At 56.0% G+C, this 69,992-nt stretch overlaps 1 protein-coding gene across 7 annotated transcripts; it reads right to left on the reverse strand.

The window, feature by feature from the left end:
• Positions 1-442: 442 nt before the first annotated feature.
• LOC105464581 (NKD inhibitor of WNT signaling pathway 2) lies at positions 443-37,257 on the reverse strand. 7 transcript variants are annotated; one of them, XM_071099136.1, is made up of 11 exons: positions 37,093-37,257; positions 36,969-37,004; positions 36,618-36,697; positions 9,369-9,458; positions 8,630-8,690; positions 6,613-6,740; positions 5,793-5,888; positions 5,184-5,331; positions 4,560-4,644; positions 3,700-3,827; positions 443-2,173 (listed from the first exon to the last, which is right to left on the reverse strand). In XM_071099136.1, the coding sequence occupies exons 1-11, from the start codon at positions 37,115-37,117 to the stop codon at positions 1,596-1,598; spliced, it is 1,455 nt and encodes a 484-aa protein (XP_070955237.1). In that variant the 5' UTR covers positions 37,118-37,257; the 3' UTR covers positions 443-1,595. The 7 variants fall into 7 exon arrangements, with proteins under 7 accessions (XP_070955237.1, XP_070955235.1, XP_070955234.1 ...); XM_071099134.1 differs by having other exon boundaries at positions 3,700-3,896; XM_071099133.1 differs by having other exon boundaries at positions 3,700-3,971.
• Positions 37,258-69,992: the final 32,735 nt, after the last annotated feature.

Here is a 69,992-nt window from a genome sequence, read left to right on the forward strand (position 1 = left end):
CCTGTGCTCACAGGAGACACCACTGGGCAGTCCCGAGGGGTCTGTAAACACCCAGGAGCAGGGCACATTGTCCACAGAGAAGCAGCAAATAAGCTGGCAAAGGCCGTGGCTTCTCCACAGATTCCTGTTCACACAGAGCCCAGCTTCTCTCCATAAAGCTGGGTTCGCGCAGCCTCGTGTTCCTGTTACCGTGAACTGAACTTCGGGGTTTTCTTAGAGCAGTAAAATGGAAAAACAAAAAAGCCTACCTATAATTATGGAGTTGTGTGTGTGCATGTAAATTTACCGTCCTCTAAGCCGAGACGAACAGGCGCACTTCCTCCCAGAGCCCCGCGCAGGCAGCCTGCTCTCCACGCCTTCGGCCACGGGCTGGTGGAGGGGACCGACCGACCACAGCACCGACCATCTCTCTCTGAAAAGCTTGTTTTAATACAAGGTGTGGCATGGTACAAAATGCAGATATATTTATTAGGCCTGAAAAACATCTGTCACCAGTTGGCATCAATTTGCTTTATCCTTAAAAACAGAACGAGGAATGTAAACGCAAAACTGCTGTGCAGGCTTGCCAGATCCCGGAAAGCGCCCGCATGTTCCTGTTCGGGGTAACCACGTGGACCCCTGCAGGCTGCAAGACTCAGAAATGTTGGCACGGGCCCACCAGATCCCGGAAAGCACCCGCACGTTCCTGTTCGGGGTAACCATGTGGACCCCCGCAGGCTGCAAGACTCAGAAATGTCACTGGGACGTCCTTCAACCCTGCAACCCTCTCCTGACCCTTGCAGGAGGACACACTTTTCTCCAAAGCTGACACGTCACAGAAGCCGCCCCGTGAGTGTTGGACAGTGAATGTTCAAGTCCCCGTGTTCTGGGCCGCACCAAGTGCAAGCCTCTGCCCCTCCCCGGCATCTGTCGCCCGCCCCTCCCCGCCTTGACTGTGTCCTGCATCCACCTGAGCTGCTGTGGCTCCGGGACCAGGGCCTACCTCCACCGCCGCATGCTGCCCTGTGGCCCCTCCTCGCTCGTCGGGGCTCCCTGTGCCCTGTGGTCCCTCCTCGCTGGTCTGGGCTCCCCACTCTGGCACTTCTCTTTCTAGCGCTGCTGCCTTCTGCTACGTCTGCTGCTTGGCCTCCTGCAGGGAGCCGCGGATGCTCCCTGCTAAGCACAAGCTGCTTCCCCTCGGCCCTGTCCCCTCTGACTTCATGATGCACAAGCCAGGCAAAGCTTCAGCTTTTCCATTCGCTCCCGGCCTCGCACTGGGACAGCCTACGGAGGCCACTGCTTGAAGCCCGGGAGGAACACCCACCCCAAGCATCCGGGCGTTCCCTGCGCACTCTAGGACCTCATTTTGGAATTGTAAAGGAAAGTAGTTTTATGGGTGACACAGATGAGCCTTAGAGCCAGGAAACGCAGCGGCCCAGATGTGTTCACCGCCACGTGGCATCGAGGGCAGGAGAGCACAGGGCCCCTGGGCCTTGCCACGTGTCCAAGCTGTGCCGCCTCCGTCACACCAGCACCTGCAGTCAGTTGCTGTTTGCTGTCGGAGGTCGGGGGTGCGGGCCGTGGTGTGCTGGAGCGAGGTGTGCTTGGCGGCGGCACTAGGACGGGTGGAAGTGGTGGTGGTGGTGGTGGTGGTGGTGCTCGTGGTGGTGGTGGTGTTCGTGCCGCTGGATCACCGGCACCGCGTAGCCCTCTCCCGCTGGCGTGGGCGGCAGGTCCCGCACCACCTCGTGCTCCACTGCGGCAGGCTGGGCGTGTGGGGCCTTGAGTGGCGAGTGGCCCTCCCTGCCCTTTTGGCGGTACCGCTTGTGGCCGTAGGGTGGCGGTGGGGGCTGCGGGGGAGGCTGCGGGAGGTGGTGGCCGTCCTGAGGGGCCTGGGGGGACAGGACGGCTGGCAGGTAGTAGCTGAAGGCTTTCCCGGACTTGCTGCTGGCTGGCACCCCAGGCGGCTTCCCGGAGCCCTTGGGGGACTTGAGGAACTGCTTCTCCGGCCCCTTCGGCCGGGGCTGTGGGTCCAGGGCCCGGGCAGCAGGTTCCAAGGATGGCACGTGTTCCACCAGCACCTGCGACCTGCGGTGGTGCACGGCGTGTGTGTCCGGCTCTTGGGAGCGGGACCGGGCCTGGAGGTGCGAGGCCCTGCCCTGGGGCTCCTGCTTGACTTGTACAGGAGGGGACCCTGCGGACACAGGTCAGAGTGTGAGGCCCTGGGAGTGCAGGCCCAGGTTCCCATCTCCTCCGAAACGGCCCAAGGCCCACTGGAAGAGCTGTGCCAGGTGTCCCATCTGAGGCCAGCCTGTTAGCCAAGTCTGCAGTCAGACGGCCACCAGCCCTGAAGGGAAGGGGCCCGGCCACCGGGGATGACCTGCCTGGCTCCACAGCTCCCTGCAAAGGCCGACTCCTCTAGCCCCATCCCCACTGCGTGTCCTGGGAGCGGAGGTTCTCTCCTCGCACAGCTGAGACCCTGCCTGGGGCCCCATGGCAGAAAGCCAGGTTATGTCAGGGAGGGCACCCCCAGGATTCACGTCCCCTAAACCCTCATTACAAAACAGATTCCAGAAGGACCCAGGGCTTCCACCTTCACAAGGTGCAGTGCAAGCCCCATGCACAGAATGGCCCAGTTCAGCGTCAGCACACAGCACACCGAGCCCGTGACCCCGATCCAGCTCCACCCCTCCTGCCCCTGGGGACTCTTGGAGCCGGGGTTAGGAGAGGGACTTGGCCCCAGTCCTTGGGAAGCGGCCTGGGCTTTAGTCCAATAATCTCCATGCAGGCCACACGAGGGTGCTGCTGGTCAGAAATAAATGGGTGCTGGGCAGGCTGCCAGCTGTCTACGCTGCTTGCCATCCACACTGCCTGCCGTCCACACTGCCTGCCATCCACACTGCCTGCCGTCCACACTGCCTGCCGTCCACACTGCTTGCCTGCCATCCACACTGCCTGCCGTCCACACTGCCTGCCGTCCACAATGCCTGCCGTCCACGCTGCCTGCCGTCCACACTGCCTGCCGTTCACACTGCCTGCCGTCCACACTGCCTGCCTGCTGTCCACTGTCTGTTGTCCACACTGCCTGCCTGCCATCTACACTGCCTGGTGTCCACACTGTCTGTTGTCCACACTGCCTGCCTGCCATCTACACTGCCTGGTGTCCACACTGTCTGTTGTCCACACTGCGTGCCTGCCATCTACACTGCCTGGTATCCACACTGTCTGTTGTCCACACTGCCTGCCATCCACACTGCCTGCCATCCACACTGCCTGCCTGCCGTCCACAATGCCTGCCGTCCACACTGCCTGCTGTCCACAATGCCTGCCTGCCGTCCATATTGCCTGCCGTCCACACTGCCTGCCGTCCACACTACTGGACAACCCCTCTGCTGAGTGAGCTGGTGATTCGACCCTAAAATACTGACTTCTCACCCCAAGGCAGGGTTTTCCTGAATGCAAACCCAACGTCTTCCATCTCACTTTGAACCAGGTACTCCCCCTGCCATACACACACACCTGGACGGGGCGCCCGCCTTGCTTTTGGGCGGCACCAACAGGTAGCCAGGAGGCAGTCACGACCAACAGGTAGCTGTGGAAGGACCTGGGTGCCAGGCGGGGCGGGGCAGGGTCCCCCTGCACTCAGGGCTGCAGGAAGCAGGACCTTCAATGGGCACCCACAGCCGGGGCCTCGCGCCCAGGGTGGCCTCCAGGACATACCAGGGCCGAATCTGGACGTGTAGTTCTCAATCCCGGCGAGGTCCAGGTAGTGGTTTCTGCGCTCCGTGTTTTCGTCCACGCAGTAGGGTCCCCGCTCTGAGCAGGGCTGGGGGTCAGCGCTGGGCCTCCTGCATGGAGCACAGAGACGGGCCTGACCGCCGCACAGACTGGGCGGCACGTCCCCGAGGATGGGGTACCTGCAGCAGGCGGCGGACGTCCGGGGTGTGTCCTGACCTGCACCCACCTCCTCGCAGAGCAGGAAGAGCGGACGACTGGGCGCAGACACAGCCAAGTGCCGTCCAGAGAAACAAGGTCATGGCCGCCCCCCGGAACCCTGTGATCTCTGTCCCAGGCACCAGAGCTGCAGGTGCTCTAGGGAGCGGCTCATGCTGTAGTGGCCCCTGGTCACCACTCTGGGACCACTGTAGCCACTGCACCAGCCACTGCCCAGCCACCCTCAGCCACTGCCTGAGCCATCCCCAGCCACCCTCAGCCACCCCCAACCATTGCCCCAGCCACTGCCTAGCCACCCCCAACCACTGCCCCAGCCACCCCCAGCCCTGCTGCTGCCAAAGCTGCTGAGTGGAGCAACAGGGAGCCACGGCAAGTCCAAGCTGAGGGTGTCAAGGCTGCTGCAACTGCTGCCCCTCAAAGCCCTCTGCTCAGACAGACTCGGGGGCCCAGCTCAGCCACGGTGCCGGATGCTGGAAGGGCCCGTGCCCCACAGAGCTGCCGGCCCAGGTGCCCCCAGCAGGTCTGACCTAGAGGACAATGCATGGCCTGTGGCCTGCGGGAAACAGGGGTATGGCCAGGGTGCCTCTGCCTAAGGCACAGCCCCACCCTGGCACCCCAGCCCTCACCTGACGTGTGCAGACAACCTCCTGTCAGCCACCCTTGGCTCCTCTGGCAGTTCACCCTCTGTTCTGCAACGGTTGGGCTCCCGGTCTGAAAGGGGGGTCCTGCTGTCACTCACTCACTCCCTTCTTCATTCAGCACTAACTCATTCACTCATTCATTAACTCACTCATTCACTCATTCATTAACTCACTCATTAACTCACTCGTTCACTCATTCATTAACTCACTCGTTCACTCATTCATTAACTCATTCACTCATTAACTCGTTCACTCATTCATAAACTCACTCATTCACTCATTCATTAACTTACTCGTTCACTCATTCATTAACTCACTCGTTCATTCACTCATTAACTCACTCGTTCATTCACCCATTAACTCACTTGTTCACTCATTCATTAACTCATTCACTCATTAACTCACTCACTCATTCACTCATTAACTCACTTGTTCACTCATTCATTAGCTCACTCGTTCACTCATTCATTCATCTGCTTACTCACTCACCCATCCATTCACCCACTCACTCCTCCATCCACTCACTTGTCCCTCCCTGTCCCCAGCACACAATTTAGGCCCCTGCCAATGTGGGGTAGGGTCCTGTGTGTGTGCTCAGGCCTCGCTCACCCTGGCCGGCAGGAGGACCCTCCTTCCTCTTGCTGGAGGGCTCAGGGCTGACGGTTAGCTTCACTCGGAGGGTCTTGCTGCTGCCCGAGGAGTGGTTGACCGAGGCATCCACGACCTCATAGATGGTATGCATGAGGCTGGACATGTCCTGGGGCCCAGCATCGGTGTCACTGACAGAGCAGACCCCAGGGGATGCCACCCGCCCTCCCTGCCAGAAAACACACCCATCCCCTGCCCCTCCCCGCACCATCCTCGCAGCTGCCGACCGACCTCAGGGACCAACACAGGCGTCTTCTCTGAGCAGCCCGGGTCTGCCTGGGAGGCCCTGTGGGTGCCTCCAGTGCCCTCAGGGCAGCCCTGCCGTGTGGGAAGCACAGCCGCAGAAATGGGCGGTGCAGGCTTGGCCCAGAAACACATGTGAATCAGGCCCTGGGGAGACGCAAGCCCAGCTGGCGTGAGGACCTCGCTGCAGACAGGTCCCCGCCCACCCCTTGAGGTATGGCGAGGCCAGCACGGTCCATCTGTCCCTCCATCTGTCCCCCAGTCTGTCTACTACTGGGCCCTGTGCAGCCCTTCCTGTAGACCTGACACAAACACAAGCTCACCTACCTCCCTGGTGACCTTCCCACAGTTGTCAAAGTCGTAGAGCGTGAACGTCCACTCCTGGCGGTCGTCGTCCTCCACCGAGACATCGCACTGGAGTGCCTGCGGGGGACATGGGGGCTGGGACCTCGCCTCCTACCCACACCGACACGCCCCATTCCGTAGGGGGCAGGATCTTCTGGGGCCTTTCCCGGGGGTCCCTCGTGCCAGCCAGGAAAGGGGGAGCCTAGAGGGCAGCGTGGCTGGAGCCCAGGCCCTGGAACCAGCAGATCTTTCTTGGGGGGACCCAGCTTTGTGCTCCGTGACTTGGTTTCCCCCACAGTGACACCTGTCTCAGCTCATGCAAGCACTCCATGTCCCCCAGAAGGAGAAGAGGACACGCTGGCCGTCAAGTGTTGTCAATTCCAGAAATCTTGACTGGACACGGAGACCCCACCCCTCCCTCAGCCCTCCCGGGAAGCGGAAGCCCAGTGCCCTGTGCCTTGGGCCCGGTGCCCTGCCTCCAGTCGGGCTGTCCGTCAAATCAGCTTTGGCATTACTCCTGTAGTGCTAAGGGTACCAAGGCTGGGAACGCGGCTCAAGTTATTTAATGCCAGACCAGTCAGTTTTGGCCAAATTCACAGCAACATCCCGCACTTGCTGGCTCCTGCTGACTTTGGCTGCATATTCAAGTTTTGCTTCAGTGCTTTAAATGGGGTGAACTGTGGGGAAAACTGAGTGAACTACGTAGTGTCCACAGATGCCCATTTTAGGGCAACACACGCCTGTCCCTGTGCCCCCGGCCCCAGGGACGTGTTCCCGCAAGTGAGGCCGGAGAAAGACCTACGTCAATGTTGAGGCGCTGCCCGCCTCGTCCTCGTGGGCCCTCACGGTTTGCTGCCCTCTCTCCGTCATCTGCGCTGAGTTGTTGTCCTGGGCGCTCGCGGCCCTCAGCTTTCTCAGTGGGGAGTGCCACTACGGGGACAAGAGGTGGCGAAGGGGCTGGCAGAGGAGACATGGAGGATGTGGCCTGCCGTGGGTGGGGGGGTGTCGCTGCCCTCCCCTCCCCGCACCATGATCCCATCCAGACGAGCCTGAGCCAAGAGCCTGATCTTGGGACCCCTGCAGAGGCGAGAGAGGCCCCATCCCAGCCAGCCTCAGCCGGGTGTGCCCTCCTCTCACCAGCCCACAGTGGCTCCCAACTGCAACCACCACCTCGGGGCTGGGGATGCAGCAGACTCCGAGGAGCACAGATAGGGGAAGACAGCCTGGGCCTCCAGGAGATGCTCCCTGTGTCATCATCAGGCCCCCCTCCCCGTAGACACAGTCCCTACCGCCCTCCACTCCAGAATCCTGGCACTGAGCCCACAGGCCATGCAGGCCACCTGTGCACTGAGTGTGTCAAAGGCGGCCCCCTCTCCCAGCCTCTGGGCAGGATGGATGAACAGCACTCAGGTTTCTGGGGCACAATTATTCCATTATTCTCTGGCACTTGCAAGCCGCATCCCCAGGATAGGAGCATGGCCCTGTCCCAGCTTAGCACCTGCAGACAAGTGCACGTCGAGCCTGAGCTGGGACGACACTCTGGGCCTGCCTTCCCATTGAGGGGGGTCTGGGTGCCTCTCTTGGCTTCAGCAGCCATCTGAAGGTGACCCGGCTGGCTGACCTCCCAGCACCCTCCCACAGACCCACAGGTAAGCCAAGTGTCGACCTGCCACACGCCACAGGTAGGACTGGTGCCACGGAGACACACAAGTGGCAGGGACTTAGGCTGGGCCAGCATCTCACACATCCTCTGACCCAGGGCTGACGTGAAAATTCACAGGTCACCTTTATACAGAGCCACCCCCATCCACAAACACAGGCTCACAGAGACTCCAAACACATAAAGGTGATGCTTAGGGCTCTGGCCATGGGATGTGGGATGGGCCTTTTTCATCTCTGCTGCCAGATCCCAGCTGCCAGTCCAGCGAGGACCCTGTGAGTTGTGCTGCCAAGCACGTTTCAAGAACAAGGTGCGTCTGAGTCTGGGTCTGGTATTGATAAAATCCCTTAGCTTCTATTTGTCTGGAAAAGTCTTTATTTCTTTTTCGTGTTTGAAGTATATCTTCCCTGGTATACTATTCTAGGTTGTGTGTGTGTGTGTGTGTGTGTGTGTGTGTGTGTGTGTGTGTGTGTGTTTTTCTTCAGCACTTTAAATATGTCATGGCACTATCTCCTGGACTGTAAGTTTTCCATTGAAAAGTCTGCTGTATTGGAGATGTATTGGAGCTTCATTGAATGTTATTTGTTTCTTTTCTCTTGCTGCTATTAGGACCCTTTCTTTATCATTGACCTTTGGGAGTTTACTTATTAAATGCCTTGAGGTCGTCTTCTTTTGTTTAAACCTGCTTAGTGTTCTATAATTTTCTTGTACCTTGATATTGATATCTTTCTCTAGGCTATGAAGTTCTCTATTATTATCCCTTTGAATACACTTTTTACCCTCATCTCTTTCTCTACCTCCTCTGTGTGGCAAATAAGTCTTAGATTTGCCCTTTTGAGGCCATTTTCTAGATTCTATGGGGATGCTTCAATGTTTTTTATTCTTTTGTCTCCTCTGAGTGTGTATTTTCGAATAGGCCGGGGGGGTAGGAGGCGCTTGGGGGGGTCCAGGTGCCCTCGAGGGCGACCTCTCTCGGCCTCCTGCCCGGGCCAGACTCCAGGAACCCCAGGGACCCCAGCGGGGCCGGTAGCCCCCCAGGAGGTCAGAAGGGATGAAGGGCACACACAGGGGGGTTTTAAGGGTGGTTTTCTGGCGTTGCCTTGGTACGGGATGAAGTCTGCAAGGTTTGGGGAGGGAGGGCTGCGGGAGCTGCACTTACCCTCTAGGGGACACTGGTCCTCCCGGAAAGGCCCTTCCTTGGGGTTCCCATTGGGCAGCTCCTGCAGGAAGAACGGGGCAGTCAGCGGCCACACAGCTCAGTGGGCAGGCGGGGGAGACGGGCAGGAGCTCTGGGTGGCTGGACTGGAGCCTGACACTCGCCTCAAGCCTCCTGGGGCATCTCAATCTCTGGGTCCAGAAACACCAACCCTCTGTGCCCCACTCAGCCTCGGATTTTAGGAGGCAAAACACACAGACATTCCCGTGTTGTCAGGTTCCCCAGAGCATTTCCAGGTGGAAGACGCGGCTGCCTAGAACGACCCCTTCGGTCAGTCCTACCCTGAGGATGCCCCTGGCCAGGGCCCCACGCTGGGTCACCCTAAATACAAGAGGAGACACGCCTGCCCCTTTGCTCTGGGGCCTGCTCCCAGCACTGCCCCCCGGAGCCTGACACGAGGACTCCAGCCGCTGCCCCCCGGAGCCTGACACGAGGACTCCAGCCGCTGCCCCCACGGCTGCCCAGCACCCCAGCGTGCCTCTTCTAGGGCTGCCGGCAGAGACCAGTTACAGAAAATGGGGAAAAACTTCAAACACATCCCAGCGGTGTTTCTGCTGAGCCAGAGCTCACAGGGTCCTCATGAATTAGCTACAGCCTTGAGGACACGGAGGAGACAGACCATGGTCAGGGCAGGGGCCTTGCGTGGCGGTGGAGATGCGGCGTCCCTCAGCCCAGCACTCACCGCCCTGGAGCATTTCCTGAGAGCAGGCAGCTCTCGCACAGGCGGGCTGGAGGGATGGGCAGCTGTGTTTTTGCTTCTGATTCCAGGTCCCTGGAAAGCCGTGGAGAGCCCGCAAGGAGACAGAGCACAGAGCTGAGTCCCGTCCACCTGGACGGCCAGAGCCTGACCCTGACGATGACTTTGGTGCGAGTTGGTGTCTCCGTGGGTGGACACGGGACCCCAGGGCTGCCCTCATGGTCCCCACGCTTCATCCTTTCCTCCTGACCGGGGTCACATGCCCTTCATCCCTTCTGACCTCCTGGGGGGCTACCGGCCCCGCTGGGGTCCCTGGGGTTCCTGGAGTCTGGCCCGGGCAGGAGGCCGAGAGAGGTCGCCCTCGAGGGCACCTGGACCCCCCCAAGCGCCTCCTGCCACCGTGGTCATTGGCCAGGGGCCAAGCAGGGTATGCTGGAAGGTTCCAGGCTGGCTGGCTGCCACCCCAGACCTTGGGCAGGGAGAAGGACTGGACCCCCATCCACACATGGACACTAAGGTGACGCTGCCGAGGCTGAGTATGGTTGAGTCAGACCCAGGCCCCCAGCCCTCCTTGTGGCTGAGCCAAGGGCCCCCTGGAGCTGAGGTCTCCTGCCGGTCACCCAGGGAGGTGCCAAGGCAGGGTAGGCAGCTCCCAGTGGGAGGCAGGAGAGCTTGCCCTCATTTTAATAAGAAACAAAACAGCTGATTATTAAAAAGTAGGCCTCCCTCCTGGGGGCTGCAGTCCCGACATTCCGGGACTGGCTGCTGCGGAACTGAGGGGCCCTATGAGCCCAGCCTGGCGAGGCCCTCGTACATCCACACAGCAGGGAGGCACCGCTGTGAGGTAAAACTCTGTCCAGGTGGACACTGGCATAAAACCAAATCATCTCTAAAACCCGGGCTGTGGTTATTTATTTTTTTTCAAAATCAGAATAATGGATGAGGCTGCAGTCGTAGGCTTCTGTGGAGTGCAGAGCAGTGCCCAGAGCCCCAGAGGTGCAGCCCCCATAGGCACAGCATCCTCGTGGGAAAGACCAGGTGCCGGGAGCTCCAGAGCCCCTCAGGTGGACTCGTCCAGGTGCTTGGCAGCGGCTGCCAACAGAAATGGTGTCATGAGGGCAGCCAAGGCCCCCCAACGCCCAGGCTGAGGGATGCAGGCACTGTCACTCATCCTGCATGTGGAGGGCTGGTAGGGAGGGGAAAGTGACCCTAAATGCTGAGGTGGGCGCCCCGAGGCATCCCTGTCCACCCCTGGGAGCTCCAGCCCAGACCTTCTCTGGGACGTGGGGAGGGTGCTGGGGGGCTGCACCACGCAGGGTTCTCAGTCCCCCCACCCCACTGCACCACAATCCCCCACCAAGTGCCCAGTTCACCTCCCATCAGACCAGCAGGCAGAGCTCAGGCCTCCTGCATGGTGCTGGGTGCCCCAAGCCTCTTTACAGATGGCAGTGAGGTGCCCTGGGGCCTGAGGGCCGGCACGCACAGCACTCCTTGCTAAAGAGCCCTAAATGAAGTCACTCATGGAGGCCACATTGCTGTCCAGATGGGGGCAGCAGCAGCGGCTTCCTGGAAAGTGCCAGAACTCATAGGAGCAGCCGGGCAGCGAGTTGGGCGGGGTGGAGTAATTTTTAAGGGATTTTTAAGTGTTTCCCACGATTTGCTGAAAATGACAAGTGAGAAATGGCGCATCACGCACTCCACGCATGATGTCAATACAGCGAACATGCAAACGCCGTCCATGTCATGTGTCTAAAAATTCTGAGTGCACTTGTGGGGGATTTCTCTCTTTTTTTTTTTTTGAGACGGAGTCTCGCTCTGTCGCCCAGGCTGGAGTGCAGTGGCGCAATCTCGGTTCACTGCAAGCTCCGCCTCCCGAGTTCACGCCATTCTCCTGCCTCAGCATCCCACGTAGCTGGGACTACAGGTGCCTGCCACCATGCCTGGCTAGTTTTTTTTGTGTGTGTGTATTTTTAGTAGAGACAGGGTTTTGCCATGTTAGCCAGGATGGTCTCGATCTCCTGACCTCGTGATCCGCCCACGTCAGCCTCCCAAAGTGCTGGGATTACAGGCGTGAGCCACCGCCCGGCCACTTGTGGGGGATTTCACTGGTTACAGACAGGAGTCTAAACTTGCGAGATGGCAGGAGGAGGGGTGCAGCTGTTCAAGACAGAAATCTGCACAGACCCGTGGTTTGATTTCTGGAAACGCTTCCTGCACTACACCAACCAGTCAAGCTACAATAACCAACCAACACTGTAATAACCAACCAAAACTACACCAACCAGCCAACGCTCCACCAACCAGCCAACGCTCCACCAACCAGCCAATGCTACACCAACCAGCCAACACTACACCAACCAGCTAACGCCACACCAACCAGCCAACACTACACCAACCAGCCAACGCTCCACCAACCAGCCAACGCTCCACCAACCAGCCAATGCTACACCAACCAGCCAACACTACACCAACCAGCTAACGCCACACCAACCAGCCAACACTACACCAACCAGCCAACGCTACACCAACCAGCTCATGACCGAGTTCCTAACACAGAGGAAAATCCCATTTAAAAAAATCCACTTATACCTCAGCCCTAGAATTCTCAGCCCTCGAATGCACAGTGTTTTTTCTAAGCCACAAGTCAACAGCTGCCTCCGAGATGCAGAGAGGATCAAACGGGAAGAAATATTTGCAGTCAAAGCCACACTGGTCTCTGTGGCTGGTGATTTCATCGAATCCGTCCTGGTTGCATAAAATTGCCCTTTAATCTATGCTGCCTCGGTTAACTAGAAGGCCAAGAGCTTTAATTGCAACTTATAAAACCTGCCCCCGGGCCACTGGCCAGATGTGCGGCCCCTCCCCACTGGGGAGACTTCCTGAGAGGCCAAGTCCGCACTCGGGACCCCGGCAGGCCTGGCCCAATGTGCCCCAGCACCCACCAAAGCCTCAGCTTCCCAGGGCAGGCGCCCCTCCCTGAGATGCAGCCCCCACCTGGCCTCACCCTCCCGAGGACCCACCCTCCCCTCACTCCCTCCCAAGGGCCCAACCCCCCCTCAATCCCTCTCACCCTGCCCCCAGTGAGAGCCTCCTGTGACCCCCCAACCTGTTCCACCCCCGCCCCGTCCCAGCTGCACTTCTGGCTTGGGGTGCCTGGGCACCTCCTCTAACCTGTCCCACTGCCCTGCATCCCTGAGAACCCTCCATGTCAGCAGCAACTCCACGGCTGGCCTTCAGGCCTCCCCATGCCCGCTGTCCCCTCCTGCCCACGGCATCCTCCTGCAATGCTGGGCGCTCTCCTGGCCCCTGGGAGGACAGGGAACCCGACCATGGGCCTGCCCCGTGGGGCCTCATCCCATAAGGAAAGCAGCCGCATCTGCCTGAGCAGCTCGACCCCACTCCCTCACTCAGCATCACCTCAGATTTGGGAGGAGGGTCTGACCCCAGGCCACGGAGGCCAGAGCCCACAGCCTCACACTGCATGAGCGGCAGGTGTCTGTCACACGGCGTCAACAACAGGTGGCCTTTGTTCCAGGTCCCATGGCCCCGTGGGACGCTCACAGAGGTCACTCCGGTCTGTGGGCCAACAGCCCCAAGGCCACTGTCCATGTCCCTGCCATGACAGTGAGGACATCTGCTCCCCGCCACAGGCACTAGGCTGAGTGCTTCGTCCTCCCAGCACCCAGCTCCCGTCATCCTCCCAGCACCCAGCTCCCGTCCTGGTCCCAGCCCAGATGGTAAGATGCCAACCACAGCCTCCACAGGCGGCCAGCCACGGAGAGACGCTCACAAAACAACTCCCAGCTTCCTTAGAAAAGTCAAAAGGAGCATGTTCCCGTGTCCCGTGTGCCAGCACTCGGCAGCGCCCAGCAGCTGCAGCACCACTGCCCCCCAGAGCCGCCCCGTCTGTCGGAACCCCTGGAGGGGCGCCAGGCAGCTGCATCACAGGTATCATCCTAGTGGCCTTCAATCTGGAAGTGCCGGTGCAGGCGCCTCTGGAAGGCACCTGGAGTGGGCAATGTCCTCTTCCCAGTAGACAGGCGGGCACGGCCAGGCACCTTTCCCAGGTCTCGGAAACGCAGGGAGGTGCCGTCCCCTCCTGGGCCTCGTGAGGGCAGCTGTTGGCCACAGCCCTGGTGGAACCCCCGGCGGGAAGCACACGGGTGGTCCACAGTGAAGTCATGGCCCCTGGGTCACGACCTAAGCCCTGGTCTAGGGTTCTGGAAATACCAGCCCCGATAAACAGGCAAAGGCTGTGGCATATCCAGGAGGCCAGGCTGGGAGCATCCCCTGGAGCCCACCGTCTCCCCACGAGTTGGGAGGGTGGAGGTGATGGGAGCCGAGGCAGAGGAGAGGGAGCAGGGAGGGAGGAGAGAGACAGAGAGGAAGGCTTCGGAGAACGGGGTGGTGTGTCGGGCAGCACTTTCCAGAACTCGGGGCTCCCAGGTCCCTCTGGAGTGGATGTGGAGCCCCAAGTCTGGGGCATTGTCCAAAAGGCGCAGCTCCTGCTCCACCCGACGCGGGACGGGCCTCTCCTACAGCGTCCATCACCACCAGCAGCGCCTGGTGCCCCTGGATCCACAGGTGCCTCCCGCGCTGTACCCTGGCTCCCCAGTGCCTCAGCCGCCTTGCACTGTGGTGGGGACGGCCCTGTCGGGTGGAGCCCCTGTCTGGAAGTTCCCACCACTGGGGAAATGGCCTCGGTGCACCTCCGTCTTTGGCAGGTCAAGCAGTGGCTCTGGAGTTGCACCCAGGGGGCCTCCAGGAGCTGAAAGGAAGGGCCGAGGCGACGGCCTGGCCCATGTCCTGCGGTCATTGCCACCACCCCCGTGGCCACCCTGTTCTGCAGGCTAATCCTGCAAACTGGGCTGCCTTTTGCTGGGCAGCAAAGGCCCGAGGCTTCCAGAATTATGGGGCTGTCGTGGCATCGAGGGCAGGTTTGTGGGGCTCAGGCAGGACGCCAGGTGGTAAGGAGCGAGGTGGGCACCTGCCAGGCTTGGGCTACAGCCACCACTGCCTCAGGGCAGTCGGGAGGTGCCTGGAGTGCAGCTGGTCAGGACCAAGGCCATGTCCAGGCCAGCAGTGACCTTCTGCCTCAGAAGCTGCGAGAACGCTGGACGTGGTGGGATGAAGTGAGTGCCCAGCAGGCGGCTCAGGGAGGGGAGCTTCAGGACATGGCACACGGGCTGGAGCTGGGCCTCTCGGGAAAAGGCTGAGGGTGATGCCAGGATCCCAAGGAACCCAAAGGGCTGGGACACCTCACAGCAGGTGGGAAGAGCAGGGACAACAGGCTGGGACACCCATAGCTGGTGGGAAGAGGAGGGACAAAGGGCTGGGACACCTCACAGTGGATAGGAAGAGCAGGGACAGCGTCACTGGCAACTGGCGGACAGGAGCCAGCAAGGTCAAGGGTGCAGGTTCTGGGGCTGAAGGACAGCCAAGGACCCCTTTTCGGCTGGTGGTAGGGGGAGGGTGGGAGGGCACCTTACGAGACAAGGTGGAAGGTGAGGCCGGCAGGAAACAGGAAGGAGGCGGGTTGGGTCACAGCAGGCTGCAGGCGGCCCTGGGGGAGGGGCCAGAGCAGCAGGGAGAGGGCGTGGGGCCTGGTGGGGGACGGTGGTTTCCAAGCATTTGTAAATGCAAAGACCACCACCCCACCCGCCTCCTCCCTGCTGGGAGCTCAGATGCAAAGATGTCTCTCCAAAATGTCACCGTGGGGGGGACCTGCCACCAGCGTCTGCAGAGAGTGTGTTTTCTTACAAGGAGGTGCTGGGGCCCACTTCTGCTGGGCTGCCATGGGATGGAATTTGACTTCAAGGTGATCCGCCAGCACGCCTGTCTGGAAACCCTGCAGCCGGCTTTGAAGTCAAAGTCTCGGTTTCAATGGCTAAACAGTTTCAGATGTGACAATGTAGTTTTATGGGCTTAATAATTCCGACACATGTGCAGCTGGGGCCCACAGAGGCTACAGTAACACCGCCTGCTGCCGGTCCCTCCAGGCTGTGCTTGCTATTCCGAACTTCTGGTTCTAAAGTGAAAGATTTAAGGACTATGAGACTGAGGCCCTGTGGGGAGGGGCTGGGGAGAGCCAGGTCGGGGGGAGGGGCAGGGGGCCGGGTGGAGGGGGGCCGGGCGGAGGGGAGGGGCCGGGGGACTGGGCAGGGGAGCCAGGCTTCCCACGCAAGCCCAGGATACATTCAGACGGAGCCTCCGGATCTGAGAGGCATTTGCAGATTTTGCCCATCCGTTCTTCTGGGTTAGGACTGATTTGAGAGATCTTTTAATAACCACATGTGAAATTTATATCTAGAAAAGCAGTAACTTTGGGGTCAAAAGGCCTCCTAAAATACTCAGATGTCCTCATAAGCTAGAGTTCTGCTGCAACTTAACTACCTGTAGGCCCAGAAAATACAAATGTTTCCGTCTCCCTCTTCATCCTGCCTCACAGCAGCTTTTCATCATCTGGATCGTTTAAATGGAGGCGCCACATTCCCCACGCCCCTCACTCCCTCACTACAGGGCTTTTGTGTTGGCATCTGACCCCTCACCCAGTAAATGCCCTGAGCCCAGGGAGGGTCTCTGCAGGGCCTACCCCTGCCACGAGGGTGGACGCTCAGCCTAAGGGGATGACTGACCACACCAAGGGGTCAAGGGGCACCTAGCCCAGCCACGGCGCACCCTTACAAGTGGAAGTGAAGAGATGAGTTACAGCGACAGGCCCAGGGCTGCCCTGCCCATGAAATTAACTCCAATCTAAACATATGCAGAGAAAAAAAAACATGACAAGCAACACGTGGTCAGCGAGACCTGGCTTTACAACCAGGCAGCCGAGCTTCCCTCCCCCCATGTTTAGAGAGAGGGACTCAGGGAGCACTTTACCCGCATTAACCGACTTGGACGGGAGGGGGAAGGCGTCAGCGCCGCTGAGCCCACACCTTGGCTCAGGAATGGGAACCCACAGCCCTCCCAGAGACTCCACTGTCAGCCAGGTGTGGCTGAGGCTGAGCAGGGTGACCAGGGCCAGGGGTGGAGAGCGGGTGCCTTGATATGAAATGTTTTCAGCTCAGGTATTAAATACAGACCTATGTACGTGTGTGTGTAACCTGTATACATGGATGTATACACGCGTGTACTCACATATGTGAACACATCACACATACACCTACATATACATGTGTGCCTCTGCCCAGATAATAGAGGTGTGATCATAAATTCTGCCGAAACTTTATGCCCTGCTTTTTACTCTCAGCATCCTGACGTCCTGACACTGAATGTTAACAACCATTTCACAAACTCATCTGCAGGTTTTTCTTCTCCCAGTCACGCCTGCTACTGTCTTTGTCTTCAGAGCTAATGATCCCCAATGTCACAAAAAAAGGAAAACCAAGGGTGAAGACCTTCCAAATTCAGCTGCCACCCTCAGCTTACATCCAGGCCACAGAACACACAGAATAAAACCACGACTCAGGCCCTGAACTTCCGAACGGCTGCACCCTCGGCCGCCCCAGTCAGAGGAGGCTGAATTCCAGCGGGATTGAAAGCAGACCCGAATCCACTTCCCTTCTATCTGAATTCTTCCCCGGGAAAAACCCACCGGACGTTTTTGTTTTCTTTCATTCACATTAAAGCCTCATGTTTCCTATTTCAAAGGAAGATTAGTTCCAAAGCTGGAAAGAACCCTGCTGCTGAAAGGACACAAAGATAGATGTGTACCCGCCCCCCACCCGCTACACCCTTGTTCTGCTCTCTAATCTTTGCACATACCAGAGATTTCGTAAGTTCTGTGAGTACCTGGTTTTCTGCACGTACCAGAGATTTTGTTTTGCACATACCAGAAATTTTGTAAGTTCTGAGGCAAGGTCACAAGACGTGTTTAAGATAAACTCTTGCTGCCATAAACCTGCTCTCCCGCCTCAAAGTTTGAACCAAAATATCAGAAATGGCGGGAACCAATCATAGTTAGCCAAATCGCCTTGTTCAAACACTAGCCAATCATATGTCTGATTTGTATAATAACTCTATGCCCACTTTTCTTAGACTATATAACACTGCTCGGAGCTCAGTGGGGGAGCTCTCCTGCCCGTCTCGTTTCACGAGCGAGGGAGAGTTCCAGGTTCGAACCTGTAATAAAGATCCTTGCTGCTTAGCTTTGACTCTGGACTCTGGTGGTCTTCTTCGGGGAATAAACGGTCTGGGCATAACAAATGGGGGCTCGTCCGGGATTTCCCCCAAGCCCACCAGACCCCCAAGTCAATGGATCTTAATCTGTAGGTAAGCCGGCTTTGTCACTGTCTCTGTCTTTGTCTCTGTCTGTCTCCCTGAAATTTCGCGAAATCCGTAATCTGTAATCTGTATTGGTCTGTTTTATAAGTGGCATGGTCTTGGCGGATGCGCTAAAAGACAGCCACTCGGGACTGGTGGGAGACGTCCCCCAGTGCCCATCTGGGGGCCTCCATCCTTGGTTGCCCCGTCTGACTCAGGTCGGAAGTCCGACACGCGCTCGCGAAGGCTCATCGTTTCTCACTGTCTGTCCGTTATTGTGTTTTTTTTTTGTTTTGTTTTTTGTTTTTTTTTTTTTTGAGACGGAGTCTCGCTGTGTCTCCCAGGCTGGAGTGCAGTGGCGTGATCTCGGCTCACTGCAAGCTCCGCCTCCCGGGTTCACGCCATTCTCCCGCCTCAGCCTCCCGAGTAGCTGAGACTACAGGCGCCCGCCACCACGCCTGGCTAGTTTTTTGTATTTTTAGTAGAGACGGGGTTTCACCATGTTAGCCAGGATAGTCTCGATCTCCTGACCTCGTGATCCACCCGCCTCGGCCTCCCAAAGTGCTGGGATTACAGGCTTGAGCCACCGCGCCCGGCCCCATTATTGTTAAGTGTTAAGTGTAAGTCCAAAACGAAACATAAAACCTCTTCTTCCCCTTCCAGGACCGGACCTGTCGGATACTCCCCTCTGCTTCACACTCATTTTTGTCCCTCCTTCTCTTTGTAGGAGCAGTCCAAAGATGGGCAACAACCAGAGCACGCCGCTCTCACTCCTTGTTACCAATTTTAAGGATGTGAAGGCTCGGGGGCGTAACTTAAGCGTAGAACTAAAGAAAGGAAAGCTAGTTACTTTCTGCCATTCAGAGTGGCCCTCTTTCGGCGTAGGGTGGCCCTCCGAAGGAACTTTCTGTCTCTCTATTATTACTAAGGTAAAAACTAAGATTTTCCTGCCAGGGCAGTCAGGACATCCTGATCAAATTCCTTATATTCTAGTGTGGCAAAATCTTGTGGAAGACCCCCCGCCCTGGATAACTCCATTCATCCTTGAGCCTTGCAAGGTCCTAGTAATGCGACCTACAAGACAAAGGACTCTCTCTTCTCCCTCGGCCCCTGTGCTGCCAGACAGCCAGGACCCCCTAACGTTAGAACCCACACTTCCCCCACCATATCCGCACCTTATCCCGCAGGACCCAGTCCCCCAGGGTGGTGCTTCCGTAGAGGGAAACCGAGAAGCGGAAGCAGCCAAGAGCGAAAGTAACCCGGAGGGGCCGACCAGCCGGCCGAACGCGAGGCCGCGTACTGCGGGACCAAGCTTCCCGACTCCCTGACTCCACCGTAGCCCTGCCTCTCAGAGAAATAGGATCGCTCGATGATACCGGGCTCTCCCGTCTCATGTATTGGCCTTTTTCCACTAGTGATTATACAATTGGAAGTCCCAAAATGCTCGGTTCTCTGATAATCCCAAAGATCTAACCTCGTTGTTAGACAGTGTCATGTTTACTCACCAGCCAACCTGGGATGACTGTCAACAGCTCCTCCGAATCCTGTTCACAACGGAGGAGCGGGAAAGAATCCAAGTTGAGGCCAGAAAGCTGGTTCCAGGAGATGACGGCCAGCCAACTGCAAATTCTGACCTCATTAACGCGGCTTTTCCTTTGACCCGGCCCAGATGGGACTACAACACGGCAGAAGGTAGGGGACGACTGCTCATTTATCACCAGACTCTAATGGCGGGTCTCCGGGCTGCAGCTCGCAAGCCCACCAATTTGGCTAAAGTATATTCTGTGTTACAAGGTAAGACAGAAAGCCCCGCTGTGTATTTAGAGAGATTAATGGAAGCTTTCAGACAGTATACCCCCATGGACCCGGAAGCACCGGAAAATCAGGCTGCGGTAGTAATGTCCTTTGTAAACCAGGCAGCATCAGATATTAGAAGAAAACTCCAGAAATTAGAAGGTTTAGAGGGAAAGCAGATTCAGGACCTCCTTCAGATGGCCCAGCGAGTTTATAATAATAGGGATACTCCAGAAGAAAAACAGTTCAAGGCAACCAAAGAAATGACCAAAGTTTTAGTAGCAGCTTTCCCCCAGGCAGGGAATGGCCAAAGCAGAAAGCAGACAAAGCAAGGCTCTAGGCAAGGATTAGAAAAGGATCAGTGTGCTTATTGCAAGGAACGTGGTCACTGGATTAAAGACTGCCCAAAGAAACGGAGACCAGCTAACCCTACCTCCGTACTCGTTACCCAGGACTCTGACTAGGGAAAACGGGGTTCGGACCCCCTCCCCGAACCCAGGGTAACTTTGCAAGTGGAGGGGTCCCCAGTTCGCTTCTTGGTCGATACTGGGGCGGAACGCTCAGTCCTAACCAAACCAATTGGAAAAATGTCTAAGAAAACATCCTGGGTGCACGGGGCCACAGGCATCAAAAAATACCCCTGGACAACCCAGAGGACTGTAGACTTAGGAACGGGAAAAGTCTCCCATTCCTTCCTAGTCATCCCAGAGAGCCCCTGCCCTCTACTAGGGAGGGACTTGCTGACAAAAATGGGGGCCCAAATCCACTTTGAGCCAGAAGGGCCCAAGATAACTGATTCCCAAAACAGGCCAATATCTATCCTGACTGTCACCTTAGAAGATGAGTACAGCCGGGCGCGGTGGCTCAAGCCTGTAATCCCAGCACTTTGGGAGGCCGAGACGGGCGGATCACGAGGTCAGGAGATCGAGACCATCCTGGCTAACACGGTGAAACCCCGTCTCTATTAAGAAATACAAAAAACTAGCCGGGCGAGGTGGCGGGCGCTTGTAGTCCCAGCTACTCGGGAGGCTGAGGCCAGAGAATGGCGTAAACCCGGGAGGCGGAGCTTGCAGTGAGCTGAGATCCGGCCACTGCACTCCAGTGGGTGACAGAGCGAGACTCCGTCTCAAAAAAAAAAAAAAAAAAAAGAAGATGAGTACAGACTCCATCAAGAGCAAAAGCCCCCCGATCAGGAAATTGACTCTTGGCTCCAGCGTTTCCCTGAAGCGTGGGCAGAAACTGGGGGCTTAGGGCTAGCTAAACAGCGACCTGCCATATTTGTGGAAGTTAAGCCAGGGACGGACCCAGTTCGGGTTCGGCAATATCCTATGCCCCTGGAGGCAAGAGAAGGAATTACGCCCCATATCCGCCGACTCCTAGACCAGGGAGTCCTACGGGCTTGCCACTCATCCTGGAATACTCCACTGTTACCTGTTCGTAAACCCAACAGTATGGACTACAGGCCAGTACAGGATTTAAGAGAAGTTAATAAAAGGGTCATGGACATACATCCCACTGTGCCCAATCCATACACCCTTCTGAGTGCTTTACATCCCGAAAAACAGTGGTATACCGTTCTTGATCTAAAAGACGCTTTCTTCAGCCTTCCTCTGGCTCCCAAAAGTCAAGGACTCTTTGCATTTCAATGGACGGATCCTGAGAGGGGCATCAACGGTCAGCTAACATGGACCAGGCTGCCACAAGGGTTCAAGAACTCACCAACCCTGTTCGACGAAGCCCTTCATGAAGATCTGGGTGAGTACCGGCGGCAACACCCTGAAATAACTCTTTTGCAATATGTTGATGATCTCTTAATAGCAGCCAGATCCCCGGAAACTTGTGTTCAAGGGACTGAGGACCTCTTGAAGACTCTGGGGGAGCTAGGCTACCGAGCCTCAGCAACAAAGGCTCAGATCTGCAAGTCGGAGGTAACTTATCTGGGGTACCTATTAAAAGGGGGGCAACGCTGGCTAACCAAAGCCCGAAAGGAAACAGTCCTACGCATCCCTAGACCCCAGTCGACACGGCAAGTGAGAGAATTCCTGGGGTCGGCAGGGTTCTGTAGGTTATGGATACCCGGATTTGCTGAGTTAGCCAAGCCCCTATACCAGGCAACAAAGGAACGGCAGCCCTTCAATTGGACGGAAGAGGCTGAGCTGGCCTTTCAACAAATCAAAACTGCCTTGTTATCAGCCCCCGCGCTGGGGCTCCCTGATGTCTCCAAGCCCTTCCACTTATACGTAGATGAAAGTAAGGGTGTTGCAAAAGCCGTGTTAACACAGTACCTAGGCCCCTGGCAGAGGCCAGTTGCCTATTTGTCAAAAAAATTAGATTCAGTGGCTGCTGGCTGGCCACCCTGCCTGCGGATAATCGCGGCGACCGCCCTAATGGTCCGAGACGCTGATAAACTTATCATGGGGCAAGAGTTGCGCGTTATAACCCCGCATGCCATTGAAGGCGTCCTCCGGCAGCCACCTGACCGATGGATGAGTAACGCCCGGCTCACCCACTATCAAGGACTGCTGTTAAACCCCCTCAGAATAACTTTTCTGCCCCCAACCTCTTTAAACCCTGCTTCACTGCTGCCAAATCCAGACTTGGACGCCCCGTTCCATGAGTGCACTGAGATACTGGCTCAGGTGCATGGGGTGCGGGAGGACCTGCAAGATCGTCTGCTCCCCGACACAGAACTCACCTGGTTCACTGATGGCAGCAGCTACGTCCACCAAGGCCAGCGGTATGCAGGAGCGGCTGTAACGTCAGAGACTGAGGTAATCTGGGCGGAACCCTTGCCTCCAGGGACATCGGCCCAAAGAGCCGAACTGATAGCCCTCACACAAGCCCTCACCCTAGGGGCAGAGAAAAAACTAACAGTATACAGGGATAGCCGCTATGCTTTCGCTACTGCGCACATACATGGGGCCATCTACAGAGAAAAGGGACTATTAACAGCCGAAGGCAAAGAAATAAAAAACAAGCAAGAGATCCTAGCTCTATTAACTGCTTTGTGGAAACCAAAGAAATTGGCTATCGTACATTACCCTGGGCATCAGAAACCAACTACGCCAATTGCTCGAGGCAACTTCTTAGCCGACCAAACCGCAAGGAGCATAGCAAAAGCTCCCAGTCAGCTCCTCGCGCTCCAGCTCCCCGATCCTGGCCCGCGAAATTTGCCATGTTTTCCCGACTATACCGAACAGGATCGCGAATGGATGAACACGCTTCCCCTAAAACAGGTTAAAAATGGGTGGTGGACTGATATAAATGACCAAACCATCCTACCAGAAAAATTAGGACGGCAGGTGTTGGAACACATCCACTGGACAACCCACCTGGGTGCCCAGCGAATGATGGACTTAATCAGGCACGCTAAGTTTAGAATTAGGCGCATAGCTGAACTGGCCAGCGATGTCACAACAAATTGCAAAGCCTGCCAACTAAACAACACTTGCCCCCAAACCCAGACCATCACAGGAATTAGGTGTAGAGGAACTAGGCCTGGTATCTATTGGGAAATAGACTTTACTGAGATAAAGCCTGGAAAATATGGGTATCAGTACTTACTTGTCTTTGTAGATACTTTTTCAGGATGGACAGAAGCGTTCCCAACTAAGAGAGAAACTGCTCAGGTTGTAGCAAAGAAAATTTTGGAAGAAATCCTCCCCAGGTATGGCTTTCCCGTCCAAATAGGGTCAGACAATGGACCAGCCTTCGTTGCTAAGGTAAGTCAGGATTTGGCTTCCATTCTTGGGGCAAATTGGAAATTACATTGTGCTTATAGGCCCCAAAGCTCAGGACAGGTAGAAAGGATGAATCGGACTCTGAAGGAGACCTTAACTAAATTGACCATGGAGACTGGCGCTAATTGGGTAGTACTTCTCCCCTACGCTCTGTTCCGGGCCCGAAATACCCCTTACAGACTGGGCCTCACACCATATGAAATCATGTATGGCAGATCCCCACCCCTGGTCCCCAGTCTAAAAGATGACTTACTCAAACCTGAAACTGAAAATGTCTCTGAGCTCCTGTTCTCCTTACAAGCCTTACAGAAAATTCACCAGGAAATTTGGCCCAGACTACGAGAACTGTACGAGGCAGGACCTCCGCCGACGCCTCATCCGTTCCAGCCGGGAGACTGGGTCCTAGTCAAGCGCCACCGGCAAGAAACTCTTCAACCCAGGTGGAAAGGACCACTGCAAGTACTCCTGACTACTCCCACCGCTCTCAAAGTAGAAGGCATCGCTTCGTGGATCCACTACACACACATCAAACCAGTGGACCCAACATCCGACCTTCTCGAGCCGTCTGGAGCACCGGTTACATGGACTGTAGACAAAGCTAAGAACAATCCCTTAAAGCTAACCCTGCGCCGTCACCCACATAGCCGTAACCATGTCTAGCTTGCCTATGCTTTTATGCCTTATACATCTGACTCTCCTAACTGCTGCGCCGTCTAATCCCTATGTCTGGAGGTTCTGGCTCTATGAGAACAAAACTCACCCCGGGGAAACCCCCCAAGCGGGTAAACTGCTAGCTAGTGCAGACTGCTCCCCCTCCGGGTGCAATACTCCAATTTACCTCAATTTCACTAATTTCCAAATTGCCCAACCGGGGATACCCATGATTTGTTTTGAATATGATCAGACTGAATATAATTGTAAGAATTATTGGTGGCACCAGAATGCAGGTTGCCCATACCACTATTGTAAAATGCACTCAGCCAGGGTATGGGACGAATACCCGAGAAAGTCTAACCTCCTCAGGACTCGCTACCCGACAGGGACTCCCAACATATTCACTTGGATAATAACAGATCCAGGGCACTCCCGGTGGACATCGCCCCAACATGGGGCAGTCTACTACGATGCCAGTAGTAGCTGGCCTAGTAGCCACCTGTACTTGTGGCGGAGTCTAGTCCAGATTCGACCCTTAATCCATACACAAATCCACAGACAGGAAACCAAGCTATCACAAGACTTGCAGCCCTTCTCCTGGCTAACCCTATTACAAGAAGGGCTAGCATTCGCCAACCTCACCGGTTTGGGCGACCTATCCTCTTGCTTTATGTGTGCAACCTTAGGAAGACCACCATTAACCGCTGTTCCCCTTTCCTCCCCACCCACAAACTATATGCCAGATTCTAATTCATCAACAGTTGCAATACCTGATGTAGCCCTGTACCGTGACCCATACCAAGAGAAATACCCCTACTGTTATTCAGCATTTAGTAGCAGCCTCTGCAACCAGACGGCTACATACCCTAATAGCCCCATACGTGCTCCCCCTGGTGTGTTCTTCTGGTGTAATATGACTCTGTTAAAAACTCTGTCCAAAAGCATCTCTGACGGACAGTTGTGCATCCCTGTTACACTAGTTCCCCGACTGACCCTGCTGACCCCGGCAGAATTCATAGGCTGGGCAGGGACTGCCCCAACTGAAACTGCGCGACATAGACGAGCAGTTTTTCTACCACTAATTGCCGGAATATCCTTAACCACCTCTGTCGTTGCAGCGGGGTTAGCAGGAGGGGCCCTACAACACTCCATGATAGAAAACGACAAGCTGTTACAACAGTTCTCTGTTGCTATGGAAGACTCTGCCTATTCCCTAGCCTCCCTTCAGCGGCAGCTCACCTCCCTAGCACAGGTCACCCTTCAAAACCGCAGAGCCTTAGACTTACTCACGGCTGAGAAAGGAGGTACCTGTATGTTCCTCAAAGAAGAATGCTGTTTCTATATAAATGAGTCAGGGTTAGTTGAGGAAAGAGTCCAACGCCTACACGAACTAAGCTTAGAAATGAAAAAGCAACAATTCACTACAGCCGCTAACAATTGGTGGAGCTCTTCAATGTTTTCCCTTCTGGCACCCCTTTTAGGCCCCCTAATGTCTTTACTACTTCTATTCACTATAGGCCCCTGTGTGGTAAATAAAATTTTACAATTTGTCAGAGAAAGGTTTGATACCATCCAACTAATGGTCCTCCGTAGCCATCACCAGCCTCTCCTGCACCCAGAAAGTGAGGCTATATTATAAGACTCTGGAAATCCAAGATTGGACATCCAGTTACTTATGAGAAGGGGGAAATGAAAGGACACAAAGATAGATGTGTACCCGCCCCCCACCCGCTACACCCTTGTTCTGCTCTCTAATCTTTGCACATACCAGAGATTTCGTAAGTTCTGTGAGTACCTGGTTTTCTGCACATACCAGAGATTTTGTTTTGCACATACCAGAAATTTTGTAAGTTCTGAGGCAAGGTCACAAGACGTGTTTAAGTAAGATAAACTCTTGCTGCCATAAACCTGCTCTCCCGCCTCAAAGTTTGAACCAAAATATCAGAAATGGCGGGAACCAATCATAGTTAGCCAAATCGCCTTGTTCAAACACTAGCCAATCATATATCTGATTTGTATAATAACTCTATGCCCACTTTTCTTAGACTATATAACACTGCTCGGAGCTCAGTGGGGGAGCTCTCCTGCCCGTCTCGTTTCACGAGCGAGGGAGAGTTCCAGGTTCGAACCTGTAATAAAGATCCTTGCTGCTTAGCTTTGACTCTGGACTCTGGTGGTCTTCTTCGGGGAATAAACGGTCTGGGCATAACATTGCATTTCAGAGTTTTCTTTTTTCTCATTTGGAAGACACCACATGTGAACATGCAACGTCGATGTCCTTACCAGGGAGAAACAGCGGGAAATGCTGGTTGAGGGGCTTATATTTGATTACAGCTCCAGACCCTGGGGACTGAGCTACTCAAACAAATAATCAAGGCCTTTTCTTTCTCTTAAGCACCCCCGTTGCATGCCCTGCACATGACAATCTCAGAACTTCCACATGGGCCCTGCTGTGGCTGGCGAGGGGCTCCATGAGATGAAAGGAGGGCCTGGTGCCCACCTGCAACTTTGCTATTGGCTGAGGCTGCAGAGGGCTCTAGGGGGCAGGGGCTATGCCTGGCAGCTGCCATCCACACGAGCCACAGCCCACTCTCAGGGGAGAGTGGTGACAACCCACGCATGAGAGGTAAGAAGTGTTCAGAGGAGACCACGCACATCTTTGTTACAGGACACACAATCTCATCTCAGGAAGGGCGCTGGGCCCGAGGCTGCAGGGTGCACAGGCTGAGCTCTGAGCAGCACACAAAGCCTTGGGGTCACACTCCAAACTCGAAAGAGGAGAAGCCAGCATGGGGGGTGCAGATGGGGGACATAATTGGCAGGGGAGGTGCAGGCAGCCAGGACCACTGCCCCGGTCACTAGAGCTAGAGGCAATCACAGCCCTGCCAAGGGGACAGCAGGAAGGTGGCACTCTGGCCTGGTCGCTATGCCCTTTTGACCCAGGACTCACCGACAGGGCTCTGAGTCTCCCAGACTGAGCTGTGGACAGAGGCGCAACGTCCCCACCTGCTGCCCCCAAGATGGCCCAAAGCAGGGGTGGTGCTCTCAGCCCTTTCAGAGGTCAAGGACGTTCCTCTCCGCGGACCCAGCTTGCGCCACGCTCTCCCCACGACAGGCAAACAGACCCTGAGAACAGGCCTCCGGGGCAGTTTCCCCTGGGCAAAGCCAGGTGGTTGGCATGGACGGGGCTCCCCTCATACACAAGACGCCTCCAAGCAAGGCCTGGCAGGGTCCTGACCACTGGCCAGAAGCATCCGGGCCACCTCTGTGCTCCGGCCTTGGGCCTTTCTGTTGGGCTTGGCTCAGCCTGTGGGGCAGCTGCCAGTTCTTGCCACCTCCCCGCCACCCTGGGGACAAGCGGGCTGGGTGTCACCGTCTGAGCACAAGCCCCCGAGTCGCCCGACTGTGACCAGCCTCTCCCAACACACGTGAGCTGGCTGCCGCCTAAAACGCGTCTCAGGCCTGGGAAAGCTCATGAAACACCCGCGAGAGCCTTCCCCAGGCCCACATTCGCTTTGTTTTACAGAAAACCTAAATCACTTGCAGCAAATCAACAGCAGGAGAGGAAGGGCCAGAAGCCCCTGCTAGTGGCTCCACCTGCTCCACAGACGGGAGGACAGGCTCGGAGCCCAAGGAATGTGGCTCGCAGGGTGCGTGGGGGTCCTCCACCCTGAAGTGTCACCCGAGCGTCATCCGGCAGGTCTGCAGCTGTGGTGCTCCTCACAGACACCAGGTCTGGCCTCCCACAGCACAGAGACCAGTGCACACCTGTAGGCTGTGCCCATGGCTCCTTCTAGGCAGAGGAAGATGGGTGGGGGCCGCCATTCTTCCTCCCCCCATCTCCCGCAGCCCCCTGCCTGCTGCTGTCCCATCCTCCAGGTCTACTCCTCAGGGCCTTTACACTGGCCACCCAGCCTGGAAGCCTCCAGGGGGCCACACTTCCTCCATGCCTCCTCACCACACACTGTCCTGACACCCACAACAAGCGGCAGCCCCTACTCCTGCCCGGCCTCTCCCACACCCCAGCCTGGCCTCTCTCACACCCCAGCACCCCAGGCCTGACCTCTCTCACACCCCAGCACCCCAGGCCCTGCACCCCAGCCTGGCCTCTCTCACACCCCAGCACCCCAGGCCTGACCTCTCTCACACCCCAGCACCCCAGGCCCTGCACCCCAGCCTGGCCTCTCTCACACCCCAGCACCCCAGGCCTGACCTCTCTCACACCCCAGCACCCCAGGCCCTGCACCCCAGCCTGGCCTCTCTCACACCCCAGCACCACAGGCCTGACCTCTCTCACACCCCAGCACCCCAGGCCTGACCTCTCTCACACCCCAGCACCCCAGGCCCTGCACCCCAGCCTGGCCTCTCTCACACCCCAGCACCACAGGCCTGACCTCTCTCACACCCCAGCACCCCAGGCCTGGCCTCTCTCACACCCCAGCACCCCAGGCCTGACCTCTCTCACACCCCAGCACCACAGGCCCTGCACCCATGCCTGGCCTCTCTCACACCCCAGCACCCCAGGCCCTGCACCCCAGCCTGGCCTCTCTCACACCCCAGCACCACAGGCCTGACCTCTCTCACACCCCAGCACCACAGGCCCTGCACCCATGCCTGGCCTCTCCCGCATCCCAGAACCCAGGGCCCTGCCGGCCTTCCTTCTGGCAACCACCATCAGGTTCTCCCAGCAGCCAGAGAGCAGCTCAGACCCTGGGGCAGCAGGGCAGCCCAGTGGTGGGGGTGCGGGCTTTGGTCGGGGGGCTTCTGGGTTGGGGTCCTGGCTCCGGGACTCAGCTCTTCTGTTTTTGTTTCCTCCTTTTGAGGGCGTGCCCAGGACAAGCCTGTGACAGCAGCACAAGGCAAAGACAGTCCCGGAATCCCATGGCCGGAAGCCTACGGCAACGTTCTTTCATGTTACACCACAGCCCTCAAGAGCAAAATCAGAGCCACTGAAATGGCCCTTGCTCCAGCCCTGTCTAGGGTTGGCTGGTCTCAAGCGTGAGTGGCTGCCCCAAAGGGTGCAGGGCACACGGACCTGGCCTGGCAGGGCCCTCAGGACGGATGAACCGGGTACATCTGGGCAGCCAAGAGAGCAGGCAGCGATGGCACGCAGAGGGATGTGGGGTGACGCTGAGGCCCAGACGCCAGCCACCGAGGGCCAGGCTACCCACGTCCCCGGGGCAGCAGGGAGGCCACCAGGGGCAGCAGCTTTGCACCATGTCCAGGCAGGTCCTTGTGAGAACTAGGATAGGGCCGGCTCCTTTATCCTTTGTGGGAACTAGGATGGGGTCGGCTCTGTTATCCTTTGTGGGAACTAGGATGGGGTCGGCTCTGTTATCCTTTGTGGGAACAAGGATGGGGTCGGCTCTGTTATCCTTTGTGGGAATGAGGGTGGGGTGGGCTCTGTTATCCTTTGTGGAAACGAGGGTGGAGTCGGCTCTGTTATCCTTTGTGGGAATGAGGATGGGGTCAGCTCTGTTATCCTTGTGGGAACGAGGATGGGGTGGGCTCTGTTACCCAAAAGCAGCTATAGCTCTTGCCATGTCCCCCTTAGCGGATGTGAGAGGCCTCGTCCTAGAGGTAGGTCCATGCAGGACCACAGCCTTAAGGACAGGTGGGAGCCCTGGAGGGTCCTGACAGCCACCAATGTGAGTGCCATGGAACCTCACCAGAGACAGCAAGAAGGACCCCCCATTTCCATCGGCCTCCAGCAAAGCTCTCAGTCCAAATCCACCAAGACACTTACCATTAAAATAATCTCCAATTTGAATGTTTGTATTACAATATTTCATGCTTTTTGGCTTCTCTGATTCTGATGCGCAAAACTATGTACAATTTCCCTGGAAAATTCTGCAGAACAAAGGAAAACAAACCTTCCCCCTCCCGCTGCCGAGGGCTGGCCATCACCGCCAGTGAATTCCAGCTCTGCGCAGGACAGGATCGAACAAACCCAATTTGTTTAACGCCAGCGTGAAAGGTTGCCAGAGGGTGCCCTGCCAAGTATTTGCCAACATGAAAGCAAATTAAAGCTCCCATCAGCTAGCATGGGTGCAGCTCACTGTGAGAGCGGATCAGACCGCGGTCTCTGCAAGGCTTCTGTCCCAGCATGTCCAGGCTTCGCAGCCCAGAGGCGGCAGCCAGAGGAGCGGTGCTGACCCAGGTCAGCACCATGTGTCCCTCCAGGCCAGCACCACGAGCTTCGCCCCACGCTGGGAAGTGTCCGGCATGTGGGGGGATCCTGCTACCTGGGCAGACCCCTCACACACCGCGCCTTCTCCTCCCCATGGTTCCAGCGTTAACCCAGTAGCCCTGTGGGAAGGGCTCCTCCAGGGACAGCTGATGGTCATGATCTGTGACAGACAATGGCTCAGAAGGTGGCAGGGACTGAAAGCTCTGGAGCCCTTGGAACTGATTAGGGGTCCTGGGCTTGGGACCCCTCCCCATGTTCAGGAAGGCAAGTCCAACAGGAGAGGGGCCATGGTTGGCAAGACTTGTGAGAGGACAGAGCCACAGGAACCCTCCAGCATGAGTGCCCCAGGACGCAGCACAGGCCCCCTTGGGTTCCACACATGGACAGGCAGATCCGCAGTCCCGCTGGGAGCAGCCCACCCTGAAATGCTGGCAGCGGCATGAGCAGGCAGGACCACCCCTAAACGCTGACCTCACCCAAGCAGGGACTCCTGCTTCCTCCTGCTTCCTGATGCTCCTGAGGCTTCCCCAACAACCTGGGGGTGTCATGGGCCTTTCTTCATAACCCAGGGACTTTCTGATGCAGGCATCTGTCTGAGAGCCCTGCAGGAAGGATACAGGGCTCAGCCTTCAGAGCTCCAGGGACCCAGTGACTTGGCAGGTAGCTATCCACAAATTCTGGGGTAGGCTGGGCAACTCCAAACTCAGGTATGTCTGGCCTCAAGAACTGCTGCTTCCGTAAAGTGTGGCTTTGCCAACTCAAGAACAGCAGCCGGGAGGCCAGAGCCTTCCTCTCTACAGGAAGGAGGGCAGACCCCCCTCCCACCCTCTGGCCTCTGCTCCCACCACACCTGGCCACACCGGGGAGGCTGTGGGCATTGCCAACCAGTGAGAGCTTGCTGACAGCTCAGACGACTGTGCGGTACAGGTCGGGCCCACAGCATCTTGGCGTGAGCTCACGGCCTCATGCACCCCTCTGGCTTGGAGCACCCTGGCACTTGGGGAAAAGCCCAGCAAGGGGCTTGGCCACACCGGGCTGCTCTCCAGGTGGCCCTCGCTGCCCGGCCTTATGGAGTGTGGAACTGTCCCTTGTCTTTCCTCACAGGACCACAAGGGGAAGCAGGCGGCCCAGGCACGAGGGATGTGGCCAGGCTGTGAGTGGCAGCACTGGGTCCGGAGCCGGGTCCAGAGGCTGTGAGCCACCCCACAAGCCGCCTCCGCTAACGATGGGATGACAGAAACCTGGTACTGACGACGGGGCCCAGTCACACGTAAAACGGCCACATGGTGGCTCCCAACTGTGGTCTTTGACCAGGACATCGTTCACAGCCTCTGTCAGGGCTGACCAGGTGGGTATCCCTTGGCTGCAAAGTGAGGGTGGAGGACAGGAACCCTTGGCCCAGACTCCTGACTTCCTGAGAAATAGAAACAGCCGAACCCCCAACCCCAGCTTAGACAGGACAGTGGCAAGTTGCGCGTTTCCCCCTGCCGGGGCCTAGACCTGGGGTGGCCATGGACTTACCGCCTGCTCAGGCAGCTCTGAACAAGCGGTGGCCACCTAAGGGCAAAGGAGAGCCAGCCACTCCTATGAGGCAGGTGAAACTGCACTTCCAATCTCGCCATCACCTTGCTGCTCACACGGGAGACATGCACAGCAGGGGCCAGTGCACCGAAGGGCACTCGTGGACGGGTACTTGAGACGGCCCTGCCCTTTCTGGCACAACCGCCTTGGCCCACACCAGCCACAGTTCCCGCGGCTCCCAGGAGTCGCACGTGTGTCTGATGGACCCCCAACCCCCTAAAGCAGGCACAGGGCGGCCCGAAGCTGCAGGGCTGATGACCGGTTTCTGAGGATTGCAAACCAGCCTGGGTTTTTAAGAAAAGGAAAGATGTAAGCTCTTTAGCCAAAACAAGATGAAAACCTCAAAGGAATTCAAATTACTCAGCCACAAGAAGGAAGGAAGGAGGACGGAGCAGCACCAGGCTGAGGTTCCCACTGACGAGGGCAGAGCGAAGCCGCCTGTCTTCTTTCACCTGCAGAAATCTAAACCTTCAGCTCATTCAGCAGCAAAATGGCCAGTTTTAGCTTGAGGAAGCTGTTTCGGAAGTCCAGGGGTGACAGCTGCCCCAGATGCAGCTGCGGGCTTGTGGGCTCTTTCTTCGGCCTTGTCTGTGAAACCCCCAGCTCCAGCCCCAGGCCCTGCGGCAGGGACGCCTGCGCTCCAGGGCCTCCATCCAGACACTTGCCTGGCCCATGTGCAGGGCTGTCAGGATGCACTTCACAGACACAGGGGCCGACATAAAGTGAGGTGGCTGCCAGTGAGAGTGCACACCTGCACTGTCCAGGCGCAGTGACCTGGGCGGGCAGGACCATGCCACCGGCCAGCCTCCGGCCTCCACCATGGGCAACACAGATCTACTGGCCCAGCCTCATGGCCAGGCACCGGCAGCAGCCTCTCCCAGTCAGCACCCCAGAGCCTCTGCTGCAGGACAGGGGATGCTTGTGGCTTGGTGGAGAGCTTGGGGGCACACATGGCCCTCGCTGGCCCCAGGGCCCAGGCTGGCGCAGAAACTACATACATGGTGTCCAGTCTGTCCCATGGCTCTCAGGTGCTGGGCATCAGCTGCCATCGGCTGCGTGCCCAGAGGTGACCTCGATGCCCCCCACAACAAGCGGGGATGGCCAGGTGGCCTGGCAACTCCCTTCCGCTCCCTCTGTGCCTGAGCCTCTGTGCACGTCTGTGCCGGCCTTGCCACATGGCCGGACCACATCCCAGGGTAGGAACACAGCTGCCTGTATCCAAGGGCCAGGCATGCAGAGAGCACCAAAAAGAAAGCAAAGGGCAGCCACGACATACTACAGCCGCCGCCGGTTCTGACACAAGGCCCCACGTGGGCCTCAGCTGCATGAGGCCACAGGGTCCCGGAACACGGGTCACAGAAGACAGCAGGTCGGCCCTCAGTGTCTGTGCTAGAGGCATCCCCAAGTGCCCCTGCTCCCTTTGGAGGCTGCTGTTCTCCTGGACATCTTGGAGTGGCTTGCACCCTCAAATGCAGAGCTGGCTGGACCGGGCACCCACAACCTCTCCTTCTGTGTGGAATGTGGCCGAGCACCAAGCAGAGCATGGTCCACGTTGCCTTGTCTCTGGGCACATGTGTGCTGGCCTGAGTCTCTCCTGCAAATGTGTATCTTGTCTCCACCCCGTATCTCTGTGTTGATGTGGTAGTGTCCAGACTGTGCTCGAAGCCATGAAGAATTTCCCAGGATCTTCTACAAGAAACTGCTCCCCCTGACCGAGAACTGGGCGTTCCACTGCCACATCCAGCTCTCTGGCCCCACAGAGGACAGGTGAGCCGTGGCTTCTGGGTGGCCAGGAGGGGCAGGGAAGGGGCAGCCCCACCCCTGCCTCTGGGGGAAGGCCAGCTGCAGTCCTCAGCGCTGTGGCTGGCTCCAGTCTGAAGGCATCAAGTCATGTAATGGGGCTGAGCCCCCAGTTCCTGTGAGCAAGGCCATGCTGAGGGCAGACGGAGTTTGCTGCGGGAAGCCAGAGGCCAGTGCAGGTGAAGGCCTGGGCCCTGGCCTGGAGCTCAGCCCTGGACAGAGCCAGCATGTCTTGCAGCTGTGGTCTTCCCGGCTCCCTTCCGGGAAACATGTACCATGTTAGCACATTCAGAAGGGCCATGGCATGGGGGTGGGACCGGCGAGTGCATCCTACAAGTTGGGACCTGCCCTACACAGGCCAATCAGAGCCGTGCCCACGGCCTCCCACAGATGTGGGCAGGAGCCCCCCATGCAGGCAAGGGCCACGGCCTCCTCAACGCACAGGCTGGTCTGTCATGAGTGTTCACTCCAGTGTTGCCTCTGGAGTTACCCCAGTGCACCTTCCTCAGCGCTACTTCATGGACGTCTGTGCTCTGTTCACAACATTCCAGTTAACAGTGACTCTTGTCTTTGGAACTGTTTTCTGCCAGCCTCAGGGAGCACCGTGGAAACCAAAGCTATTCTGCAGACCAGATGGTGAGGGTGAGTGTGCAGGGGCAGCCTGTTCCCAGGACTGAAGCCATCCTCCCCGCAGTCACTACCACTTTTAAAAACAGCCACGCAAGTGCACTGCCACCATGCACCACTCCTCACCCACGCACCACCCCAGAGACTCCGGATCCCTCACAATCCACTCTCCAGACCTTCATGGCACCGTCACTAGCAATCCCATGGCCCTGGCCCTTCAGGGACACTCGGTGATGAAGCCGCGCGGGCCCCACCAAAAGCAAAGTGTGGCGCTCCGCAGAGTCACCAGGGAGAGCCACGTCAGGGGTGCAGAGAGACACCTGTCTGGGAAAGTGCTGCTGTTCAGATACGTACAGAGGCAGGAGCCAGCACTGCTCACAGAGAATTAATAATGGCCAATCTCATTTGTGTTATTTTGGTGGCTGGGGAGAGAGGGCAGGTTGGAGGTCTTGGCTCTTAGTGCACCCAATCTCCACAGGGTTCTCTGCCACCGTTCTGTGGCATCCAGGATGCCTCGCACGGAACCACGAGGTGGATTTTGGAGAAGGGAAGGAGCGAGTCCCCTCGCTGGCCCCAGCCAGGCATCACGAGGGGTGCCTTGGGTGACTCAGAACTGGCCCTCCTCAGTGGATACCACCTGGGAGGACAAGGATGATAGGCAAGGCTCTGGACTACACAAAGAAGGAAGAAAGTAAGAGCCAGAGGGACGCTGGACTCAACACCTAACTTTTGGCCAGACACTTTGCTGTGGTGGCCACGGCTCTCCCAGACCTGGGTAGGATCTGTCGCCGGGGGCACGGCTGCCAGGTGAGAGGAACAGCAATGTGGCAGGGAGGGCACCTGGCCAGGTGAGGGCGCACCTGGGCCCAGGGGTCTCCATGCCAGGTGGGCGGAGTCACGGCCAGAGGTGGAAAATACAGAAAAGTAGCACTTTTGTCTGAAAGCTGAAATGTATTTAATTCACAGGATAGCCTTTGATTCTGAGTTTATTCATTTTAACTCAGAAAGGAGTTTTCTTTTATGAAATGATGGCAAAATTAGAAGGTAACAATCCAAGCAAGCCTCAACCCCCAAACTATTCTCTAAAGAAAACGTCCCAGTGGAGTGCCGGGTCTAAATGCCCACAAGCAGCCTTCACGTTGACATCGTAGCCACATGGGGAACACGTGCATTTTCCAGAGCGCACTGACCTCCCGCCATGGCCCTGGGAGCTGCACTTCACGGTGGGGGCGCTGGCTCAGGGATTTTAAGGTTCACGGTGCCGCGCCTCCCAGGGAGAAGGCCCCAGGCTGATGGGCCAATGGACAGGGGCTGGCCAAAGCCCTGACCGTGAGTGAGGTAAACACCCGGCCACCCCAGGTGCTCACATCACTGACTAATCATACTAGGAGAACCTGGCTGCTAAATGGCACCATCCGCTCACCAGCAAGCCCCTGTGCAAATGTAACTGGCAAAGAGAGCCAGACTGGGGCAGGGGCAGCTCCCTGGATGGCCTCACCCTGGTCTCCCTATCCCGGATGGAGGCTCACAGGACCACCCAAACTACTGTACCTTAGAGCATGCTTCCTACCGTCACAGGCGTTAGATGGTCACTCTCAAGAAACACCAATCCTAACTCTATTGCGTGTTAATTTCCAAGCGCATCTAAGCCCCTTCTCAAGACAGAGCTGCAGAAAATGTCTCCAAACACGCCCAGAGCTTTTTTTAATCAACTGCCAGAAGAACATCTTTCCAAAAAAGAAACTGACTGTGTGTCCCAGCATGCTCTGTGTCTGGGGACCTGTGGGGACAGTGGGGGAGGAAGCACGGGGCAAGTGTGGGCCTGGCCACCTGGTGGGCCTGTCTACAGCGATCCTGTTCACACTGACACTGATGACCACTGAATGTTAGCTTTCTCACACTCAGCAAACATGCAGGTCTAATTTACCCCAGACCCTTCCAGGATGCCAGACCTGGACAGAGAGTTCTCTGCTCCTGGACATAGAACCTTCCTCACCCACACTCAGGGCCACCTGGGTCCTAAGCCAGCCTTGCAGTCTGGGTGGCCACAGCTGTGCAGATGTCTTTCTGTCTCCTGAGCCTCTAGCAGGCCTGTGGTCACCCCCCGACCCCCCAGAGATGGGAGGCACCGCGGCCTCTGACTCTGGCCGTGTTTGCTGAGCGAGCACTGAGGCTCTGGCCAGTAATGCCCCAAGCCTGTAGCTCCCACCCCTCCTCCAGCTCCTCCAACCGGGGTACTGCATTCCCGCTTCCCAGGACCTCCAGCCCGGGACGTCTAAGTCCAGCCCCTCCTGCTCCCCCAGCTCCTCCAGCCCGAAACATAGAGCCCCCACACCGCCCCCAGCCTAGGACAAGGAATTCCTATTCCTCCACCCAGCACGGGACACTAGCAAGGCCTCCCCCACGGGACCCCCAGACGTCCTGGAGGCTGGGGAGGGACGGGCTCTCCTGGCCCCTCGGTAACTCGTGCGGCCATGGCGGCCCACGTCTCGCCTGTCCGCGGGTGGGCGCCAGGAACAGCTCTGACACCGCTCCCTGTCCCCAGGCGGGTGCGCAGTGCGACCCAGCCGTCGCCCCGCCGCCTACCTGCTTGTCCCGCGCGCGCCGCTCCGTTTCCTCCGCTCCTTTGCGGCCGCTCGCGTACGCTGACGCCACGAAGCTGTCCCCTGCGGCCCGGGGGCGGACGCGCGGGAAACCCGCACCGAGGAGGGAAAGAGACGCGCCGTGAGCCCCGCGGGCGCTGCGCCTTCGCTGTGTCCCCATCTCCTGGAGACCTCGCAGGGGCAGGCGTGCGGGTCCCGCGCGCTCCTGGAGACCCGCGGCCCCGTCCCCCCACCGCTGGCTCCAGGGCAGGGCGCGCGCGGGCTCCTGGCTCCGAGGGTCCCGGCCGGGGTCGCCGCCCCCCGCCCCGCCCCGCCCGTCCACTCGCCCGCTCACCTTCCGGGCTCTCTCTCCGTTTGCGGGCGGCGGCGGCTGCGGCACGGCGGGGCGCGGGGAGAGGAAAACGACAGTGAGAGGCGGCCCCACGCCCGCCCGCCCGCCCTCCCGGCCCGCGGCTCACCGTGCTTGGACTGCAGTTTCCCCATCGCGGCCGCCGCGCCCCGCCGGGCCCCGCGCTCAGGTGCAAGGCTGAGTTCTGGAGCTGGGGCCGGGCGCCCGCGGGGGCCACATGGGCCGGGAGCAAGCTAGGGTTCCGGTAGGAGGTGAGGGAAGATGGCTTGACGCCGTGCCGGGGCCGGGGGAGCCGGGGGCCGCGGGGCGGAGATGGAGGGCACCGGGCGCAGATCGCGGGGACAGCGGCGGCAGCAGCGGCGGCAGCAGCGGCGGCGGCGGCCCAGCTCTCTGAGCGCGTGCGCCCGCGCCGGGGCTTTAACTGCGGCCCCCGCAGCGCCCCCGGCGGCCGCTGCCCGCAGCGCATCGGCCTCGACCCCCGCCCCCAGCCGGAGCCCCCAACAGCGACGAGGACCGGGCCTGGCCACCCGTAAGGGCGGTCAGGGGCTGCAGCAGAGCCTGGCGGGAGTCAGCTCCGACCCCTCACCAGGCCGTCCTGGGTCAAGACGTCCAACTCCAGAGGAGCCTGAGGGCCCCTCCCTTTGAAGGGGAGGACCCGCCTCCCTTGGCTGCTTGAGAGGGGGTGGGGGTGTGGGCAGCCCAAAGTGGGGGAGTCTCCGTACAGGACTAGTTCCCGCCCTCTCCTGGCGCTCCAAATTGATGAAGAACCAGCGTTGGCCCCCCCCGGCTGGAAGCGCCCTACACCCCCTTACTTTGTCCTTGGTTTGGGCAGGGTCTCCTCTGATCTGTGCCTTGAGGGTGTGGGAGCCTCCCAGGAGCCCTAAGCCTGGCCACCTGCGCTGCCTCCTCCACGTGTCCAATTCAGTGGCTTCAGCTCCCTCCCTGGCCTCATCTCAAGATCCTCCGGCTGGCTCTGGAAACCACTCCCTCAGGACCCTGCCCTGGACCCCCTCTCTGCCTCCTACCCTGCTGGGTACCTCGGGGCTGTCTTCCTTATTTACCTTCAGAGGAACCATCTTCCCTCACCTCCTGGAACCCTAACTTGCTCCTGTTTCTGGGACATTTCTCCCTTCCCTACCCATGAATCTCCTCCCTGACATGCACTGTTGCATTGATACATTGTATCTCTCTAGCCTTTCAAGAGCTAGCTCAGCATTTTCCCCATGGGCTGTTGCCACGCCCACGTCTCCAACCTCAGTGGGTGACCCCACTGCCAGGGCATCTCCTGTCCCTGGTGGAGGAGCTCCGAGGCTGGCGGTCGGGTACTCCTCACCTGCCCAGCTCAGGCCCTGCCAGGCCTCCGCTGAGCTGGCCCAGGTCCCACCCCATCTCTCGGTTCCCACTCCCCTGGCTGGAGCCCTGTCTCCCAGCTGAGCAGCGCAGTCCCGCGGCTGCTCAGCGCTGACCTACACCTCTGGAACTGACGTCCAGCCAAGCCCTTTCAGGCTAATTACTGCCTCCCATTCTCAGACCATCCTCAGGGCAGATGCCGCCATCACTCCATTTTACAGAGGCCTAGGCTGCTCAGTGTCAAAACCAGAAGCTGAACCAGAGGCCAGCCCCCACCCCAGCAGACCCCGGTGCTGGCTGTTTGCGGATACCTGAGCTGCCCGTGAGCCACCAACCCTGCTGGGAGTAGTCTTGCCTGCGAACCATTCCCAGCATCCTCAGAAGAACCCTAGTGGAGGGGCCACTTCCTGCAGGCAGACAGCTCTGGCACCTGTAGCAGGGTTGCACCTGGCCAGGCCCTGCCTGGGATGGGCTCAGAGTGCCCTTGGGTGTAGCGTCCAGGCGTCCAGCTTCAGGGCCAGGGCCACCCTCCCAGGCTCTTCCGGCCCCTCCTCTCTCCCTTGCACTGCCCCATGTGGACTTTAACTCCCAGTTTGGAAAGTAACGATGTCACCTGTGGTTTCAGGGTCCTAGTGAGTGTGTGAGAATAATAGTATTACATGTTATGCAAAGTAGCACAGCCTGAGGATTGCAGCCATTTCCATGCCTCTAAATCCTGCCCCTACTTGAGGACTGGTGAGCCATCCAGGGTGAAGATCTGCTGGTGGTCTTGTGACCCTTGTGTGGCTGGGAGCCTTGCCTCACACACTCATGGGCACTCCTCCCAAGACCCTGAGAAGGTCTCACTGGGGGAGGTTGGCTATTGTGGGCCATTGTGTCTCACTCCTCAGGTGGCTGAGCTCTGGTCCTGGCTAAATGCAGATGTCAGGAGGTCTGGGGAGGACATGTCCTGGGAGGGCAGGTGGAGCTGGGGGGCAGGGGTGGGCTGTCAGCTCAAAGGGCAACCCTAAATGGTCCCTATGCCCCCAACGCCCACTGGACTCTTCCTCTTATGACCATTTCTCCTGGGTAGGGCAGAGCCCACCTGGGGTTGTTCCAGAGCTGGAGTCACCAGCTCCAGGCCCTGCAAAGCTCACCCCCGTGCCAGTTCACAATCCCTTTACATAACATGTAACACTATTATCCTCACACGCTCACTAGGACCCTGAGACCACAGAAGATGACATCGTTACTTTCCAAACTGGGAGTTAAAAGTCCACATGGGATAGCGCAAGGGAGAGCCCCTTGAGATGTTTGCATCACAGGGCGGCCTGGTCCCCTCAGCCATTTCAGGAGGAAGGGGTTCTCTTTGCTCCCCTTGACGTTCCCTTCTGGCATGTGCATGCCCTTGCCCTCTGCGGGGCCAGTGGGCACCCACCACGCCTTCCTAATGCTGCCTCAGTGGTGGCTGCTGTAAGGTGCCCGTCTACTTTTGTAGAGGCCTTGGAACCAGTGTGGTTTGCTGGACGCCCTCCTCACAGGATGCCAGCCCGGGTGTCCTCTCCTGGGCCTGTCTGTGGGGCAACCCCCTGCCTGCCTCTTCCAGGGCCCTGCAGGGACTTCCAGGTTCCTCAGGCCCGTCCCCGCCTCGCCTTTCTCTCTGCGTCTGCCCGGGACAGCCCGAGCTGGGACCTTCTGGCGGGAGCCGCAGCTTCTCAGGGCAAGTGTCCTTGTCCCTGGGGAACGGCCAGTGTATGCGGGGACACTTGCGGCCCCAGCCCACTGCCGCCCTGGAGGAAAGGACGCGGGGGACCCCCACAAGTGACCAGAGGCTGCAGCGTGGCTCGGGCTCACAGGGGGGTTGCTGGAGCAGCCTGGACCCCCGATGCCCGCACGTCCAGTCCGGGGGTGCTCCGAGGCTGAGCCTGCAGGGGGCTGGTCCGGGGACCATGGTCGTCCTCGCCCTGCCTTTCTCTGGGCCACGGAGCTTTGAGGACAGTTTCGCCTGCTGATAAAATCCGTTCCCAGCACTTTCAAAGGGCAGGGCGGGGCTGAAGCCGTCCCTGGAGGTTAAAATGCGCGTCCTCCTCCTCGCAGCTTTTCAAAACAGCTTTTCCTTATCTCATCAGCAGCGGGCGGGGCAGGGGCCTGGTATCCAGGCTGGGGAGGTGCGGCCGCAGGACGCCGAGGCATCCGCCGTGTGAGGGGCGTCGCGGCGTGAGGGGCGCCGCTCCCAGCACGGCCGCCTGGGCCCGCCCTTCTCTGCACCAGCCCAGGACCCGCAGGCTCCGAAGCGGGCGGCGGCGTGCGCGGGGCTCTGTCCTCCCGGCCCCTCCACCTCAGCGGACACAGCCGCGGGGTCCCCACCAACAGCGTTCATGGGGCACCACGGACCCCGTCTCCCTCCGTGGCCATTGTCCCCGCGAGGCCTTGGCGCTCATGCGGCCTTGGGAACAAAAGCGCACCCGCGCGCTCCTCACTCGGGTTGGGACACCCTCGTGAACTCAGCCTCTCCCACCGCGACTCCACCGTTCTGGGAGGCGGGGCTCATCCTGTTTTGCGGTTGTCACGGTGGCCATGGCTCCTCCTCTCCCGTTTAGAAGGCAGCGAGGTCGGGGTCCGCCGTGTGAGGGGCGTGCGCAGCGTGAGGGGGGCATCCGCCATGTGAGGGGGCGTCGAGGCATGTCCGCTGTGTGAGGTGCGTCCTCGGCGTGAAGGGGCGTCTGCAGCGTGAGGGGCGTCGCAGGCATGAGGGGCGTCCGCTGATGGTGAGCGTAGCGGCGAGGGGCGCCCACCGTGTGAGGGGGCGTCACGGCGTAAGGGGCGTGGAGTGCGTGAGGGGGCGTGGAGTGCGTGAGGGGGCGTCCGCGGCGTGTCTGCAGGGTGAGAGGGGGCATCCGCGGACAAGGGGCGTCTCCCGTGTGTGGGAAGTCCATGGAGTCAGGAGGCATCCGCCATGTGAGGGGCGTTGCGGTAAGGGGTGTTTGCCATCTGAGGGGGCGTTGTGGCGTGAGGGGCGTCCGCCGCGTGAGGGGCGTCCGCCGCGTGAGGGGCGTCTGCCGTGTGAGGGCTTCGTAGCGTATCCACTGTGTGAGGGGCGTCTGCTGTGTGAAGGGCGTCGCGACGTGAGGGGCATCCCCTGTGTGAAGGACGTCCGCGGAATGAGGGGTGTCCGCGGCGTGAGGGGCGTCCCTGTGTGAGGGGCGTCCCTGTGTGAAGGGGTGTCTGTGGCGTGAGGGGTGCCCCGTGTGTGAGGGGCGTCCGCGGCGTGAGGGGCGTCCCTGTGTGAGGGGCGTCCTTGTGTGAAGGGGTGTCTGCGGCGTGAGGGGCGTCTGCGGTTTGAGGGGCGTCCACGGTTTGAGGGGCGTCCCTGTGTGAGGGGCGTCCGCGGCGTGAGGGGCGTCCGCGGCGTGAGGGGCGTCCCTGTGTGAGGGGCGTCCGCGGCGTGAGGGGCGTCCGCGGCGTGAGGGGCGTCCCTGTGTGAGGGGCGTCCGCGGCGTGAGGGGCGTCTGCGGTTTGAGGGGCGTCTGCGGTTTGAGGGGCGTCCCTGTGTGAGGGGCGTCCTTGTGTGAAGGGGTGTCTGCGGCGTGAGGGGCGTCTGCGGTTTGAGGGGCGTCCGCGGTTTGAGGGGCGTCCGTGTGTGAGGGGCGTCCGCGGCGTGAGGGGCGTCCCTGGGTGAAGGGGCGTCCGCGGCGTGAGGGGTGTCCCCTGTGTGAAGGGGCGTCCGCAGCGTGGGGGGCGTCCCTATGTGAGGGGCGTCCGCGGCGTGGGGGGCGTCCCTGTGTGAGGGGCGTCCGCGGCGTGACGTCACGGTGTGGCATGTCTGGAAGGCATGGTGTAGCCAACTCTGACCCTGGGGTCAGGAGCCTCTTTTGAAGACACTGTCTTGGCCTGAGGCTGTGGCTGGAGTTGAAATAGGCGCATGCGCGGAGCCAACACCCACTTTGGTGCCCAGCTTTGTCCCCATAGTGCGAGCAAACCCGTGAGCCTCGAGACCCGAAGTAGCCGGCAAGACTGAAATTCACACACGGGCTGGTCTTCGCGTGAGCCTTGGGAACTTCTAAGAAAAGCACTGCCTGACATGGGACAGAACGCTACTGTGGCACGTCACAGGGAGCCTGCTGGGGCCATTTCCCCTCCCTGCCCATGCTGCGTTGGCCCTGGCGGTTCTGCCCTACGCGGGAGGATGGCGACTCCGGGTCCGGATGTGTGCTCCCGTTGCGTGCTCTTCACTTTGCAAATGGATCACTGCGTTTTTAAGTGCACAAGATCCCCTGGATGTCGCCTGCACACTGCCCCCTAGGCAGCCTTTGAGTCCACCTTTCCTTGTCTGTGCAGCCTCTGCCTGCCATGCTGACTCCTGAAGCCTTGGCTGTGCCTCCCACATGCCCCGAGTTTCCCTGCAGACACACGCTTTGGCATGAACATGACTTCTAAGGCATGAACAGGAAGTTCAAGTGGCTGCCACACCCAAGTGCCTTGCATTTCACCTGCTCCCCGCACCCCCCCCCCCCGCCGGGTGTTGCCACACGACGCTTATTTTGAATTACAGGGTGGTTGTGATATCACCTCTGGTTCATGGACTGTTAAAACTATTAAAAAGGAGGTGGATGTGAAGCATGCCTACCTGTTTCCTGGCACACCTGGAACGTTGCCAGACCACTGGATACTTAGAAGGATAATTCTACATTTATCTTCAGCCATCATTCTGACCGCATCCAAAAGATGAATCATCTGCCCTATTAAATTTAATAACATGCATTTCTCAAGGGAAAATGCCTCAAAGGGACCCAGACTGGCCACGATTCATAGTTGAGGAAACACCTCTTCCAGTTTCAGGTAAATATTTGTGCAAATCTTTTAGGCAAATTTGTGATTAGAGACCCAGAAGGGAAAAAACCACCCAGTTCAGAAAATGGTTTTCCAAAGGTGTACTGGGCATACTTTTGTATGCACTTGTTTTTTGGGTTTTACTGGTTTTTATCACAATCAAAATAAAGTAAGTTCAGTAAAAGGGCCTTGCAAGCTGGGCAGCGGGGGCAAGAGGAAGGCATGATTCGTGGGCAGCAGAGAAGCCCTGGGCTCCTGGCTCCTCAGTTCGAAGCACACCCAGGCGTACACACCGGTGAACATGTAAAACACAGCTATCATGTGTAGAAGGGCAGACAGCAGTGACAGTGAGAAGATGCCTTCCCAGGGTCCTGTATGCATGAGTTTTTTGTTTTTGTTTTTGTTTTTGTTTTGAGATGGAATCTTACTCTGTCACCCAGGCTGGAGTGCAGTGGCATGATCTTGGCTCACTGCAACTTCCATCTCCTGGGTTCAAGTGATTCTCCTGCCTCAGCCTCCCGAGTAGCTGGGATTACAGGTGCATACCACTATGCCCAGCTAATTTTTGGTTTTAGTAGAGAGGGGGTTTCACCATGTTGGCCAGGCTGGTCTTGAACTCCTGACCTCCAGTGATTCCCCCCACCCAGCCAATCTCGGCGTCCCAACCTGCTGGGATTTATAGGCATGAGCCACCACTCCTGGCCGTGAGTTTTTAAATAACCCAGGAATCTGAGTGAGCAGTAAAAGAAGCCCAACTGCCAAGAAACATGTGTGGGAATCAATTATGATTATTGAGGTGCTCTCCACCTAAACACTCACTGTAATTTAGTGATATTTATCTTACCCCAACCTGGGGAGTTTTAGTCTTAGTCTTTGTATCTTATCAGCTCTAGCTTGGAGGAAAGTCTCTCCCAGCTGGAAATTAAAGTGAATCAGCAGTGAGTTACTGCTCTCACTTCCAGGTGAAGGGGCTCAGGTTCGTCCTCCACTCAACGCAGCATGTGGTCAGCCTTGGGTGCCCAGGCCGGAGGTGGCCTGAGACATGGCAACTCCAACAGCTTCTGCACCCAACCACCGAGGCCTGCTTCTGCCTAAGCTGCAGCAGCCATGCTCCAAATGTGCAGTTTGTGGTGAAATTTCACTGGGAAGTCAGAAAAGATCACAAAGGGACCTTGGCTCAGGGATTTCTGTGGACACCTGTTTCCCACGCAGGCCTCACCTGGGGACAGGGGATGTGATCGTTGGGCATGGTGACTGGTGCTTCTGCAGAGGCTTGGGGGGCCGTTAGGTGTCCCGCTGTCCACAGCCCAGGGGGCTCACACACCTCTTTGCCTGCCCCTGAGAAACCCAGAGAATTGCTTCTCCACTGCACTGCAGGCTTCCCTGTGTGGCTCTGAGCTGCTTCTGGAAGAATCCGCATGCCTTCGTGGGTGTTGTCAGTGAGTGTGCAGGGAATGCTGCCTGAGGGAAGTCTCTGCCATCTGGTGGGCCACAAGATGCCCCTCTGTGGCCTGGTCCCACGGACTTCCCCTTCTCCAGCCTGGTCATGCAATGCCAAACTGTCTCCTGATGGTTCTCACCAGGGGTGCATCCTCCCTCCTGCCAGGACACCTGCCACCGCCCCTGACTGCCCTGCCTCCTGCCCTGTCCATGGGCCTGTGTGCATACAGAAGGTGCTTTGTGTGTGCCAATCATCCCCGAGAAGGAAGGAAGGTTCCCCTGTCCACTCCTCTACCTGGGGCAGTGCTGAGATATGCTGCTATTACCTGCCCAAGTCCCAAGTTCCCAGGGACAGCAGGCCAGCTGGGTCTACTGCCTCGTAGCTGCCCAGGACAGTCCCCAGCCCTGGGCTCACAAAGCCACTTATCTTTTATTTATTATTTATTTTGAGACAGAGTCTCACTCTGCCTCCTGGGTTTAAGCGATTCTCTTGCCTCAGCCTCCCGAGTAGCTTGGATTTCTATTTTTAGTAGAGACAGAGTTTCACCATGTTGGCCAGGCTGGTCTTGAACTCCTAACCTCAAGTGATTCGCCCACCTCGGCCTCCCAAAGTGCTGGGATTACAGGCGTGAGCCACCGAGCCCAGCCTAAAGCCACTTATCTTTAAGATGGAGGCCTCAGCCCCTTTAACAGGTTGTGCAGCTCTTGTGGTGGGGGAGTCCCTTTCCATGGTCCATCTCATCCACCGCTGGGGACTCCCTGGGGTCCCAGTCACAAGGACCCACTCCTTCCCCTGCCCAGTGCACAGGTGTAGATGCCAGGCAGATTGGGTTGGGGTTGTACTGCAGATTTTCCTTGCAGCAGCAGATGTGGACTCAAGGAACGAACCCTGTCCTCAGTTTTCAATTCTCAGCCCACAAAAGGGGCATTCTACTTTGAGGAAGGAATCCCTCATTTAACATCTTTTTCTTCAAGTCTTCACCACATCATGGATGTCACTACGATGAGATTGCAGTGGGCACAGAAGCCTGAGGGTACTTGGTGGGAGGAGGCCTGGGGATATTGAGGGACCACATGGTAGGCAGTGGTGGGCAGATTGTGAGTTCTATCCTGATGGGTGCCCACAGGCAGCAGGACCCCCGGAGGCGGCTGTGCCTCCATCTCCTAAAGAAAGGCAGCCCTCACTCATGCTGGGAACGTGTGGTGCAGCGTTTAAAGCCCAGGTTGTGACAAGGATGTGTAAGTCACTGTGCCTGAGTCGGGGAAACCCAACAGTGTTTATTACCTCTTCCCCAGAGAGATGAGGGGACCAGGCATGGCGCTTACCATGAGGGTCAGGGAACTGCACTCAAGGCCTGGACTGGGATCCAGCTTCCCACAGCTGTCAGGGAAGGAAGCTGGCCCTCCCATCCCTCCTGGAGGGACCGGGCCACCAGCTCTGATCCTGAGAGGCATCTTTGCAAAGGAGCAGAAAGGGTGGTGTCTGCTCAGGGCATGGCCCAGGAGACTTCCACCCTTCGCCCTTTAGGAGCCCCTTAGGAGGCAGCAGATGGGCTCAGCACAGGTGGCTGGAAGGGTCCAATCCCTCCATCCCCAGGTCTCTGAGGGGAATCACATAGTTCTCCCTCCAACCCAGGACCTAGAAACCTCCAGCTTGCCTCCGACAAGAATCCTGCTGGCCATTTCCCAGGGCAGACCCAGACCACAAGAGACTGGAGGGTCTGCCCACATCCTTGCCTGGGTACACCTACCCCATTTACGTTCCCTGCAGCCAAGGGCTCCTCGGCAAAAGCCTTGTGAAGTCACGCGTCCTGTTTCTGGGGAGTTAGTTTAGTTAAAACTGGACATCATGATCTGAAGTCCTCATGTCCATCTTGGGTGAGCTGTGGAGTGGAGCTGGTATAGCTGGGTGCTGGAGGGTCCCAGAGGGTCTCTGGGATTCTCCTGGCAACAGGGGAGCTTGCTGGGCTGTCTAAACAGTGCCTGCTGGGTCAAGCCTATTGCTTAGAGAGCAACTGCAGCAGTCCTTGTGTTATAGTTTCTTTTCTCACCTCAGAGGGTCAGGCTGGCTATGTCCAGGATCCCCTCTTCAATGGCAGTTTTGGGAGTTACTAAAAGAGGCTCTTCCCTCCCCATTGCCAGAACAGTGAATTGCATTGAGGCATCTCTGACCCCCCAACCCCACACAGGGCCCCAGGTGTACACAAATAGTCTTTTCTGCAGAATGTGAGAGCCAGTCCTCCCTGCCCTGGACATCCAGCTCCCTACCCAAGGCAGTGAGGCCAGGCATTCCTGCAACTCTCTCCTGCGGGTGGCATCCTGAGTCTGTGCAACCATGGGCACAGGTGGCAGCAATGTACTTGGATTCCAAGGAAGAGACTGCCCATGGCTGAGGCAGGACTGGGTTCGCAGTCATCCAAGTTAGCATCTGGGAGAGTGGGCTCACACTCCAGAGAGCCTCCTCCCTTCAAGTCTTGGTGACTTGTCAGGGGATTTATAGCACAAGGTAGTTGTCTCACCAAGGGAGTAGCATTCTTGAGTCTTGTAAACTGTCTTGACATCGCAAAGTGTTGATGCCTCCCTGGACAGCATGGTCCTGGCTCTGCCAACACATCCGTCATCATACTACACACTTGCAGCAAACATAGGGATGATACTTTCCATCCAAGCTCAAGGTTGGTGGGGAAGGGCTCTGTCTTGCCCCATGGGCCTGCAGGTCTATCTCTGAGTTGGGACAGCTGCTGGAAGGCCCCACTAAACTAACGTAAGATACTCGGAAAGTTTGTCACCAGGGCAAGAAAGCATTCTGGACTGCATCATTGGTGTCAGATTCCACTGTGTATTTTGAAGGCACAGTTTGTTTCTGACAGTCTCAAAATGTAAGCAGCAAATACCCTGCCAAGCTGCAGGCATAGGGCAGATACAGAGAGGGGTGAAGAACTGGAGCAACTGAAGGCACTTCCCATGGATGCCTCAGGGAGAGGAGCTCTTCCTGGGAGCTGAGGGCCCAGCGAGGCGTGGTGGCTCATGCCAGGGAGCCAAGAGGCTCCCACTGGGGCCCTCTCTGGTCAAATGAAAATGGCTCCTGTCTTATGTATTAAATGAAAGTTTAGATCTCTGTGCTGTAAACTGGCCAGGACTGCACAACAACCTCCCAGTGGCCCACGGAGTGTCACCCTCACGGGGTGAAGCCACCCCCAGCACCAATGCAGCCGGAGCTCTGGCTCCTTGGGCAAGCTGGAGAGGAGGAGGAGGCACTTCAGCAGGGGCTGGGGGTGCCATGTGATTTGCCTGAGAAGCTGCTTCTGTTAACGAAGTCGTGTGCCTGGTGGGAACTCCGGTTGGCCATAAGGAGAATGCACCCATGTCCTCACGCATGTGACTGGGCCTCCTCCTCATCTTGTGGCAGCGCCAGACACTCCAGAACACGGATTCAGAAAACTTGGACTGGGTCTGAACCAGCAGGAATCATGCCAAGAAACATCCTCCCACCATCCACCTCTTCTCTCCCTCTCTATTCCCTCCCTCCCTCTTCCCCCCTCCCCCATCCCCCTTTTCCTCCTCTCTGATCACCAGTCTTCCAAGTTATCACAGCCAAGTGAGACTGACTCAAGCTGTTACTGAAAATACGGCCACATCGAATGTTTTTCTGATAAAAAGAACAACATAAGTAATTGGGGCAGGGGGTGAGGTGGGGACCTGGTGGATGCCCTGGAGTCAACACTAGGGTGGATTTGCTTGGGCAGAGCTAAGCCAGTGAGGCCATCTCCACTCAGGCCCGATGGGGTGGAGGGCACTGCCTTGATCCAATGGAGCCTGTGGACTGTGCCCTTTCCCAGACCTGATGCCTCTCCCACCCCTGCCCCTGTTGCCCCAGAGCCAGGTGAGGGCAGATGGCTCAGGGTCACCTCAGACCTCCACTGGGAGAGCATCCAAAGCCATGCCCAGTACCGGTAGCAGTGCCTCATGTTCTGAAGATCTGCTGTGTGGATAAAAATGCCTCATCCATTCTAACTGCTATGGAATATTTGCTCATACACATTTATCACACCTTTTCCAGGTTGTAGTTTTGTGAAATAAAATATTTATTAGTTTTTGTTATGAAAGTGCTGTATGATCATTGTAAAAAAAAATTAGAAAATTTTTTAGAAAAATTAGAAAATTAGAAAAATGTAGAAAATTGTGAAGAGGAAAATAAAAATTCCCTCCCCCGACCCACAGATTCCCATTTCCCAAGATAATCACCTAATTATCTGCAGTTTTGTTTCCTACTTATTTTACTGAAAATCATTTCATGCTCATTTCTTTATATGTTGTCAACTGAAGATTCATGAGATTCATAAACATGGAAGGGAGAGCTTTATTTCTCTAAAGAGTTGAAGCCTGCAAGTAACCATCCACAGGCTGGGAGGCGTGGCCTCTGCCCTAAACCAGAAGCAGGCACTTTGAGGGTGGAGAGGATGAGACAGGAACGTGCTGACCAGGGTGGCTGAGAGGCTACAGGAGGCGCTGTGAGTACTCTACAAGAGTGAGGGGCACGCATGCATGGTGAGCTCACATGTGTGCTTACATGTGTCCCGTGTTCACTTTGGGGTAGAGACTTAACATTTAAGTGCATTGAAATGAGGCTCTGTAGGTCAAAAGGTGAAATGAAGGACACAGAGGCATCCTGTGTGCAGCCTCCACACCAGCCAGAGCCGGTCCCCAGTCGGGGTCTGTTATCAGGAAGGAATGCTGCTTGGTGGTTGTGTCAAAACTGCATGAGGGGTGGGGAGTCTGGCAAATCTTTCAAAAGGGCTTTCTGTTTATCCTGAAGAAAGAAACTCAATGGCAGTGGTTAGTGAGGGAGGGGGCATAATGAGGCATGTCCGGCATTTCATCCCTTCATGGCTGGGAACCCAGTGTTTAAGGTTTCTCTGGAGCCCCCTTGGCCAAGAAGGGGTTCATTTAGTCAGTTGGAAGTCTTGGGATTGTGTTTTTATTTCTCAATGTTCAAATATTCTTTAAAAGTTCAATTTACACTTCTGCCTGGTGCTGGAAGGTACAAATGTAGGGACATGGATTTCACCATTTCCTTCCATGAAACAGCTACATTGTTTTTAGTTTGCCATTGCAGGTAACATTGTATTGGATGGCCTCCTTCACAAATTCCTGTTTATGTTTGTAAGTGATTCCTGAGCTTCCCTGGAAGAGGGATGGAACTGCTTTTGTTCTTAGAGGAGCAGCAGCTCAGAAAGCTGTTGCCAGCCCACATGCCCACCAGCCACACAGGGGAAAGCTCGTTGCTTTTCCAAACTGTAGCAAACTGAAAAACAAAGTCTCATGATGGCTTCAGTGTTTGTTTCCTTGGCCATGGGCAAGGTTGACATCTATGTTGAATGTCTATGGTTATATTTCTCTTTCCGTTATGATGTTGTTTTCTTGATTAGTAAGAGCTTTTCCTCTGTGAAGGATATGTTTTCTCTGTAATTTTGCTGCAAACATTCACCCAGTTTGCTATTACATTTATTTGTTTTTTGATTCATTTTTTGAGATGGAGTCTCGCTCTGTTGCACAGGCTGGAGTGCAGTGGCACAGTCTTGGCTCACTGCAACCTCTGCCTCCTGAGTTCAAGCCATTCTCCTGTCTTAGCCTCCCAAGCAGCTGGGACTACAGGCGCATGCCACTACACCTGGCTTATTTTTGTATTTTGAGTAGAGATAGGGTTTCGCTACGTTGGCCAGCCTGGTCTCGAACTCCCGACCTCAGGTGATCTGCCCACCTTGGCCTTCCAACATGCTGGGATTACAGGTATGAGCCACCATGCCCGGTCCTGTTTTTTGATTTACAGAAGCTTAACATCTATATGTAGTAAAAGAAAAACAAAGTACATTCTTTTCTTATTTAATAGTGTAATTGGGAATCTTTGCCATTGGAATGGGCTGCTCCATGGTGTAGGTGTGGGTGATACCTGCCCAGTGGTGTTTCCTGCCCAGTGGTGTTTCAAGCACTGTGCTCACTGCTGGGCCCCCAGGTGGTGCTGCAAGGTTGCCAGGGACCAGCCATGGCTCATGTCCTCAACTGCCTCTGCTCCCCTGGAGCTCGCAACCTCAGCAGGATGGGGGTGGGGTGGGGTCTAGACATTGGGTCCATTCCCTTCTGACTCATCTGCTGCTAGAAATTATTTGTGGCATCCAGAGGGCATTGTGTGCACGTGCTGTGGGGTAAGCACAGGGCTGGGCACCTGTGGGTGATGAACAGGTATGCCTGAGGGTGCTCACCGCCCCTGTAAGCAGGTGGCAGCAGGTCCTGGCTGTCCAGAGCACAGGACATTCACATGTGGAAGCTGGGCTGGGACAGGTGGCCCCTTTGCACCTGCAGCGGAGCTGGCTTGGTGTTGGGCTGGAGATAAGGACAGCCAGTTGGAGAGAGGACGATGAGGGTGGATGAAGTTGCCCCTGAATGGAGATGCAGGCTCTGAGAGTCTTCCATGGCCTTCCTAACAATGCCCTCCTGCAGGCAGGCCCAGGCCCACTGAGGTTTCCTCCTGCAAACAGCCCACCTGCCACCCACCCCAGGCACTAGCTGTCTCCTTAGAAACCAGCCTCCAACTCTTGGGCTGCAAAAGGAGATTGTGGCCACACTAGTTTCCAGGTTTGAAGTACCCCAAGCCAGTGGGACATGGTGTAGGAAGTGGCCTTTCTAGTGTTTCCCTTCAGAAGGCTGTGGGGAGGTGCAAGGGGCAGGCCTGTAGCCCTGCCAGGCGGCCACAGTGAGGCTGGCTGGCCCAACTCGCCCCTCCCAGGAAAGGGGATGGTGGAGCTCCCCTTGGCCTCTGGTACCCAGGGAGCCTCTGGCAGGAGGCAGCCTCAAGTTCAGGCTCTTTGTCAGTTGGGCTAGACCAGTTGTCCCAGATGAAAGGGGTTGCCAGGCAGCTTTCTCTTGAGGCCTCCTCATGGCTGTTGACCAGAAGGCCACCTGCCCATGGGCTGTCATGTCTGTTTCCTGGAGCCTCAGGCCCACCCAATGGGCAGCACCCTGCATGGACTCTGAACACTGCGTGGGGCCTGGGCATGGACACTGTGGGCTCCTGGCTGGCTGGGATGTGGCTGGGTCCTGAAGGGCCCTATGTGAGGGGCCCTCACCGTGTTTCTCCAAGGGTCTGGGTGAGCCCAGGGTCCACTGAGGTAGAGGAGGGTTGTACCTGATGACACTTCTACACACATCTGCCCTCCAAACATGCATACACGCGTTCACACGCGTGCACACGGCACATGTACCCATATGCATGTTCACACAAGCACATACAGAGCCTGTGCACAGGGGTAGATGCCTTTTGCATTTTCAAGGGCTTCATTGCCCTCTGCATGTAACATGCCCCACTTCCTGGACCCTGAGCTGAGCTTGATTTAATGCTCTGCTGTTGCTGTCTTGAAATTCTTAACTTTTGAACAAGGGGCCGGCCCTACATGGACATCTTGCCCTGGGTCCTGGAAGTTTCTTGTCAGGTCCTGCTTCCATGGCCTCTTATGCAGCAGGATCTATCCTAACAGAAGGCCAGCCTGGGAGCTGGTCCTTTCTCGCTCCTGGATGAGAATGGGCATCAGCCCTGCCAGGTGCTCCCTGTTCCTCTCCCCTCCTCTCTCCCCTTCGTTCTCCCTTCCCCTCCCTCCTCTTTCCCCTTGTCTCTCTCTCCTCTCTCTCCTCCTCTCCTGTCTCTCTTCTCTCCTTTCCTCTCCTCCCTTCCCTCCTCCCCTGGAGCCTGCAGGTGCCTCCCATTTATAAAATTTTCTTGCTGTGTAAGGGTCTCTGCAATTTGCAGAGTTCAGCCTTTGGGACCAAGCCCGGTGAGGGGGCAGTTTATGCTGGGTCCTGGCTGTCATTCCCGTCCCACCGCTGACTCATTGGCCCTGCTGAACCTGTGTCACTCGTTCCTCCAGACCCCATGTCTCTTCCACATTGGGCAACTCGAGAGCAACGGGTTGAGAGGTGGGGCTAGCTCAACTCCAGTACTCTCTATCAACCAAGTCTAAAGAAATGGGTTTAAAGAGGTCGCTGCTGCTATCCAGCTGCTTCCTGCTTGCACAAGCTCTGCTGGAAATGACCAGATTCCATCATCCTGGCTGACACTCAGGGAGTGGGGGTGGAGGTTGAACTCCAGCCTTCTCCTCCCTGCTGTTTCTCTAGGAGTAGAGGGTGGGCTGTCCTCTCTGCACTCACCCCGGAAATGGTTTATTCGGGAACAGCCTGGGCGAGGACCAGGAGATGGCTCTGTGCCCATCCAGCTGCTCACGGCTGCTCAGTCGGGTCTCACGATCTGGGGTCCCTTTTTTTTTTTTTTTTTTTTCCCTTCCTTCCTTCCTTCCTTCTTTCCTTCCTTCCTTCCTTCCTTCCTTCCTTCCTTCCTTCCTTCCTTCCTTCCTTCCTTCGTTCCTTCGTTCCTTCGTTCCTTCGTTCCTTCGTTCCTTCCTGTCTTTTTGAGAAGGAGTCTCACTCTGTCCTCCAGGCTGGAGTGCAGTGGTGCGATCTCGGCTCACTGCCAGCTCCACCTCCCGGGTTCACGCCATTCTCCTGCCTCAGCCTCCTGAGTAGTGGGACTACAGGCACCTGCCACCATGCCTAGCTAATCTTTTGTATTTTTAGTAGAGATGGGGTTTCACTGTGTTAGCCAGGATGGTCTCGAGCTCTTGACCTCGAGATCCCCCCCGCCTCAGCCTCCCAAAGTGTTGAGATTACAGCGTGAGCTACCATGCCCGGCCGATCTCGGGTCATTTTCTTCTGAACAACAGACCCCAAATCCAGGATTCTCCTTCATGGGATCCCAGGACTAGACAAGGGTCCTCAGGGTGAACACCTGATGTGGCCCAGGCCTTCCATCAACAGTCAGTCCTCAGAGGCTGGGAACTGCAGAACCCTTCCCCACTCCCTGGTAACTCAAAGTTGCCGAGCATGTCCCACCGTTCCCGAGAGCAGGGACCCCATTTTACTCAGGGCATGCAGTAAGTGCTTAGTAACCGTGCTGCACTGTAGAATGGAGCTGACCTGTTCTCTTTCCTGGGTTTTCCAAGTGTCCATAGATATGTCCCAAGTGGGAATGCACTTAAAAAAATCAGCTCCTCTTCTACACAAACCCTCCCTCCCTTGCCTATTGCCCTGGCCGCCTGCTTCTCCCCAGTAAGTGCAGGGGCTGCTGGCTGCTCGGCAGTGATGGACAAAACAGCATCGCTCTGCTACCCCTGGGGGTTTCCGTCCTGGGCTTCTCTCTCGCAAGCGCATGGACACTTGGTGCTAAACAGTTTGCACCCAGCAGAAATTGCCTCTTTAATTTTAACGCTTATAACTTCCAGGAACTTCATGAAAGATAAGCCCCTCTCCTGGGATTCTAGTTGCCAGTTATTCCTGGTTATTTCCCAACCCTACTGGATATCTCAGCTCGTGGCCTGTCAGCTGCACATGGGGCTCAGTCCCCAGAGCTGCCTTTCTGCTCCTTGGCAGCCATTCCTTCAGTCTCACTGAGGAGTCAGGAGACAGAGAATGTTCTGTGGGACCACAACCGAGACAGAAGAGCTCTGGATCGAACGGGTTAAAAACCACCACTTTTATTTAAAACAAAACAAAACAAAAAAGCACAACAGGACAGACCCGTGGTTCTGTTCCTGTGCCACTGAGGGATGCCCGACCTTGTACAACTTAGGTCATCTTGATTTCTTTATTGCAGAGGCTAGGGGTGGCGCCATGCCTCTTCTGATGGGACCTGTGCAGGAGGGGTTGCCCAGGTGAGCACAGTGCAACTTTCTTTGTTCTCCCTGAAAGATGGGCTTGGTCTGCTGTCCACGCATCTCAGTCCTCACTTGCCCATGTACCGAGGTCTGGGCACTCCACCTCCCCTTGGGCTAGACAGACCCTGATGCTGCCTGGGAGCCTGCAGAGAGAGGCAGTGCAGATGGGCTTGGTGAAGGCCACTAGGTTCCAGAAGCCCCCCTGCCAGGGCATCCTCTTGGCTCAGTCCCATGGGATCACTGTGGGGAGCAGGAAGTATCTGGGCTGGGCTCCCTGATCTTCAGGGCTAACCCTGGGCCAGGATGGAGATGAGGCATACGGTGGAATTCTGCACCAGTGAGAAGTCCTGGAAGGGCTGAGAGCCCAGGAAGGGATGGCATTGGTTTCGTTCTGATAATCAGAGGGTGTGATGGGCGTGCGGGGTCTCATCTCGAGGCTCCTCTGCTCTAGCACCCAGTGGCTCTACATCTGCCCACTGGTCCCTACCCCTCCTGGGGTGGGGGTGACCTTGGGGGAGGAAGCGGAGGTCTCCCAGGGCCGAGCTCCATCTGTCTCACGTACCTCCCTGAGCTCACCATGGGCTGTGGTCCGTAGCTGGTGGACCAGGTGTGGTAGGACCCCAGGCCTGGCCCCACAGCTTGTGGGCAGTCGTGGGGACAGGACATGACAGCCAACCTCCCCTGGTACAAGCCCGTCTGCACCTGCCCCATGTGACTGGGAGGCTCAGCTTCCCAAGCATAGCTGAGCTCCAGGGACGGCCACTCCTTATAAACCTAAAAATCGGCCGGGCGCGGTGGCTTACACCTGTCATCCCAGCACCTTGGGAGGCTGAAGTGGGTGGATCATGAGGTCAGGAGATAGAGACCATCCTGGCTAACATTGTGAAACCCCATCTCTACTAAAAAATACAAAAAAAATTAGCTGAGCGTCGTGGCGGGCGCCTGTCGTCCCAGCTACTCGGGAGGCTGAGGCAGGAGAATCACTTGAACTGGGGAGGCAGAGCTTGCAGTGAGCTGAGATGGTGCCACTGCACTCCAGCCTGGGTGACAGAGCGAGACTCCATCTCAAAAAAAAAAAAAAAAAGAAGAAGAACATGAGTTCCTCTGTGGTTGTGGGGAGGGTTCTATAGGCATCAGTCAGGTGTTCTGGTAAGAAGAACACGAATTCCTCTGTGGCTGGTTGGAGGGTTCTGCAGGCATCAGTCAGGTCATACTGATCGATGTTGTCCAGTGTTCTTTCTTGCCAGTTTGTCTGCCTGCTCTTTTTTCAATTATTGAGAGAGTGGTGTTGAAATCTCTTACTGTAATTGTGATTTTAAAATGTTCTCCTTGCAGTTCTATCAATTTTGTTTCATGTATTTTGAAGCTTTGTAATTACGTGCATAAATAATTAGGACTGCTATGTCATCTTGATAAATTGCCTCTTTATGAAACGTTGCTTTTTTACCCTTGGTAATATTCTTTGCTTTGACATGTACTTTATCTGAAATTAATATTGCCACTCCAGCCCTCTCTTGATTGGACTAGCTGGAGTTTTTTTCCATTCCTTGAATTTTAAACTATCTGTGCCCTTTTAATTAAAGAAGGCGTATATTTGGCTCTGCTTTTTTATCCAATCTGACAGCCTCTACCTCTTAATTTGGGTGTTTACACTATTTACATTTAATGTAACTATTGATATGTGGGTTTAAATCTTCCATTTCACTATTTGTTTTCTATTTGTCCTATCTGTTTTTCATTCATTTTTTTTCATTTTTATGACTTATTTATGGATGAATTGAATATTGTTTATGATTTTTTCTCTTTCATTGGATTATTAGCTATAATTTCGTTATTTTAGTGTTTGCCTTAGAGGTTACAGCATACGTCTTTAACTTATCATGGTCTATCTTCAAGTGATATCATATCAATTTATGTGTAGTGTAAGGGCCTTATGACATTATACTTCCATATCTCCTTTCCTGACCTTTATGGTGATGGTATTGTATTACTTATACATATGTTACAAATCTCAAGTACATTGCTATCATTTTTGTTTGAAACAGTTGATTATCTTTTTATAAAGACTTATATAATGAGAAAAAGTCTCTGTTTAGCCACACACTTACCACTTTTGATCCTTTTGATTCCTTTGTGAAAATCCAGATTTCCATCTGAAGGACTTCTTCTAACATTTCTTGTAGTGCAGATCTGCTGTGATTAATTATTTTAGCTTTTGTCTGAAGAAATCTTTATTTTGTTTTTGTTTTCAGAAGACAATTTCACTGGGTAAAGAATTTTAGCTTGATTGCTTTTTAATGTTGGCACTTTAAAAATTTTGCTCCATTGTTTCCTGCTTGAATTGTTTTCAGCAAGAAATCTGCTGTCATCCAATATTTATTGTTCTACATCATGTGACTTATTTCTGTGATTGCTATTAAGATTTTCTCTTTAGTATTGTTTTTAAGCATTACCTTGGTATAGCTTTCTTCTTGTTTATTGCACTTGGAGTTTGTTAAGGATCACAGATCTATGAGTTTATAGTTTTCATCAAATTTGGAAATATTTCAGCCATTGTTTTTTCAAATGTAAATTATATATCCTTCCCTCCTTTAGGATTACACTTCACACATATAGTCCACTTCCAGTTTTTCCACTGTTCTTTTGTGCTGGATTCACTTTTTCAGTCTTTTTTCTTTATGTGCTCATCTCCCAACCCTTCTCTCTGTAAAGCCCTCTTGTCTCCTATAGTCTTCTGTGACCATTGGCATCCTGAGCACACCCAGACTCCCACATTTACCTCCTTAACTCAGGGAGTCTGCTGGATCCTCTCGGGTAACCATGCCTCGCCCTGCAACTTGGACACCTGTAGAAAGTATGCTGAGGGCGAACACAGGCTCATCTTGTGCATTTTCGATCTCTTAGGTATCGCTCTCCTTTGGTGCCTTCCGTACAGTGTCTTGAAAACCAATATTTCATATATTTTGTCTGATATTTTAGTTGTTTCAGTTGGGAGGGTAAATCTGGTCTCTTTTTTTTTTTTTTTGAGACGGAGTCTCGCTCTACCGCCCAGGCTGGAGTGCAGTGGCCGGATCTCAGCTCACTGCAAGCTCCGCCTCCCGGGTTTACACCATTCTCCTGCCTCAGCCTCCCGAGCAGTTGGGACTACAGGCGCCCGCCACCGCGCCCGGCTAGTTTTTTGTATTTTTTTAGTAGAGACGGGGTTTCACCGTGTTAGCCAGGATGGTCTCGATCTCCTGACCTCGTGATCCGCCCGTCTCGGCCTCCCAAAGTGCTGGGATTACAGGCTTGAGCCACCGCGCCCGGCCAAATCTGACCTCTTTACTCCATTTTGCCTGGAAGCAAACATGTTGTACAGAATATTTTAATTGAAAATTATGTTTGAACAGATAACTTCTTCCCTTTTTATTCTTTTTTTTTTTTTTTATTTTTTGAGATGGAGTTTTACTCTTTTCACCCAGGCTAGAGTGCAATGGTGCAATCTCAGCTCACTGCAACCTCAGCCTCCTAGGTTCAAGCAATTCTCCTGCCTCAGCCTCCTAAGTAGCTGGGATTACAGGTAGCCACCACCAAGCCCAGCTAATTTTTGTTTTGTTAGTAGAGACTGGGTTTCACCATGTTGGTCAGGCTGGTTTTGAATTCCTGACCTCAGGTGATCCGCCTGCCTTGGTCTCCCAAAGTGCTGGGATTACAGGCCTGAGGCACTGTGCCTGGCCTGTTTTGTTCATTTCTTTTTTTTTTTTTTCAGACAGAGTCTCGCCCTGTTGCCCAGGCTGGAGTACGGTGGTGCGATCTCGGCTCACTGCAAGCTCCGCCTCCCAGGTTCACGACATTCTCCTGCCTCAGCCTCCCAAGTAGCTGGGACTATAGGTGCCTGCCATCACTCCCAGCTAATTTTTGTTTGTATTTTTAGTGGAGACGGGGTTTCACGATGTTAGCCAGACTCCAGTGGAAGGATGTCCAGGGCTAATGGTTAAATGAAATCAGCCAATCTCAGAACATATTTTTGACATGATTCCATCTACATAAAAATGTTTCCGACTGTACATGCCGAGCAAATGTCTCAAAAGGTGCATATTAAAGTGTTAACAGAAGTGACTGCTGTTACAAGGAGGACGGGAATTTTTCTTGTTTCAGTTCTGAACTTTTATTTTTGACAATAAACACACTTTAAATAGATGGGGACAAACTTTTCAAAAGTTAAAAGTTGAAGGGAAGGCAGATGGCAAGGTGCATGTCGTACTCACTCTGAGAAACCCCCCGTGAGCTGTTCTGGGGCGAGGACCCCTCTGTGGCCATGCTGGTGGCCAGGCCCACCTCAGTGGTCCTCGGGAGGGTTGCTGTGGTTCCGAGGTAACTGGCTGAGTTTCTGCAGCCCCAGGTAGGGAAAGATGGTTCACCTGAGGAATAGTGGAAATTAGGGAAAGGGCCTGGTAAAGACGTTTCTGGAGATGTTTCGTTTTCTTCAAAGACTGCTCTGTGGAAACCGAACCTAGACAGCCTGGTGCTGTTTCATCAATCAATTTGCTTGAAAGGAGTAAGTAGAATAAGCACTCGGTTCCCCCACCCAACATCCACATTAAAACCTGACCACATGACATCATGGCGTTCCGGGCGCACATCCAGATCTAAACATCTGGGCCACTTCCTCTTTTCTGGGCCCATCAGACACCCGAGAGCTGCTGTCGGAAGCGCAGGGTGGGCAGGAGTGGGGCTGGGGGCTGCGGTCAGAAGTGCCCCCCGCACTGCTCAGGATAGTGCAGGTGGGGCAGGAGGGTCTGCTGGGGACAGATTCCAGGAGCAGGTCCTTCGCTTTTCCAGGTGGTTTTGAAAATCAGCTGGCACAAAACATGTCTCTTTTCTAAGCAGGCATGCTGGAACAGTGTTTTCTCTTTCAGCAAAAAAAAAAGGAGAAACAGAGCTTCTCTCTGGCTCTAAAGACGAGTGGCTCCGACTCAAAGACAGTTGAAGAAGAGGAGAACATCCTGTTCTTTTGTTCTCGAACCTTTTTCTCCCGCCTTTTCTCGTGTGCATGTGGGGTTCGCTCAGAGCACAGTGAGGGGAGGGGAGGGGTGCTGGGGGCTTGATGCTGCCCGCAAGGGCCCCAGACCAAAAGGCATCATTTTTTCCTGTTCAGTTTTGAAGGGAAATTAAAGACAGAAAGGAAGGGGCTGTATTTCAGTCTCCCAGACAGTTCTTGCCAGCCTCCAGAGAAAAGGCAGCTTTCTTCCCTAGAAAATTGGCAGGACAAAAGAAGGAAGTCGACTTGGAAAGGCCAGTGGCAGACCTCGTGCCCCTCCTCTGGGAGGCTGCAGGTCAATGGCTCCCCCTTAAGCCTGAACAGAGCCCATGGCCAGCCTGAAGGCCTCGCTCACTCCCAGCATCCACAACTGGGGCAAGAGCGGCTGCTCCCGAGACAGGAAAAGACACACAGCCTAACTTTGCCACCGTGAAGGGAGACTTCTCTCTAATGCCTAACTAGACACTTGTCTTCCAACCTCCTCAAAATGCCTTCAACAGAAGTGCCTGGAAGACACGGAGCGCCAGCCACCCACGGGCTCCTACAGGATGCAGCTGCACCAGGCAGCCCATTCCAGGGGGCCCAGGCCAAGGAGGGGCCGGGTGCTTCCCCTGAGGATGAAAGGGGATGTCTGGTAGAGGGGGAGGGGGAGGTGGGACTCGCTGGTGGCTGTTAAAGGAGCTAGTGCCTCGGTTCCTGCAGGAAAAGTGCTTTGAGCCCTTGCCTGGCCTGGTGAAGAAGGAAGGCGGTTGGCAGGCATTTTTGGAAGCTCACTGAGATGCCGTTTAGCTTCAGCGAGCGTTGGATGTGCACCTGAAAACCTGGGAAGATGGAACGAGAAGAGGGGTGATCATTCCCCTCAGGAACCCACAGCAAGGTGGCCCTGGGGCCAGAAAGGGAGAAGCTGCCAGGCCGCAGGGCCGAGCCTCTGCCCACATCTGGGGGGCCCACATGGGATAGAGAGCGAGCATGGCGCCTGCCTCGGGGCTGCGCTTCCACTGACTTTGTGACCAGGGACAAAGCCCACTGAAGGGAAGACAGGGCACACTTGGCATCTGCATCTCACCCTGCAGGAATTCCACACTCAGTCCAGACCTCCAGCTGAGGCCACGCTTCTGACCTTCGCCGACCACTGTCTTATGCAAGGAGAGGGCGTCTCACGAAGACTCCGAGGCTTAGTCTGTCCTGGATGCAGCTGAGCTGTGAAGAGGAGAGTCCAGCCTGCCGGGTTCTTCCTCCCGCCCGGTACCAGTGATGTCCCCGGGTTGAGCTCTGCGTGACTGGACTCTGGGTGTCACTCAGCAGGTTTTATAAACAGCTGCGGAGCTCAGGTGGTTGCCTCCTATTCACACTGTTTGGCAAAGGAGGCGCGGGTGAGGTGAGGCTGAGCGCTTCCGATTCCAGCTCCGCTTTTCAACGGGCAGTGACTCCGTGCCGACTGTGATCCCAAAAAGCACAGGAGGGGCTTCTGGACCCGGGGCAGCCACAAAAACCTTCTTCCCAAGCATGGTGGGAGCCCCGCACCAGCCCCTCACACCACACCAGCCTCCACAGGACCCCACCTCCCGCCATGGCCCACCCCACGCTCCTGGCTGCTGGGGCAGCCCCGACACACCCCTGCCTCACACGGCCTTTCCCAGGGGCCCCCAGCCCCCACCCTCCTACCACACAGGCCCCAGGGGGTCCCCAGCCTAGTGGACAAGACCCCATGTCAAAGCTTCTGCCTGTTGGCTCTCCCCACCCCTCCCACCCATGCCACCGCCTCTCACCCGGTCACTTCATGTCCTTCCCACGGTTTGGGCTCCCAGCCCTGCTCCTCAGGGGACAAGTCCCTCCCCTGTGGTTCATTCCACCACACGCTCCAGGACACCAGGAGCAGGGTGGCCACCAGAGAGCTTTGAAAGCAGCATGACCCAGAGGGAAAGTTGGGATGGCTCAGCACACACACACCTGTACACACATGGACATGCATGCACACACATTTGTGTGCACAATGAGGTCGCCCCATTGCTCCTTGCTGGCAGCCAGGAAGCAACAGGCACCTTCAGGCCCTAAGAATGGAGAGGGCTTCCTGCACCCCCTCCCCAGGGACCCCCACCTCTGCGGTCTTCTCTGTGCTAGAGCCAAAGCTAACAGCCTCGCCCCAAATTCCAAAAGCAAGAGCCAGCCCCCAGCGATTGTGGGAACAGGAATTCTCCTCCACAGCCCAGACCTAGGGGGCTGGTGACAGAGCTGGTGCGGCTGCAGCCAGGACAGGTCCACGGCCCTGCCCCACGCTGCTCCAAGGCCTGCTCCTGTAGGAGCTTCCTGGGAGGGGAACGGTTGCACTCAGCCCTCACAGCCAGATGCTATGATAAGTTGCCATAGACTCGGTGGCTCAGAACAGCACACGCGTGTTCTCTCATAGTCTGGAGGCTGGAGGTCCAGAGTGTGTCTCACTGGGCTGAGGTCCAGATCTGGACAGGGCTGTCTCCTCTTGGAGTACCCAGGGGAGACTCCGTTCCTCGCCTCTTCTAACTCCCAAGGTGCCAGGCTTGTGGCCTGTCCTCCATCCTCACCACCAGCAGTGGCCCCTGGAGCCCTCCTCCCACCCTTCCTTCCCACTCTCTCCTGCTTAGAAGGACCCGGTGGTCACCCTGGGCCGCCTGCAGCCCCTGGGATCCTGTCCTCACTTCCACTCGGGTGAGTGGCAGCCGCGGCGCTGTAGAACCTGACATAATCAGGATGTGGACGTCCCTCCCGATCACACCAGGCTGATCACTTAGTTTTTTGTTCCCACCTAAAATGATGTTGGAGAATGTGCACAAGAGGGTTCTGGACTCAGGGGCAGCAGGGCTGCCCCCCAGCTGCTTAGAGGAGCCAGAGCTCCTGGGCCCTCCTCCCACCAAGTTTCACACCTACTCTCTCCACCCCTGCTTCCCTTACGCCCGTCTCTGCAGCTCCTGGGACCTCAGTCCCCATCTTCACTTTTCCAGAAAGGGCCTGTGAGAGCCATGTGCTAGGACTGCGGGGTTTCCTGAGGGGGCTGGAGAGAGACACACAGAGACAGAGGCAGAGACAGAGAGACAGGGAGGAACAGAGAGACACAGAGAGACAGAAAAAGAAGCAGAGACAGAGAGTGAGAGACAGAGAAACACAGAGACAGAGACAAAAAAAGAGAGACATAGAAACAGAGACAGAAAGAGAGAGACAGAGACAGACATACAGCAAGACACAGAGGTGGAGTGGCCATGTCTCCTCACCCAATGGCTTTGCAGGAGCCTCCCCTATAGGCTCCTCCCCACTCCTGCCAACACTCTGTGTGGGGAGGGTCCCGGGGTGTTGGGAGGGTTGGCTCTGTGTGGGGAGGGTCCGGGGTGTCGGGGGCAGGGAGACCCTGGTGGAACAGCCTGTCGCTTGCTTTCCCGTCGTGGCCCGTGTCAGGTGTGAGAACTGGCTGTTGGCGATGCAGTCCTGGGAAAGTTTTCACGCATTGTTTTTATTTCCCAGTCGCTTTTAACCCAGGGGAGCGGATCCCAGCCCGATTCTCTGCGGCCTGCCAGGCTGTCCCATGCGGGCTTCACATGTGAATTTCGTGGCGGGGGGGTGTGTCACAGACACACAGTCCATGGCATTTGTGTATCCGTCTCTTTACCCACTCCCAGGTCAAGACAGAGAGTGGTGCAGACATCTCTGGGGGCACCGTGGGCCCCCTACCAGACACCCCCATGGTTGCTTCCACTGCGGCCGCACTGCTTTCTGCTGTGCCTTGGCCTCAGGTAGACACAACTACACCTGCCCCCTCCTCTCGGCTGTCCTGCTGCGGGGGCGGCCTGGCGTGATGGCTCCGGTTTCTCTCTCTGCTGCTGGCTGTGAGGGCAGCTTCCCCCCCTGGTGGTGGTGTGGGGGCGGCACGGAGGACACTCGTGCTTGGGGCTGTCGGTGGCCTGTGGAGTCTCTCACATCGGGTGCCACTGGCCGTGGGGTGGGTGCGTCTGGACGTTGGTGGGGGCCCTGCCCTCCCACAGCTTCACCTTCTCAGCATTCCCACTTAGGTTTGAGATCCATTTTAAACTTATTTTTATCACGTGAAGTGTGGGCCAAAGTTCACTTTCTCTGTCTCTCTCTCTCTCTCCTGGTCCACTACCCTTAGCCAATCTTGGGAACACCATTTCCCCTGCCAATCTTTGTTCTGGAATTGGCATAAGATCCACGTCTGCTTTTGGCCAGTGAGACTCAGGGAGGGGACTTCTGTGGCTTCCAGGAAACTGCTTCAGGGACAGCAGGTGGGCAGTCCCCTTCTTCTGTCCTCCCTGGAGTGTGCGGTGAGGGAGTGGGCTGCTGCAGCTGCCACTGACAGCCACTTTGCCCTCCCGAGGAAGCCAGCCTGAGGACAAAGCTAATCCCAGAGCTGAACAGAGCCGGAGTGTTGAAGAGACAGGCGGAGGACAGGAAGGGGCTCCACAGCTTGATGGGCGAAGGGGCAGAGCTGGAGCCTTGAGCACCCTGTGCCTGAAACCCACCCTGAGGTGGACTTGCTGTCATGGGAGGCGGTCCCTTACTTTGCTGTCACTTACAGTCAACGCATCTTCTTCCACAGAGGAGTCACTTAATGGGATGTGAAGTGCGTGTATTTAAAGGCAGGGCATGAACAGTGGGGAGACTGGGAATGAGCACACCCACAGCCACAGGAGGTGGGAGAGGCATGTTTTCATGTCTCTCTCTGTGTCTGTCTCTGTCTCTCCTTGTCTGTCTGTATCTCTCTCTGAGACTGAGGTTAGGACACAGGAGGCCTCCCCTCTAGAGGTGGGGCAGTCTATGACAAGCTGGTGTGGGGCCAGTGGTGGGGGTAAGTTGATGACACCCCTGTGACGCCCGGCCTTGAACTCTTTAATGGGGCTTGGCAGGAGTGGGGTGTGGGTGGGGTCGGGTCTGGGTGGCCTGGCCTTGGAGGGACCTAGGTTTTGAGAGACATGGTTAGAAGTGGCTGCATGGATGGAAAGGGGGTGGGAGCAAGGTTGTCACAAGAGGGTCACTATGGGAGGTGTCTCGGGCCACCTACATGCCTGGAGAAATATTGGGGGAAGCGGGTTCTGTGGCACCTTCCAGAGCTCACTCCTGGGAGGAAGGCCTATGAGGTTGAGCAGGACTAAGCTCGGGGCAGGGAATGCAGGAGCCCCTGAAGAGCTTCCTGGTGTCACCGTGGTGTCCACAGCCCCTGCAGGCTGCGTCCCCAGTGCTGTCCTGCGGGGGGAGGGGGGCGCAGATTAGCCCATCACCCACTGTCTGCAGGGAAGCGCAGAAGAGACCTCCTCAGGGCAACTGGTTCTTCCACCTCCCTGGCATCCTGCTGTGGCCCAGAGAAAGGACCCCCACCTGCCACCCGCAGACCTGGGGCCACAGACTCTGCAGAAAACCATTTATGGCCACGAGACTTCCATGGCCTGCTCTGAAAGAAGAATGCATCGTCCCTCGGGAAAGCATTTAATGAGACGCACCAGCCAAGACAGCATACGATAAATAAATAAGGCACAATCGAACCTTTTCTTTTAGACATTTCCAGCTCTACTATTTTTTAAACCCGTGTCCTGGCACTGTCTTGCTTCCCCACTGCCTGTCTCCTTTGTTACTTCTCAGTTCTCACATAAGCTGTTTATTAAATATCAATTTCAGGAATAAGAAATTATTTCCATCAAAATCAAGAGGAAAAGAAAACATAGCAAGTAAACTAGAACATTTTAAACTTACTCCTGTTTTTTCTCTTTTTTTTTTTTTTTTTTGGTTTGTTTGTTTGTTTTTTGAGACAGTGTCTCACTCTTGTTGCCCAGGCTGGAGTGCAGTGGCACAATCTCAGCTCACTGCAACCTCTGCCTCTGGGGTTCAAGCGATTCTCCTGCCTCAGCCTCCTGAGTAGCTGGGACTACAGCCACCCACCACCATGCCCGGCTATTTTTTTGTATTTTTAGTAGAGACGGGTTTTCACCGTGTTAGCCAGGACGGTCTCCATCTCCTGACCTCGTATCCGCCCACCTTGGCCTCCCAAAATGGTGGGATTACAGGCGTGAGCCACTACGCCCGGCCCTTACTCCTATTTCAAAAGGCAGTGCAACACATGTTTGCAGGGCCAACAGGCAGTGCCTACAGAGACAAGAAAAGATTTGATGCCAAAGCCGTGGAATCAAGTGATTTATCAGCTAATGCCAAGCTTAGACCATCCTGTCACCTGCCCTCCACCCAGGGGTCTCATGGACAAGCACAGGGTCTTGAGCGCCAAGCTTAGACCATCCTGTCACCCACCTGCCCTCCACCCGGGGGTCTCATGGACGAGCACAGGGTCTTGAGCAGAGGCTGCATTGCAACAGCCACCCAAGGAGGAAGGCAGCGGTTTGCTGCAGCTGAGCGGCTCTGAGGCATCTGTGCCCTCCAAGGAGGCAGAGCTGTGAGAAGGAAAGCAGGGCCCACCACGGCTGTGGCTCACCTGGCAGCACAGGCCACCCGCAAAGTGGACAGGAACGCTACTGGCATGTGAAGAGGCCAGTGCTGCATGGCTGCAAGGCTCCTGAACTGCTGGGGGGAAAGTAGGACTTGTCAAACACACCGTGGAGGGAAGACCCCACTCTTAACAGCAACCAGCAGCATGCAGTACCCAGATTTACGAAACATTCAGTTAGTGTGAGTGTACCTGCCGGCCTCCTGTCACAGGTGAGGCTGAGCATCTCCCACTCACCCGTCACGGGAGGCTGAGCGTCTCCCACCCACCCGTCACGGGAGGCTGAGCGTCTCCCACCCACCCGTCACGGGAGGCTGAGCGTCTCCCACCCACCCGTCACGGGAGGCTGAGCGTCTCCCACCCACCCGTCACGGGAGGCTGAGCGTCACCCACCCACCCGGCACGGGAGGCTGAGCGTCTCCCACCCACCCGGCACGGGAGGCTGAGCGTCACCCACTCACCCGGCACGGGAGGCTGAGCGTCTCCCACTCACCCACTTGCCCATCACGGGAGGCTGAGTGCCTCCCACTCACCCACTTGCCCATCACGGGAGGCTGAGTGCCATCCACTTACCCATCACGGGAGGCTGAGCATCACCCACTCACCCGTCACAGGGGAGGCTGAGCGTCACCCACTCACCCGTTGCGGGAGGCTGAGCGTCTCCCACTCACCCGTCACAGGGGAGGCTGAGCGTCTCCCACTCACCCACTCACCCATCACGGGAGGCTGAGCGTCTCCCACTCACCCACTCACCTGTCACGGGAGGCTGAGCGTTTCCCACTCACCCATCACAGGAGGCTGAACAGAGGCTGAGGTGAGTCCTATCGGTTGTTCCTTCTGTGAATCGTCCATGTCTATCCTCTGCCCGAATGCTAGTTCTCATCTGCTGTGGTTTGAATGTTTGTCCTCTCTCAAACTCATGTTGAAATTTAATTACCATTGCAGCAGTATTAAGAGGTGGGACATTTAAGGAGTGTGAGGCCACAAGGACTCCGCCCTCATAAATGGATGAGTGCTGTTATCCCAGGAGGGGGTTCCTGATTAAAGGATGAGTTTGGATGCCCACCCATGCCCGTGACTTCCACCCTCTGCCTTCTGCCCTGGGATGGTGAAGCCAGAAGGACCTCACTAGATGCAGGTGCCTTGCTTGGACTCTCAGCTTCTGAATTGGTGAGGGATACATTTCTGTTCTTTATAAATTACCCAGACTGGAATTCTGTTAAGCAGCATGAAGTGGACTGAGAGGCTGCCTTTTGCTCATGGTTCACGGATGCTGCTGTGTGTCATAGAGATGAGTCCCTTGCAGGGTTTGGATCTGGAAACGGCCCCTCTGTCTGCTGTGCAGGCATGATGTGGTTAATGTCCTTTGTGGAATACACAAGCCCACTGGTGGTACCCAGTGGTTTTTCACCGCGTGGCGTGAGGTTTTCTGGTTGTGAAGCTACGTGACGTTTTCTCCTGTGAGCTTCAAGGCTTTAATTTCACGTTAGGTTTGAAACCAGCTTCCCCTCTTTTTGTGTGTGTGTGTGTGTGTGTGTGTTTTTTTCTTTTTCCTGAGATGAAGTTTCACTCTTGTTGCCCAGGCTGAAATGAATTAGTGTGATCTCGGCTCATCAAAACCTCCGCCTCCCAGGTTAAAGCAATTTTCCTGCCTCAGCCTCCTGAGTAGCTAGGATTACAGGCATGCACCACCATGCCCAGCTAATTTGGTATTTTTAGTAGAGACGGGGTTTCTCCATGTTCGTCAGGCTGATCTTGAACTCCTGACCTCAGGTGATCCACCCACCCCAGCCTCCCAAAGTGCTGGGATTACAGGTGTGAGCCACTGCACCTGGTCCCAGTTTCCCCTCTTGAATCGGGCATGAGGCAGGGATCCACCTTCACGTTTCCCAGGCGGTGAGGCAGCTCTTATCCCTCATGCTGGCCCTGGTACCTTTTCTCCAGGGATGTGGGGTCCACATTCATCATAGGGGGGTTCCCGTAGGTGATGGTCCTGTCGTATTGGGGTTCCCATAAAGGGGGCCCTTTTTGGCACTTTCTTTTATTCCATTAGTCTGTTTGCATGTTCATGCATTTTATTGCTTTTCCCCCCAAAAGAATCAATGTGGGAATTGATTGATTGATTGATTGATTGAGATGGAGTCTCACTCTGTCACCCAGGCTGGAGTACAGTGGCATGATCTCAGCTCACTGCAACCTCCGCCTCCCTAGTTCAAGCAATTCTCCTGCCTCAGCTTCCCAAGTAGCTGGGATTACAGGCATCCGCCACTATGCCTGGCTAATTTTTTGTATTACTTTTTTTCTGAGATGAAGTCTCACTGTGTTGCCTAGGCTGGAGTGCAGTGGTGTGATCTCAGCTCACTGCAACTTCCGCCTCCCGGGTTCAAGCAATTTTCCTGCCTCAGCCTCCCGAGTAGCTGGGATTACAAGTGCCCACCACCACGCCTGGCTAATTTTTTGTATTTTAAAGTAGAGACAAGGTTTTGCCATGTTGGCCAGATTGGTCTTGAACTCCTGACCTCATGATCCACCCACCTTGGCCTCCCAAAGTGCTGGGATTACAGGCGTGAACCACCGCACCCGGCTGATTTTTTGTATTTTTAGTAGAGACCGGATTTCACTGTGTTAGCCAGGATGGTCTTGATCTCCTGACCTCATGATCCACCCGCCTTGGCCTCCCAAAGTGCTGGGATTACACGTGTGAGCCGCTGTGCCCAGCCGGGAATTTATTTTTAAATTTAATTTTATTTATTTAGTTTCCTAACTCTTTTATTGTTTTTAGGCAATTTTTTGAAGTATACTATGCATAAGAAAATTATGGTGAATTGTTACAGCATCAAGACCACCAAGACCAGGACGCAGAACAACCCCAGCCCCCAGAATCCTCCACCCAGTAGGGCTCCACAACCCCTCTTTTAACACACAGATTAGCTTCAGCTCTTCTTGAACTTCATATAAGTGTGAAATTCACCCATGCTATTGAACACAGCACTGGTTCATTCATATACGTGGCCTTATAGTATTCCATCATATGAACACAGTTTATTATCCATTCTGTTAATCACAGGAGTTTTTACCTGTTGTGATTCATTTATATAAGTGGCCTTGTAGTATTCCATCATGCGAACACAGTTGATTATCTGTTCCATTAATCATAGTAGTTTTTACCTGTTGTGAGTAAGGGTGTCACAAACAGCCTCATGTGTACTTTGTGGTGAATGGAATTCTTTTACGGATGTGGAACATACACTGGAGTTGAAGGGCTGGGTTATAGCATATGCACATGCTCAGCTTTATCAAACACTGCTTAATGGCTTTTCAGAGTGGCTGTGCCAACTGACACTCTCCAAGAGTCTACGGGAGTTCCAGTTGCCCCACACCGTTGCTGACACTTGCAATTGTCAGCTGTAAATTTTAGCCATTCTGTTGGGTGTATATTGGTATTTTATTGTGTTTTTGATACTCATTGCTCCCACAGTCATTGAAGTTGAGCACAGTTGTATATGCGTATTGGCAATTTGGATACTCTCTTGGATTTTTGTCTTTTATTGATTTGTAGAATTTCTTTTTTTTTTTTTTTGAGACGGAGTCTCGCTCTGTCTCCCAGGCTGGAGTGCAGTGGCCGGATCTCAGCTCACTGCAAGCTCCGCCTCCCAGGTCCACGCCATTCTCCTGCCTCAGCCTCCCGAGTAGCTGGGACTACAGGTGCCCGCCACCTCACCCGGCTAGTTTTTTTTGTATTTTTTAGTAGAGACGGGGTTTCACCGTGTTAGCCAGGATGGTCTCGATCTCCTGACCTCATGATCCACCCGTCTCGGCCTCCCAAAGTGCTGGGATTACAGGCTTGAACCACCGCGCCCAGCCTGTAGAATTTCTTTATTCTGAATTTGAGTTCTTCTTAGTTGTGCTTGTGTGAGTACACATAGTAAACACACACACAGGTTAAAATAATTAACTGGGAGATTATTAGACTGAGGTGACCACAGCACCTTGGGTTTCAACTTAAGCAAACCAAAGTCCAACTCAGTGTTCATGGTCGTAGTTCAGGTAATCAGAAACCACCAGCCAATCTCTAACATGGGGCTTTCCACTGGAATGATTTCTTTCCCTTTCTTTCTCTTTCTTTCTCTCTTTCTCTATCTCTTTCTTTCTCTCTTTCTCTC

This window comes from Macaca nemestrina, chromosome 6 (genome assembly GCF_043159975.1).
Source record: "Macaca nemestrina isolate mMacNem1 chromosome 6, mMacNem.hap1, whole genome shotgun sequence".
NCBI lineage: Eukaryota > Metazoa > Chordata > Mammalia > Primates > Cercopithecidae > Macaca > Macaca nemestrina.

Coding starts and splice junctions, on each gene's coding strand:
- LOC105464581 (XM_071099133.1), bottom strand. CDS start 37,117: ATGGGGAAACTGCAGTCCAAGCACG. Junction 37,005..37,092: donor GAAACTGCAGTCCAAGCACG/GTGAGCCGCGGG, acceptor GCCGTGCCGCAG/CCGCCGCCGCCCGCAAACGG. Junction 36,698..36,968: donor ACGGAGAGAGAGCCCGGAAG/GTGAGCGGGCGA, acceptor CCCGGGCCGCAG/GGGACAGCTTCGTGGCGTCA.